Consider the following 66079-nt stretch of genomic DNA (forward strand, 5'->3'; position numbering starts at 1 on the left):
GACGTACTTTACGTTATCGTCTGGCACAAGTTCCAGGGAACCAAAAACGCTTGTGACAACCGACTGAGAGTACAGCCGCCTAAGTGGCTGGGAAAATATTTGTTATATATCAATAAGATTTTGATATGTCATGAATGAAAAGAAGAATGGGAGATTAATAACTATACATGTAGGTGCACACCGTGGCAGTGTGCAGAGAAAGGATGTACGGGACCAAACATTTTCTTTGGGAATTCAATATACACAATTTTATTTACATTGACACATGTAGCAACACATCAGTTATACACAGTAACACAAAAGCCTCAAGTTTAATAAATATGTAGCAAAATGCAGGAAAAACTCTGATGTCAGAGGGGAGCCGTGAAACAATAATGTCTATTATTCTGAAACTTTCCTTCCTGGTTGAACAGTATTTCCGTGAACGTTGATGATCAGATATGAGAAATTGGAGCCGTTTTTGTTACCCAGTGAAGTTGCATAACTGGCTGTAACGCTGAAATAGCCATGGAGTGAAAAAGTGGTCACACAGAGACACAAGCAGCTTTTTCAGTTGAGTCTACAGTTTGAAACATTTGCACACGTAAGAAAATACACCATAATAAAATTCTGCATCAAAGTACCTTCAAAAGCATCGACGTTACTTTACATTATACGCACATTCATATTTACAAAAACACAGTAAGCAGTAAGACGGTGGGGTTTTAGTAGCCTAAACGACTTGATGAATCTTTAGTAGTGGCACCTCTGTGACAGAAATTCTTCTGCAATCACACACACACACACACACACACACACACACACACACACACACACACACATGCTCATACACACAAACAGGACACTTTCCTCGTGCTTCTCACAACAACATCCAGCAGTGGGAAGAAGGGGATCTGATAATGTCTGGACCGATACAGACTACTGGCTGAGAGGTGCTGAGAGTCCCACATGTGATGGAGGAAACAGCTGCTGGGAAAGCAGCTACTGGTTGGAGAACAATGAGACGGCCGACACATGGGGACGAGCTGCGACAATATATGAACAAAGAGCAGTGAAGACCTTCTGCGTTATCACCTCACAGGTGTGTTTGAATGTTTTATATTATTCGGAGTCATTTCATTTTGCTGACAGTGAACCTGCCGTTGGTGTTTGTGGTGGCTCCGCTCAAAAACTTTCTAACCAAATTGTGGTGAAACTGGATAATTAGATTTTATGATGAGCCCTGGCAACTCTGTCTGAACTCTCAGTGATTTACGGAGCTCCTCAATTGACAGATTGATCACTTGTTGTTGTTAATGTTTGCTACTTAGCTCAGTTCGTGCCAGGTCACGGAGCTGGGAGCACCGTGATGCTAGCTTTAAAACCGCTAGACCAGTTGGGAGACAATGAACCTAATCACGCGGCGGCCATTGTCCTCTGACGTCATGCTCAGGGTGGCTCAAATGCTGTGATGTCTTGCTGCTGTTTCAGGTTGCTTGTTGATTTGAGATTTCTCACTTTGCTATAATTTAACCACTTCCAGCTTTACCAGCAACTGAAAAGACCAACAGTAAAAACCAGGAGGCAAATGTGCTCATATTTCAAGCTAAAACAACATATTGGATAACCCATAAGCTAACGTTAGCATTCAGCCACTAACTAGATCAGATTAGCATTAGCTAGAAAATGGCTGCAAGGTAATATTTCTGTTTGGTACTTTTACACGATACATTAGGGAAGGCTTAAATTCATATCTATCTTGCTAGCTTGGAACAAATGAATTCATCTTTGCTAATGTGGTCTTATCTGGGAAGCAGGTGAATGCTAACATTAAAGAGGGGGTATTATGCTAACAGTTCATAAAACATCATCATTTTTGTCACCCTGGTGCTCTGTGCAGGCCCTCATACAGCCTCTGCCTGAAACCACTCAGTCAGCTCTGTCCCTTTAAGAAACCCCGCCCCTACAAAGCCCACTTTCTTCTGATTGGCCAGCTCTCTGAAGAAGATTTAAAACTTCACCCACGTTTAGTCTGGACGTCAAACATTGTAACATTATGTCTTACAATGTGAAACAGCATAATACCCCGTCTTTAACTGTTGTCTAGTAGCAGATGTTTTACTCTGAAATATGGCCAGATTTCCCTCCGGCTTTTCACTATTAGTTGTCTTTTCAGTTGCTAATTTATCGAGAAGTGGTGAAATGATAGTGATTTTTACACCGTGGTATTATGAATAGTACAGGTGAGTAAAGGTGAGCGGTTTGGCCTTGCTTACTTTTCAGGGGAAAACGAGCCTAACCTGACAACAATTCCACCTCTGTACTCCTCTAATCCTCTTTTGCAGTTTGTGTTAGAGTGATCGAATACTACGCAAGCAATCTCACAGCCATAGAAATGGATGACGTCCAACGCTGGAAACACTGGCTGTCACGGGACTTCTCTCATGAGTATCATGGCCCTGACTCTTTCTATGTTCTAAAATGCAGAGCTGCACTTCTGTGAGCCAAAACAGTTCCTGTTTCCTGATCCTTCATGACGGGGAAGAAGGTGAAAAGCAGAGAAAACACACGGGAGAAATGACAGTACCTGTCTCCTGTTGGTAAACGAAGGTCATACCCCGGATGTGGCAGTAGAGCTCAGTTATTTACACCTTTACAAGAGAACTCTCTGCAGCCCAGCTGTCCAACCTGAAACCTTACACCTGCAGTACATGCTAACAAGCTAAGACGAACGCTGAGAGTTACAGGAGTCTTTGTCAAGCGTGATGCTTCCCATTTTATCGTGTAGCAATGACTAATATCATTACCTACAGTCGACAGCGTACCTTAGCTTTACTATATTCCATGTTTTGTGTTACAGGTACAGTAGAGACAGAAAGCTACTCTACAGGTAGAGACATCCAACATAAGAGCAGAAGCGTTTCACCTTGTCGGCTTGAAGCACTCATGGACTCTAAAGATGTGATCAGACCCAAAGGGAAGCAATATTTTTCGCCGCTTAAGTTTGACAATGGGATCATTTGTTGTTATTCACGCTGGATAAACACAACTGGTGAACATTCTCTCCTCTAAGAAATGAACCAAATACCTTCCTGCACAACTTCATAACATCACCAGGGGCCAATGACAGTTTGGTTAACCGCAACCAGGAATTGTTTTCAGATTAATTGAATTGCTATGTGTTGGAAATGCCAAAATAACTTCATCATGATGCAGATTTGTAAAAGATTCATGCATTGGCAGGTTTGTCTGCAAGATGACAAGCAAACAAGTTTTAAAATGCTTGTTTCTTGAATGGTGTTCAGTTTGATGCAATCTCAGGATGTCAGGAAAATCCAGACCCTGCTGGGATTGAGTTGAATTAATCAAACTCCCATGAATACACTTTTGACACCTTAGATGTATATTCCCATGATTCGTGTCCCCTGGTGCACACTTAGGTCTTTGCAGTGACATGTAATCTTGGCAAGCAGCGAAAAACTGGCTTCACTTCTGGTCTGAACACACCATTAGCATGACCGAGCATGCTGCCTAACAGCTTATATACCAGTGTCTCAGTATCTACATTTAAATTGGCCCCCAGAAAAGTGTCTCCTTCATATCAACATACATCTGAACGGTTGGAAATAATACTGACAACAACAGAGTAAAAAATAAACTAAAGCTGCTTTACGTGGTGTGTGACGTGAAGTTCAAGTGCCTCGAGTGCTTATTTTTTTTCCTCCAACAATTGCAACAACTAACCGAAATAAAAACACTACATAAATAACCATGACAGCAAAACAAGGAATAACAAAACACAAAAAAATGTCCAGTAGAGAGCAAGTGAAAGACGGAGGGCTACAAAAAATAACCTTTGTGAATGTGTAGGAAAAAACGAGAAACAACAAACAGGTAACAGTGTCATCATGTCCTTAATGACAGTCGATGTCCCTCCTCCCTGGTGCCTCCCAGTTCTTTGCTATGAGCGGGGCAGCATTAGTCCAACTGTCCTCCCTTAGTCAGCAGGCAATAACAGCGATAACAGCGATAACAGCAATAAAAGCGTCGTCCTTTGTTGTTCTGTCTGCTAATAGATAGCAATTACCGTCTGTCTGCAACATGTTTCAACAGATGCTGCTGGTACCGGGGCGGTGGGCGGGTGTAGTGGGTGGGTGGTTTTTGTGGTGGAACATCACAGGCACTTTATGAGGCAGCCAGACAGGTCGGGTGGGTCCTCACACCCGTTGGGCTCTGAGTGTTGTGCCCTCCAGGAAGACCTCGTGCTGGACCAGTAAGGGCTGGGTCGCAGGGCTGTGACTGCCGGCTGAGTTGAGACGGTGGAAAGCCGCGCTCCGAGAAGCCGGCTCCTCCCGGGATCTGGGCGTGGCCGGGATCCTGGAGCTGAAGTTTAGATAAATCTGAAGAGAGAGAGAGAGGAGAGAGAACACAGTTTGTGAGCGATCATATTTTATCTTGTCTCAGTTTGACAGATTCCCTGTGTTTAATTTATACACACAACTCACAAATTTGGTGTTTATTTATGCATCATTACATCCTGCAGATCAATTTAAAGCTTTGCTGCTTGTTATGAAACAGACTGACATTAATGCTGATGCCTCCTTATGAGCTACAACATCAAACAAAACCATCAGGAAAAAGATTGATTATATCTTAATAGGTTTTTTGATGCATATAACCACTGCCGGGGGGAAGGTGTCAGGCGAGGCCATTACCTTTGCATTGACAACTCAGCCTTTTTTCTAGATTCTCCACGGTGAAGATTCCTAGCATGTGATACGTTTGAACGTTAAAAGAAAGCAGGAGGAGAATTTTTACACAGATTCATACACATGTGCCCGGACAGGATCAGCAAAGCGATAAGAGGTTTGTCCAAAGGGGTCGCAAAAATCAACACAAACCTAAAGTTCCTCATAGGAGCTTTAAAAGTAGCATTTATTTTGAAAAACCCTTTTCGATTCAATTTGCAGAGTTGTGTTCTCCTTTACAATACAATTACACTCATTACAACAATAAGTGCCCCCCAAAATATAAACATATGTCTTTGTGTTCTTGTGTCAAAATAGGAACGTGTTTTCTTCCTGTAAAACCAAGACGTCGTTTCAACTCATGTCATCAGCCCATCAATCAATCTTCAACTTCTGGCGTCAGAGGTAGCTATCTTTAATTAGCTAGCTTGCATCTGTTATGTTGTTGTGTCTCATCTGCAGCTCAAACCTTGTGCTGTTGACAAAGTTACACTGGCTACAGTTTACTCGCTTCAGAGAAAGTCATGCACTAAAAAAGCTAGACACCCATTCCCTATCTTTCTGAGAGTCAGAGGAGATGGAGCTAGGAGACAGTTAGCCTAGCTTAGCATAGAGGCTGGAAGCAGGGGAAAACAACTAGCTATGAGAGTACAGTTCTTCCTTATACCACGAGCCTATCACAGCACAGAATGAGGCCGAGCTGGATTTGAACAAAACAAAACACTGTGAGGCTGTACTTTAGCACAGCTGGCCTTTTAGCTTAATGCTAACAAGCTCCTGATAATACTAACATGCTGAAGTTAAGCCGGTGCAATATTTAGCAAAGAAAATTAGTTCAACTTGTGGATCCTCTAACGCTCACTCCAACAGTTTTTTCTTGTTTAAATTCTGCTCATGATAAAGTCCAGTGGTTAAAACTTCATACGTTCACTTTGTAATTTGTTTGTAATAAACAAACAGGATATAACATGTCAATAAAAGAGCTTTAGAGATGCTGCAAGACAGACTTTCATTAGCATTGGACAGAGCTTTTCCCCCTGATTCCAGCCATGCTAAGCTAAGCTAACTGTCGGCCAAAGCTTAAAACTTAATGTATAAACATGATCGTGGTCTCAATAATAGTATAAAAGTAGTATAAAGTCACAAACTACATCAGAATGAACTGTTAAAGCTGTTTGGCTGTGAGAGGACAGTCGTGCGAGCGAAGGAGCCTCGTATGTGACATGAGTAATTCAGATGAGCCGAGAGTTCAAACACGTCTGCTCACGCTGTGAAGGCGCCAGACCTGCAACTTAAGTATACATGAGCACATGGGAGGTGACCTCAAAAACAGATTCCCATGATGAAGAAGTCTTCAGACACCTCGCGTGTTAGCTGACTTGTTTTCACAGTGAAATAATCTGTGCTAATTGGTCTCGGTTTAGCGGTTAGCGTAGAGCATAATACCTAGATTCATGTTGGCTGACATGGAAAAAATGTCTGTTTAATGAGGATCAAAAACAGTGTCATTGGTATCACATGAGTTTAGCACACTGCAGCAGCACCTCTTTCACTACCTTATTATCCTGATGACATTTCGGTTCATTATTTTAGAGAAGTGGACTTAGAACCTTGTTGAGTTAAAGTAAACAACATAAAGTGCAACCTACATGCTTAGTGGCGTCTGACAGCTGCTGCTCAATCCTCTCCACGACCTTCCTGAAGGGGGGTCTGTTGAAGGGGTCAGCATCCCAGCAGGAGCGCATAATGTGATACCTGCACAGCAGCACACAAACACAAAGATACTTTTATTTGGCCAAAGATACTTTTGTTTTTCTTTTCTGTGCATGCATGAATGTTGTCTTTCAGTCCAGCTTTCATTTGGAGTTTCAGCAAGTTTCAGTTGTAAAAACCAAATGCAGCAGGATGAGAGTGGGCTGCTGCTCAAATCCCCCACATGGCAGTCTTTTATAGACTAACCTCTTTTTATTTAATCACACCATCTTTTCCACGATACTTTTACACACATTACACTACAACACCTTTTTCACACACTCACATTTCACTGGGTGCAAACTCGGGAGCATCCATTCTGTATCCTTCTTTTATCAGCTTGTAGAACTTGGCGTCCACAGGCATGCCCGGGTAAGGACTGTTTCCTACATTCAGCAGAAACATTCAGTTACTTTTTGCACACACAGAGAGCCAGACAAACAGAAACACACACACACAATGGACGGACAGACGTACCTAGTGAGAAGATTTCCCAGAGCAAGATGCCGTAGGACCACACGTCACTCTCAAACGTGTACACGCACTCAAAGATACTCTCAGGAGACATCCATTTCACCGGCAGACGAGCCTGAAAGAAACGCGCTCAGTGAGAAGATGGAAAGTGTAACTCATTCAAAACTTTGAACCCTTTCCCCAGAGGTGACGTCTCGGGTCAAATAAGTTAAAGACTAAGGGCTGCAGCATGAACAGGATGTACCAAGTGTCAGATGTGCACACATTGTTTGCCTGAGGATATAAAAACACACAGCCAAATTGCTGACGCCCGACATGTGTGAAAAAAATGCACACATCTCATCTCACACGACAGATCGCAGGCAGCTCATCAGCTGTCAGGTTCGTACATTTGAAATACTACGAAAGTTGCCACAAGCCACAATGACTGTTACACTGAATGTGTTCTGCGTTATGACTCAAGGTAATGATTTTAATTAGGTTTATAATTGCAGCAATCAAAACTCTAACTCAGTCAGCACAATGTGTCTGAGGCCTGCAGGAAAAATAAACGAGATAAAAAGGAACCTTAGCAAAGAGTAAAATGTGCAATACTAACAGATGTAAGGTAAGTAACCTTACACACAGGTACGTTTGCCTGGCATTCAGGTGCATCTGACAGCTCTGGTTACAATATAACACCTGACATACCAAATGCTTAAGTATTGTAACACTGGGTATAAGTTCCTGTTTATGTTTGCTGTTGTTCTGCAGTTGTTTATTGAGGGAGGTGTCCAGCGTAGTGGGTAGAGAAGTAGCTCCGAGGGAGTTATTGTTATATTATTATACACTACCAGTCACACTTTCCCATTCACTTGTATGAGAAAATGAGTCCAAACTTTTGACTGGTAGTGTGTATTGTTCTGGAAAGGGAGGACGCACGTTAAGGGAGCGAGAGCTAAGGAGCCAGCCTGTTTGGTGTTTCCTCTGGGACACCTCAACCTCCGGTTAGCTGTCGCTGTGACAAGGCAATCAAATCTGGGTTCTGTTGAGCTAGCAACACACATCACCACTTCCTCGTTCTTAATCCATCCGTCTATCTACCCTACATGGCTGCAGTATATTAGGTGCATCGCATGAGCATCAGATGCCCACTAGGTGAATTTTTTTTAGTGCAGGTACGAAAACCTTCACACATCTGGGTTGGGTTGCACCAGATTTTATCCACTGTGTGCAGAGTCCTAAGTAACTAGCAGGTTAAGAACTAGTTCTTTAATTGGAGCGCTGGATTAGCTCAGTTGGTAGAGCAGGCGCACCATGCACAGAGGCTACAGTCCTCGAAGCTCTGATTGCAGGTTTGATTCCTGGTCTGCTGATCATTTGGTGCATGTCATCCCCCCCCCCTCTCCTCCCCACGTTTCCTGTCTCTCTTCAGCTGTCCTATTTAATAAAGCCAAAAATGAAAACAATCTAGGAGTACTTGTGTTTTTTTTTTAACTAAGTTGAATAATAACCTTTAAGAAAAACTCATGTTGGACCACCACCTCCTTCTTAGACCTTTTTTTATTAGCTAGCAATACTGTACTGTAAGTTGTTTATTACTCTCATCTCGGCCTTTTCGTAAGTAGAAGTGTAGATTATTTTCTATTTGTTGTTTGATCATAAATTGACAACGACACGGAGCTTTTGGTCTCATGCGCTTGTACATCCTGCAAAGCCACGCCTATCAGGGTGAGGACTGTTTTCTTTCAGGGAGTTGTTAGTTATTTGTAAGTCGTCTTTAACTGTCCGATCAAAAGCAACAAAAATCAAACCAAACAGGAAGTCACTGCAGCATCACATGCTGAAACATAATGAGCAGCTTCAGGAGCCCAAAGTGTATTTAAAACCAAAGTGCCGATCGTTAGTTTTACAGGTGTGACTTTGTTTGATCGAATCTTTATTATGTACTCATTAAGAAATATGTGTCAGCAGGGTTGGGCGTTTCTCTCAGAGTCATCTAAGGCCTTACAAATGGTGCAAGGGCCCCGCCCTGCATTAATGGGTGTGTTTACAACTCTGATGACAGGATGTGGCAGAACTTTGATCTCTGATCAAAAGAGAGAAATAGAGGTCATAATGAGAGTAAATGGCAGAAACAGAGGTTATATAAACTTGTGTCCTCTCCTCATCAAGTTTGATGTCAGCAAATAACAGCAATGCCAAGTCATGTTGATTAGTTTATGTGTGTGTGCAGCAGCAGCATTTGGGGGAGGAGTCAAGACTATATATGGGCGTGAAGGAAATGCTCATTATTTAAAACCAGACATGGAGCACAGGATCGACTTTGACTCTTGATAGAATATTGAAATGAAATGGTGAATAGCCGGGCATGCTGGGTAATAAGGATGCACATTCCTGTAGTGAAGCCAGGTCGAACGGCTAATGTGAATATTTTCTACAGTTTTGCATTCATGTCGATGTCAATATTCACTCATCTTGAGGTTCTTTACAAATATTGTATTGAATAAAAATGGTTGTGTATCTCTCTCTGTTCTACACAGGTCTACTGATCCTCTCTCCACAGATGGAGCAATCTGTTTTGAAGCAGGGATGTTGCAGTGGGAGCACTGGGGTCTCAGGTGTGTCTGTGTGGCAGATGGTTTATATGGCTCAGGGGTCGTGTAAAAGGGCCCCGCAGCAGAATTTCTCACAGGGCCCCCGGGGAGGTCAGGACCGACTCTGCGTGTCAGAGTTTGTGTTTTCATAAAGTTCAAACTGAGGGGAAAATATGTGAATACAAAAACATTCAGTCACACTTTACTGACGTAAAGTGTTTTTAATTTGAGGTTTATTGTGCTGTCAAAGTTAATTTACCAGTTTACAGAGTTATCAAACAACAGGCGCCAGGTTTACTCTCCCTGTTAGCAAGCTAACTATGCTAACATAAACAGTAATCTGTTACTGGAAAATAAATCACTGTATTCCTCTTTTACTTTTGTTGCCACAGAAACAGAAACTCCCCGAAGCTCTGTTTCTGTTTCTCTCCTCCTTCTTGGCAGGTTGCTGCGTACCAGCAGAAGGTTAACCTATAGCTGTGTCAGTGCGCATGTGTAGCTAGCTAACTCAGCTAGCGAGCTGTCAGAGAGGACAGTGTTTTGCAGAAATTCTATTACTACCAATTATACATTGTTATCAGGCTGCAGAGTTACAGATTATGGGCCGTAGAGGAGGCGATGCAATGACAGTAGAGTCGATATATTCAAAGGTAGACGTACAGCAGGCTACACGCCGTCCTGATGATGTAACACATGTGGAACGAGTCGCAGAGGGGGTTTCATTTTTGGTAACACAAAAGTAATCTAACGCAGGAACGTAACGAGTTACTTTTAAAAGTAACACTGGCTACTACACGGTTAAGTGTAACTACATTGCTATTAATGCATTAATGAAATAAAAGTTGTAAGTGTAGTTTTGTGTAACACAGTAATCCAACAGATACCTAATAAGTTGATTTATTTCAATCACCATGTGGGCTACTGCAGTGCGCTAGCCAGAAGCTCAAGTGCACGGTAACCATGACTACTAATAGATTGTTTATGACTTTACATCCAAACTTTGAAATGGAGGTGCAGCCACTTACAGTAGGTGATCAGATCACATAAGCTTCCAGTGCTTCTATAACTAAAGAGGGAACTCACACGCAGCTGGTGCAGGGCTGCAGCAGAAGTCACGTTAAGTAAATATTTACCAGAAGAAGGAAGTTTGGAGCAGCTGGACGGCCTGTTTGCTCTTGAATATGTTGTAAAACCAGGTCAGAACTTAACTGTTTGCCTTTAACTTTTAGGCATCATATTACTGAACACACACTGGGATCATATCTCAACACAGCTAAAGTGTGTTTTCCAGTGAATTGTAGCAGTTTGTCAGGAACAAGCGTCGGTTCCAAACCGTATGTCGGTGTTTCTGTAGGATTGTGGCCTTTTGATGGCCATGTTAAAAAGGTTGTTCAGTCTTTTGTCTCTAAATTTAAGTTCAAAAATCCAAAGCCTTCTTGTCCTTTGAGGATCCACACAGGGCTGACCCTGCCTTTATTGTGTCTTGTCTAGATGCCCTTTACACAGGTATTAAACAGACTTCCCTTTATAGCCTCAACTGGTTCAACGTGCTGACCACCTGTTCAAATAAACAAGATCATAAAACTCTGCATCAGCGTCCCACTGACTTTAAAATGTTGTTGTTGAACTTTGAGGATGTACATGAGCAGGCCTCTAATTGTACCAACCTATTAGTGCTTTCAGACTTTGGCAAGATGTTAATATACTATTACAGGCCAGGAAACTGAAGGACAGGGTTTGATTTAGGATAATGATTGCATGTTGAAGGGGAGGGACTTTTCATGTATCCTACACCTTGTCTCAATTCCCCGTCTTTCGTGCAGACTTACGTTGCCTTTGACGACGTAGTTGGAGTCTGTGGTGATGTCTCGTGCCAGGCCGAAGTCACAGATCTTTGCCACCCTTCCCTGAGTCAGGAGGATATTCCTGGCAGCCAGGTCTCTGTGGATACACTGAAAAACAAACACACCATTGCCTTTAACATCTAATGATACGTGTGATATACATGACCAATCAATAATATAACACAGGTCATGAATGAAGTGCTTTTTCTCAGTTTGGTGCTGAATTTCCACACTTGAGTCTGTAACACACAACCTCTGACACCGATACAGGAGCTAACCGGCCACACTATCTCACCTCCGCCTGCTTATGAATGATTCAACAGAATGCTCTAACATGCATTTAAGATCTGTTCTCTCGCTACATGATCCATGCGTTGCGTTTTGAAACATCAGATATAATTTGTAGGAATTCACATCATGAGTTTTATACAGAAATCTAGTTTGGTTATTTGATGCTCACATTTTTGGATGCTAAGAACTCCATGCCTTTGGCCACCTGGTACGAGAAGCTGAGAAGGTCTTCTGTGTCTAATGACAGACCGTCCTCGTCGAACATCTCGCTCTCCGCGTCTGCCTCAACGTAGGAGCCGCCTGAGGAGACAATGCACACGAGGACGAACATTATTCTTCTGAAATCGTCTGCGTCTTCTTCAACAGTTTTCTGTGTATTTTGAGACTGAGAAATTTGATGAATGGCTGGCTTTCTTGCCTTTGCGTAGTGAGCGTCTCTTCTCAGAGAAGCCGGGCGGCAGCTTGCCAGCAGCAGAAGGCCTCATGGTCATGTAGCCGTTCAAGCTGTCACTGTGAGGAGGAAAGGAGCAGTCTGGTCTCAGCCGAGCAAAGCCACACATAGGCACGCTGCTGTCCAAATACAATACTCCTACGCACGTTCTGGATAGTAAATACTCTCCTTTCTTGTCCACAATAAAACCACTGCATAATATACAGAGAAGAACCTCACCCAGCTGCGTCTCTCTGCGGCATGACGTTGCGGTAGTAGTAGTCTTCCTCCAGCTTATAGCAGATGAAGGATTCCCTTTTTCTGCGGAGAAAGTTAAGCAGGTCTCCGAAGCAGCAGTACTCTGTGATCACCAGCGTCGGTCCTGCAGACAAAGAGACACGCCTTGTGATGAGGATGTTTTTAAATACATGACTCAAAGACTAAAAGTTGTAGCATGTGTCAAACTAGTATTACAGGGTGGATATCCATCAACCAATAACAATTACAGGTGCATTTTTAACTCAGGGTTTTAGCCAAGGTTTTGGAAGGACTAACAAGTGATAATCTTATTTAAGGCCTTGCACACTGTTGTTCACCCTGCTCTGTTACAAAGGTCGGCTAACATGTGGTTGACAACAAAAACTGTTAAATGGATGAAAAACTACTTGAATGTTGGAATGCAAAGTGTCCAAGGTGACTGTTTATCTACTAGGTTTTTACAAATGCAAAATGGCGTCCCACAAGGGTCGATAATGGGTCCTATTTTATTTCAAATTTGTATAATTAACTTATGTTCAAATGTTTCCAATACAAAATATGTTTTTTATGCAGATGACACCGCTATGTATACGCCCGCCGCATCCTAAAGAGTATCCTTAAAGAGGGGGTATTATGCTGTTTCACATTTTAAGACATAATGTTACAATGAATGTGTCCACATAAACAAATAGCATTTATTTAACCATTCTATCTCCACTTGCACTGAGTGGCAACATATCAATCTTCTAAGCTTAATTCTTTCAGACAGAAGATGCATGTCCAGAATTTAAAGTACTAACAACAGAAAATGTGCCACACTGGAATGCAAAAACAGATACAAGCAGCCTGTTGCAACACAGCCCAAATAGTTGATTTTACGCCTCTGACAAGGCAAATAGACAATCATAGTGGGGTGGCACCCGGGGTGGGCTATTTCAAGGGGGGCCCAGGCCACCCCTCTAGATCTGCCCCTGTGCACAGAGCACCAGTGTGAGAACAAGACTAGGTCAAATCCTAGTATGTGGGCAATGTGTTACAAGGACTGTCCTCATGAGGCCGATGACAACATCTTTGATAGCAGGTGCCCGCTGCGAGGTAGGTGAGGACCGCGGAGGAGCAGCCCTGCTCCGCTCTCTGCTGTCTCCTAAAACTTTCACTGGCATCAAACACAGTCCTGTGGTCACAGTATGTTTTTCCTTAAACCAACTCTGTCTTTGGTTAAAAAGGCTTCAGTTGTTTTTGATCCTTCATCTTTGTTTAAACACAGTCTTATTAAATGTGATGACTTTATAGGAACCGTCTGTTCTGAAAACAAAAATAAAAGATTTTTTGGGCTAAATGAAGCAGAGCAAGAATCACAGTCAATGAACAGTAAGTCTGTCAACAATCTCTAAAGTTTGCGGTTTCATTTGACAGTCTTAAATAATAATGCAAGACAACATGGCTGCCGCACCTCCAACGGTGCACGCTCCCAGCAGGTTGACGATATTCATGTGGTTTCCCAAGTAGCTGAGGACTTTGAGCTCTGACATCAGCGCCTCTTTCTCTGTGGCATGAGCGCTCGCTGTGGGAGAAAAAAATTGGAACATAATCAGGCTGTGCATAATGGTTAGCAGTAAATTGAGATAAACTGTGATAACATGTCATGATCTGGCATGCATGATTAAAAAAATTAGCTTGTGGCTGGAGGCTAATGGAAATATAAATATGCCTATTAAACATATTGATTTGGCAGCAGTGGGCAAACCACCAAATACAGAACATCCACTTAGCCGCTGCATGAACACCTGCAGACAAATGATTCATTAAGCCATTTAATTTACCAGTGCACATTTTCACATCGTGAAAATAGCTCTGCGGTGCTTGTCCCGCTTCCTTTGCATGTGTGCTGACCGTTCTTACATTTGAGCATCTTCACAGCCACCGTCATAACTGAATCTGCTTTGGACAGGCCATATGCAGTCGCTTCCACCACCTTCCCAAATGCACCAGATCCCAGCGTCTTCCCTGAAGACAAGAAGACAGACATAAAACTGTAACTCCCCATCCTGTTTCCCTCCCACAAACTGGCCCCATGCCAGCGTTCCTAGGACAACACCAGTTTGAGCCCCCGGGCTGTGTACGCAGGCACCAGGACACGCAGGATCCTGTTTAAGGAGGTTAGTTAAAAACAACACCCAGAATATGTCAACAAAATCCTGTTTGCAGTGAGGGAGTGGGGTTTCATCATTAATGAGCCGTGGAACTGGTTAGCCAGTGACCACAGCCATGGCTAAAACCTTAATGCTGTGTCCATACACACAGAAAACAGAGTGTTTGTCAATCAGGGAGAAGTAGCCTGAGGCGGGCAGAGCTGATGTCATACCAACTGCTCTGTTAGGCTTTCTAACTGACGCAAACCCCCGTTTATCTCCACATCACTCTGCTACAACGCTGATTTACACCTCAGACACAGAGGCCAGGATTTCAGTGCTGCTGTCGAGTGTCAGAAATGACAGATTAAAGAAACCACAGACGCCTGGAGCAGTGCAGGGCGCTCACCAAAACGCAGGTTGTTCCGAGGAAACTCCCACTGGTGATCGTACGGTAGCTGGGTGGGGTCAATGTACACATAGTTGTTTCCATGGATGTCTTCGATAACTTTCCACTGGATCTGGTATTTGGGTTTCTGGCACGAGGGCAGACAAAAAGACAACAAAACATAAATTACTCTTACACTTTAATTCTGGGGATTTTAATATTTCTTTTTCAGACCTGGTCTGACTCAAAAAAGAGGGTGTGCCTCGATGCCGGTAAAGTGCTGATTAAAGAGCAGCTGTCTTACCTGCATGTACTTGTAGAACAGCATGATAAGGACGAGGCAGAGGATGCATGCTGCTGACACAGTGCCAATTAGCAGAGGGGTGAACAGATCATGGGGAACCGTTCTCTCTGCAGGGACACACAAATGATCATGTTAGATATAAGAGCGGGGACAATCAGTGTCTGTTTCAGTGGGCTGACATGTTTACTCTCTCAATGACATTGCAGAGGGGCATTAAGGTAAGCCAGGGAGGGCTAAGTCACAGTGAAGCCCACTTTGTTCAAATCACAGAAACCAATCCAATTAAACACGTAAACAAATGATAAATTACTTTTTTTTCTTTGTTTGCAAAAACTAATCATTCATTTTGTTCTACTTCCTCTGATTCCTGTTGCCTTTACAGCTGTGTTGGTGAGTAATTACACGTAATCATTGTCCTGTTCCTGTCTGTGGTGCCTTATTGTTTTGCTCCTCTGTACACTGGGGCGTAATAAGCTCTTTAGAGATAAGAAGCTTTCTCTCCTCTTCAAATCTGAGAATGCAGCGTCTGCAGGAACTAATCCCCTGTAAACCTGTCAGTGCTTTCTAAAGCTTCTCTGTGTATTCTGTGCTGCAGCTCACTGACACCTCCAAGCCTCCCACAGCCCCCGAACACCCAGCTCCGCCAGGACTCCCACTGAGCTCCACACTCTGCGCCTCCGCCTGCTCTGCTGCTTCGCTGTGAAGCACAAAAATCCTGGGCACACGCTCCCAGAGGCCTGTCCTGCCTGGCCACAAACTCACTCCTCCTGCATGAAGCTCGCCCACATACCCGCTGTAGCCACAGTTAGCCCCCCGTTCATGCATAAACCCGGGGCTCCTGCTCAGGCAGAGACAAGTTTGCTGTACTTCACAGGACATGTGCAGCAGATGGGGAAGCCGTTATAACAGGGAGGATTTTGAGTCATAAAGTAAACAATGGACTAAAGCTAATCTGTGAGTGACAACATCTTATCGAGGCCTATCGTGTCTCCCTGCTGATGTTTACCTAACAGATAAAGACCAAACTCTGCTTGTAAAACCACATTTATGGGTTAATCCTCCACAGAATCGTGCTTGTAGTAAATATTTGGGGTTGAGGATTAAATCCTATGTGGGGCACAACTGCTACGATAACAGAACTCCTGAGTTCACTCAGCTGAGTTTAAAAAAACTAGGATCACAAAGATCTGCGTCCGAGAAGGTTTTCATGTCAGTGTGTCCTCTCAGGTGCTGTTCACTCTGTTGTGCTTAATTCTAATCTGAAGGTGAGGACACGCAGAGGATTACATCAATTCAGAAACAAAACACGAGACTGACGGGCGCCCCTCTTTATCACGTGGTGTGTGGACCTGCTTAAGAGCTGCATCCTCCTTTATTTGCATGAGCATTAATACATGTTGCTAACCTGCACGGGCTTCCAGAGTCTGTTAGGATCCATTTTAAAGCTATTTTACTTGTTTAGGGGCTCGGGGACCAGCCTGTATCACTAAGTTCTATAAGCTTTCACGGCCTCTGAGATTCTGTGCGACCACTTTTCTAAATAGCTGTCACACAAATTAGAAAAAGCTGCAGCTCAGCCTTTTTTAACTCTGCAACAAGACTGTAAGAGATGTAAAGTCATCCAACGTGGCCTTTAAAGCCTCTGCAAATGGGGCTCAAAATAAAAAACATGCATCTGATCATCTGAGTCTCATTCAGCATGCACAAACATGTAAATGTTTGAAACTCCGACAAATAACCCTCGTGTTGTTGTTGTTTTGATCAACTGCCTGGCTCATCTGCACAGCGTCGTGCAGACCTGAACAGTGTGTCTGACTCTCCAATTTTATTTGTTGTCAAAGCTAGGAATGCTTTGCTAAATGATAGCTCTGTAGCTAGTGCCTAATTACGAAGGAAGCAAACACCCTCTGGCCAGTTCAACACCGGCCGCTGAAAATAGATCCCCAGCAGCCCGCAGTGACTCTGTTGGCCGGGAATAGGCAACTGCAGTCCTTCCCCAACTCCCCCAGCCATTAATAATCAACCACCAGAGCTAATGCTGTGTTAATCGCTAAGCAGCTATGTGACTATTTTTATATTAGTGTGTGGCTTCATTTTCCTCAAAAACAAACAGCATAACCAAACCTCACTGAAAGCCAGCGTCTGACAGAAACTTGGATTGATGACTTTTAATCACATGGTTCGAAGGCGGCTGCAGATTTTGTTCTGATCCTTTGTTTTACTGTAATCCTTTACTTATTCAGTTGTTCTTATGTTTGTCTTTATTTTCTCATCTTTCACATGTTTTGTTGTTCTTGTTTTTCACTGCTTGGTTTTACAGCACAGTATTCGCATGTTTCAATTTCCTTCTAAATGTATTGACCTTTTTATTCAGCCTCCAGTTTTATTAATTTGACTATGTGAAACTCACCGCTGATGGAAAAGAGTGTGAACGCCTGCTCTCCCTCCACCGTCGCCACACACTCCAGCGTGTTGAACCGTCCCCTGCTGATGTTCACCCGACTCTCCACCTCCGTCTTCCCAAACCTCGGGCTGAACAGGGTGATGGTGATGACGTTGTGCTCCTCCTGGGTGGCATTCACCTGTTGGGAGCACCTGGAGGCAGAAGATTACACGTTATTGACACTGGATCACCGAGCTATTCTTCAGTCGTCTCTTGCGAGGTCACACAGGCATCTTTCCCCTCAGACACACATTCCTTTCCTGAGTCTTGTGCGAACAACAAAGCAGGAAACATGTGCTCATATTTCAGGATATTGTCAGCAGTTAGTTTCACCTTTAGTCGTTCTGTGTTCATAAAGTGAAATGTGTACAAGTAGCACACGGCTCCATATTTCTCATCCCCACCACTTAAAAGGCATCAGGGGGCACGTAGGGTCTGAGGTCACATGACCTGTACATACAGTCCATTTGCGTGTCTTGCATGTGATGAGCACTAATTGGATTAAATTATACTTAAAAAATGGCGGGATGAAGTTTGGATAATCACTCATGATTCACTGCCCGTGCTGCTCGGGGATTGGTGTCTCTATAGCAGCCAGGTGCTCGCCCTGACACGCACCTTATGTTTGACACGCGATGAGCCGCGTCCGTCGCGTGTCAGCTGTATCCGGGCAGAAGTCCCCGGGCCCCCCACCAATCACAAATCAATTCTTTCCAAATCCCCTGTCACCTTATCAATGTCAACCAATCACAAGTCAGAACCGTTAAAATCCCACATTCCACATTGATCATCAGTCCTGACTCGATCCGATGCGTGCGACCTTTAGGACCCTCGAGTGAATTACATTCACGTTTGTTTCATAACGTTTGAGGAGCAAAGAACTGAAAGAGGAGGAGAAGCTTTGTGCAAACATGGTGGAAAAGTTCCTAGAAATGTTTCTACATTTATGTTTTCTAATAATAGAATTGCTTTAGAACATTTTATTTATGAGATAACACAGAGCTGACTGATTCTTTTGTTAATTCATTTCATACAACTTATGACTAGTCTTCTAATATCTGTCAAACCACTAGATTACTTTAGGCTGTGGAGCTCAAGTTCAGTGCACAATACCAGAGTGTATGTCTCTGTATAATTATAGCCTGGTGATGAACTGAGGGTGTCTTCTAATTCGTTAAAATGTTCCGGATTTTTATTTTATTTTTTAACCCCAAATTTAGTGTTTTTCTGATTTCTGTTTTTTTTTTAATTAAGCGCATTTATTTTCAGAAAAAGGGTTAGCCCTAACCCTAACCCTAATCATGTGATGGATGAAAATTTAACAACAAACAATAAACAATGAAAGACAACATTTCACCATTTTTAAAGAAAAAATTTCTTCAATATCTATAAAAGAAAACTCTTTTTCCTTCTGTTCTGTCATTTTGATACGTCTCAAATCCAAGCGTAGCTTTAACTTAAAATTATTAAACTGTTGTTAAATTGTTATTTTAAGTGTCTGACAATATTTTGGTAGGAATCCCTACGAATAAAGATCCTTTTTTTTAACCAGAAACAGACGTTACGCGGCTCTCTTCAAATCCATTGACAAAAACAGCAATTCTACACAGCAGAACACTGGCGTTTCTGGTGTATCACAGCCTCAATCCATCAGTACATTTCTGTTATTAACTGAGTTAAAGTTTTAGTTTGGATCCAACACAATGTTTGAATAACACACAATAACATATACAAACTAACAGGTGGAGGGAGCTGCAGATCAGCATCTCAAATTTTCTGCAAGGTAAAATTACTGTTTTTGTCAATGGAGTTTGGTGGATTTGAAGAGAGTGATAAAAAAAGGCTCTTTTTTGGTCTCCACAGGGATCCTTTCTGATGTCGTGTCGACTGATCCTAGCAAACATATTCCTCTTATAATGACAAAAACTCTGTAGATAAGGGGCAAATGTTTGTTGATCAGCTGATTTATAAGTGACGATTGGCTGTTGAAACATGCCTCTAACGTCCTTTCAAGCCGCCTCTCAGTCTGACAGTTTATACTGCTGCAACTTTCCTCTGCAATGTTACAAGGGGGTTTTTCTCTATGCAAATCTTTGGTCTGAACTTTGATTATCTGCCTCAAAGGCTCCTCCACAGGACTGTGTTTCATGTGTGTGAGGGAGCTGGGCCCCGCCCTGGTGTATAACACCAACACAGAGAGCAGAGGACAGAAGCAGTGCGTCTGTAAGTGACATGAAAACTTAAACATAGTTGTGTCTATTAATTGGCTTTGACTTTTATTAAGCTTTCACAAATTTCATCCATGTTTTGGCTAATAAAACAATGTTTCACATCTGGAGTTGATTCTGTTTTTATCTCCAAATTCTGATATTTAGTGCATTTACATTTACACTACATAAACTCGTAACCTCACAACTGTCAGCATAAAATTAAACTTCAATCCAGTGCTAAAAATGCAAACAATAACATGAACCCAAACGTTAGTCATGTGAAACAGTCGTGTGAGCATGTAGCACCCGATAACTGACGGCAAGAAGCTGATGAAAGGTTACAGGGCCTTTAAAGCCTCTCACCTGACATACGGCTGCTCACAGTAGTACCAGGTGATCCGCGGGGCAGGAAACCCCTCCGCCACACAGCGCACCTGTCCATCCACCGGGCCCTCATGAGATTTGATTTCAGGTTTACCTAACAAACACAAGTTAATGTCACAATATGTCAGGAAGGAGAGAGTTTTTATTCAGTCGTATTGACGCTGAGTGAGGCATGAAGCGAGAGAGCAGGACCTCATTTCACACCGAGGAAAAGGTCAATGAAACCTTTTCCCACATGTCAGGGACTGAAGATTAATGCAATGTGAGGTAATGATATTCATTACGTGGCTTTAGGGAAGAAAAAACCTTTTAAAAAATCTGATTTAACTTACTGATCACAAAGATGGTGAACGTCTGGTTTACTGATGCATCACGGTTGGAGGCTTTAAAGGTGTAAACTCCGCCCTCGGTCATTTTCAGGCGCACCAGCCTCAGCTCACTGCTGTACCTAAACGAGAAAATCATATTGCATTTATTGATTTTGTTTAAAGGGCAATTTAGGTATATTTAAACCTCCAGTAGATTATTTTGGCCCGCAGCAGTGAAATGGGCTGTAATGACTGACTGTCATCCTTTGGTGCAAATGTGCTCGAACAAAGTACGTCCACTAAAAGTTCTTTTTGGTCCTCACAGGCTCAAACTGTTATTCTGTGTAAGTGTCTGACAAACTTTTGTAGGGATCAAATACAGATCATTTTTCTAACCAGAAACAGCCGTTACATCGCTCTCTTCAAATCCACCAGACTCCACTGACAAAAACAGCAACTTTACCTTGCAGAACACTGGAGCTACTGATCTACCGCAGCTTTGATGGTTAGTTTGTTTGACTTTGATGTTTTACATTTTTAAGTTTGGATTCAACACAATATTTGTATAACACACAATAATAATATATACAAACTAACAGATGGAGGCAGCAGTAGACCAGCAACTCCCATTCTCTGCAAGCTTAAATGACTGTTTTTGTTAATGGAGTTTGGTGGATTCAAAGAGAGTCATAAAAAGAAAGGATCTATCTCTGTCGGGATTCTTTCTGTCATGTTGTCACATACAAAAAATAATAACCCGAGGCTGTCAGTGGAAAAAACAAGCGTTTTTAGTCGAGCACATTTGCACCAAAAGATTGGTTGCAGTCACTACAGCCTTTTTCACAGCTGCCGGCTGAAGCCGTCTACTGGAGAAAGAGCAAGAGCTTAAAAATACACGTATTTACCTTGAATTAAAGTCGGTTAAATGTTTTTTTTTATTTATGGTTAGTTGTGTATAAACAAAAAAAAAAAGTATTCTCCGTCCTTTATGTCAAAGCTGCTTAAGAAGAACCTGAAATGCTCAATATTTGCATTAATGATTATAAACAGTGTCTGTTTGTCTGTTGTACCTTTTTGCATCTCTGTTCATTGACAGTATGCAAACACTAAACAAAGGTTAAGGACTCTTTCTCCCACCACTAATGGATTTATTGATTTTGAACATCATAAAAAGGAGTTTAAGTTGTTTTCCGTCATGCAAGGTTTGCTTTAAAGGTCGTGTTCTACTCCTGCAGCATTATTAAAAATGTTAGTAACAGACACCATGAAGCAGAGCTTATGAACATTAGCGCTCTCATAAAGTATTATGTAATATTAACATCTGCAGAACAGAGGTATTACTGCCAATATTGCATGGTTTCTGTTTCCGTTAAAGCCGTTTCACCAGAAAGCTCGAGGCCTTTTCAGCCTCATTTCTCATTAAGCTGTGACGAGAGCAGCTGCAGCCAAACCAGAGGTGCTAAATTCCTCCAAACGAGGTTAATGAACATTCTCACATATGTGGTACTATGTGAAGAGCTCTAATGTAGGTCTGTGTCTGTGGTTTCTCACCTGTACTCCTGGCCGTGTGTGGTGATGACGTGGTCCGTCGTGTTCTTCAGCTCTCGGCCCATGAAGCTCCAGGAGAAAGTGTGCGGCTTTGGATAAGCCTCCAAGTCAACATTCAGGGACAAACTCTCGCCTGAGCGCACCTGGATGGTTCTGTTGTTTGAGGAAGTTAAGTTAATGAATCCTTTTTCTGAAAAATAAGGAAACAAGATATTTTATTTAAGAAGATTTAAGCAGTGTCATGAGACTTACAGGTTCATCAAAATGTAACCCAACACATGCAAAAGATGAGAACACATCACACACTACATCACTCCACATTTACAAATGATCTATCTGTTATATCAGGCTATAGCTAGCTGTTAATTAGCTTAGCTTAACCTGCATAAAGACTGAAAATGGGGGGAAACAGCTGGCCTGCTTTGTTCGACAAATAATATATATTGTGTTGATGGGGGAGCTTTATTGGTAGCTGTTTTTGTCATGCTAAGCTAACCTTACCAACTTCAAAACAGCTCCGTCTTCACTGCGCAGACATGAGAGCTGTATCAACCTGACGTCAAACTGTCGGCACGAAAACTAAAACAGCATTTCATGAAATGTGAAGCTTTAAAGCTGCCGTGTAAAATATTTAGTTGAAACATGAGAATGATTGAGAGGTCAGATCTTTGCTTCACATTTTTGCTCATTCATATTTCTTTATATTTCATTAACTTTCTATCACTTTACAAATACGTAAAGTTACCAACTGTAGTTTTTAAAGCAGCAATCTTAAATATCTTAGTTATGCTCTCTCTGTCGCCACCTGTGGTGATACGTGTGATTGCAGGTGTTCTGGACCTCACTCTAGCTGTGTTCCAATCCAGCGGCTGCAGCCTTTCGAAAGGCCGTATTCAAAGGCTGATTGCGTCACAGAAGCGCGTCGAAGGCTGTCCCAATTCGAAGGCTCCTTTAGATGCGGCCGTGAAGGATCCATCAGGTGCATCCTTTGCGGCCCACGGTGTCCCGAGATGCATTACGTGGCAATTCAAACAAGATGGCGGACTTTTACACGGCCGAGGAATACGTTTCAAAATGTAAACGTTTTTGGTTTCAACTCAATAGAATAGCTGTGCTACACACGTTTAAGAAAACCAAAGGGCCCTTGAAACAAATTATCTTTAAAATAATAGGTTAACTTATGCGACGTTAGTTATACTAGCTAGTTAGCCTGCTAGCTACCGGTTGCTAGGTTACAGGAGCAGCGTTTGGTGACGCAAGGGTAGACCAGACCGTCTCATTTCAGTTCGGCTTTAACGTCTGCGCAGGCTGTGAATGGAGCATCCTCTGTGGGCCGCCTCCTTCGAAGGCTGCAGCCCGTGGATTGGTTACACAGCTTCTGTCAGAGATCCAGACGGCGTCCTCGCTGATGGTTTTGACTGTTTGTTTCATCATCTTAACTGAATGATCTTCTCTTTTTGTTGCATAACTAACTCAGCAGAGAACAGAAAACAGCGTGCACCGCTCCCACCTACTCTCTTTGTCCATGACCAACAACAGTGCGCTCTCAGACCAACCACTGCTTGGTGGTGGATACCAACTGGGATTTTTCTGGGAGTGTTGTCTTGACAAACAGTTCGTTTATATAAAAGATAATGCAAATTCAAAGGCATGGGAGGCAGGGACATGATATCTGGAAGCATTCTGGTTTTGGTTTCCAGTCCAGGTAGAATTGGCCAATTACGTTTTGGTTGTTTGCAGGAAAACAGTCTTTGTGCAGAGCTAATGAGGCGGAACACATAAATCTCGCAACCCATCTGCCGTCATCGCACAACAATTTAAGTCTTTTTAATCTCTACAAACACATCTGCTCAAAAGTGAAGATCACAATCCAGTCACAAATGTGGTCTCGCAACTGCATCTCCATTCTTCCGTCTCAAATATTAGTCAGACCATGAACAACGGCCCGCAGACGTAAAAGGAAGTTGTTGGCTTTTTCACTTATCCTGACATTTGCTTCCGACGATGGAGGCCCCAAAGCTTCGGCCCTCGTCAAGATTGCCGTTGTGTTAACTCATTCAACAGACCAAAGTTGCTCAACAGACATGAATTTAACTGAAAATGTAGAAACTGTAGCTCATGAACTCACCATAAACGTCGAGCCACACTGACTGATTGCTGGTCCCCTTCTCGTTCATCGCTTCACATCGGTACCTCCCGGCGTCCCGAGCTTCGACCGCTGCAATGTGCAAGGTGGCGCTGCGCACGTGCGTGAAGTCCTCCGTCAGGATGCGGGACGCACCGTCAACCTTTGCTGGTTGCTGTGGATACCAGACGGCACCCTGTCAACGCCCAGAGATCTCTAGAGATTAACCCCGTCTGCATGTCTATCCTCGCTGACAGACACACAACCGCCTGCATGCAGCTATACACACACACACGCATGCACACGGTAGTCCACACACAGCCGAGTTCCTGAAGCTTAGATAGCATGACCTTTGACCCCTGTTCATGAAAACAGACAACCACTGATACCAGGTGGAGGGACAGAAAACCTTTGTTCAGAATGATCTCAGTTTAACTTTTAGGGGACACGTTAGGACAGATTGATTGGGACAGATTTCCAAACAGTAATCAATGCAGCAGGAAGGAAGTTATTATTGGGTGTCGAAGCATTTTCAAAGTGCACACAAATGTTGATTTTTAACTTGTTTTTTCAACATGTTCAGCAAATATCACAAGCTGTGGTTCTGATTCCCAAAGACAGCTGATATTTAGTGGTTGACTCTTCCTAACTTTTATCAAATATCTGTTTGACTGACAACCGACACTCAGGGGCGAATTCACAAAGAATGGCTTGCGGCCGCTTATAGCACCGAGCATTTTCACATCCCTTCCCACCGCTCTCTGCACAAAGTCTTGGTGCTCTCAGCAGCTCCACTCTCTTCTGCTAAGGCCGAACATGCTAACACAGTCACCTGCCTCGGAGGGGGCACATCTTTTTCAAGTTTATGGTGAAGCCCAGACAGATGTTAGCAGCTTCTTCACTGCAGCAAGCCAGATAAAATAGCTCTTTCACCCTCTTCCTGTGGCTGAATGAGGCGGCTTCTTTCGGTCTGATTTGAAAGTTTAACAGCCGCAAAAGCAACACAATCCCTTCTTTGTGAGTTCGCCCCTCAGTGTGAAGCATGTCCAAGTTAAATCTGCCACGAGCACAGTAAAGAAAAGGCAGGAGGGTCTCACCGAGCCGGGTGGGGTGACCCACTTCAGCGTGATTTCTCCGTTGACATTGGTGGTGTTGCAGGTGAGGGTCAGACTCTCCTCCTTAGTGAGAATGAGTCTGTTTGGTGCCGGCAGCTCGATCACAGGAGGGGCGTCGGGCACTGAGAGGAGACACAAAGAAATGTGACTGAGCCTTCAACCTCTGTTTGAAGCAACATCTTGAGTACAAACACACATTTACACAGGTTTACCTGGCTTTACTGTCAGGAGGTAGTCATGTGATCGGACCGGCTCCCCCCCGAGCCTTCCTATACACACATAGCAGCCTTGGTAGGCATTCTGTGTGTTGTTGATGATGATGCCTTGCTCCAAGCTTGCAGAAAACTGCAGACCAGAGGCCAGAGCTCTGCTGGAACATGTTTCCAGGCGCAGGTTGTCCAGACTTGGATCAGTTGCCAGGCAGGGGATGATAGCAGCGTCTCCCATACGAGTGAGAATGTTCAACACCATTGATTTTCTGAAAGGATTGTCAGGATCTGCCAAAAAACAAAAACATGCAATCGCACTTCAGAGCTGAAAGCAGGTCTGCACAGCGCGCTGCTGAAGCGGCCGTTTGTGACCAGATAAAACAATACAACACAGTTTAACACACTTTGATGTCAGGTTGACTCTCTGCCCAATGATCGCTGAGAACTGCTTCTCAATAAGTGACAGTGTGATTGGCTGGCTGGTCCACTCCATAAATAAAACCGATGACTGGTGTATTTGTGGGCACTCTGCAGCAGTCATACGATCAATGATTCAGTTTCTACAGAGCTGTCAGATTTTTACTGGCAGGGTCCATTGCTCCCGATCCAAAACTCCCTGTTCCACTGTAATCACCAAAAACACAACACACATCAAATCCAGCTTCATTGTCTCTCAGCTGCTTGAACGTTTGCACCCATGTGGGGCTCATTTTCACTGATTCACAGTGAATCATTGAGCCTTTACGTCCTTTACTGTTGTGCTAATGTTACTGGGGAGGTTTGCTGCATCAAGATGACCAGCTGGTCGGTTGATTCTGCGTTTGGTGCCATTACACGGCTGCAGAAGAAGAGGTCATGATGAGATTATGTAACTGAAAGATTGCTGGAAAGTTTCTGTCCTTTAAAGCTAAATATTCTCTCTGTGCAGTTTTTCTTGCCTGTAGAACTGAAGCAGTTTTTCTGTGAGTGCGTCCTTGTTCTGTTTTTGTCATGCATGCACACGAGTGTGCACATACCAATGCTTTCACACTACTACGCTGATCTACGAGCGATGGTAACGCAGCGAGAAACTCAGCAATGTGCTAATAAGAGCTACAACAAGGGGAGCCGGTACAGCTGGATGTAATTCATATAGGATTCAGATATTTCGGAACAAGGCTTTCAAATGTTTCATGACTGCAGTCACACTGTCTTTACACCTTAAGAACACACACGGTGTGTTTGTTGAGAAGCACTGAATGTAAACAAACCTCTTGTTTGTGTACGAGAAAACTCCACCTTTACAGTCACACCTCGGCGAGGCAAACACGTTTTTTTGTGATATTTTGAGGTTGATGGTTTTGGCGCTCACGCTCAGATATTTTGTGCCCAAATTAAAATTTCACACAAAAACATTTGTGTTACAAATAACAGCCTCTCTGTTTACTGTGTCAGAGCTGTGTGAAGCTACAGCTAATGCAAACCGAACATTTCCAACTCACACAGTGTCAGTCACATGGAGCGCAGTGTGTGTGTGTGTGTGTGTGTGTGTGTGTGTGTGTGTGTGATCATTCATCGGCAGTGTGTTTGGCTGCACTGTAGGCACACACACCAGTTTCTCTTCGGCTGCACCCAGGCTTCTGGGGGATGTAGTATTAAACTGCACCTGTTGTTACCACGGTGAGCTTGAGGATCCACTTCTTTGGGTCCATATTAGCAGAATAAACAGGCACCAAGGCGGATCTGTTATCGAGCGTTACTTATCTAAACACAGAGATCCACCCTGCAGAGACAAAGAGCTGTGAAAGCTTGTACTGTTTACCTGCACAACTTCAGCAGAGTAAATATTTTTGATGATGCTACATCTGAGCGTCTCATCCACAGAGCCGTTACTGTTTGCAGCTCAGAGGTGGATGTGTGGATAGTGGAGTGAATGATGAGCGCATGATATCAGCCTGCAGTGATGGCGGCGGGCCAAGGGGATGTAGAGTCACCGAGAGAAGGAAATACTGTACAACTCAGTCATGCTCTCGATAAACAGCTACGGTATCTGCTGTACCTGTCCGGGGCAAACTTACAAACACCTTCTTCTGCAAACACACCCACACACACTGCTCTCTGTCCCCGCACACAGAAACTCGACTGATTTCCTAACCTGCAGTCTGTCTTAAGCTTTCCTTTGTCTTACAAACAAACACCACATAATCTCACATGCATCAAAGCAGCTAAATACCCTCAAACATCACACCACCTACCTTTCACGTAGACGTAGATGGAGGCATTCTCGTGGGAGCTCTCCTCCAGGCAGATGTAGCGTCCCATGCTAACAGGCTGAGCTCTGGAGATGTGCAGGGTGGACATCCCGTCGATCTTCTTCTCGCCCCGCACCCTCAGCCGGTCCTCCCGCTGCCACTGCATCGCCTTCTCGCCCTGGCAGCGCAGCTCGAAGGGTTTGTTGAGCATGACGACGATGTGGGGGTCGGCAGGGGTGATGGAGGGCTTGGTGTCGCCTGTGGGGGGACAGAGCGAGAAATCAACTGCATACCAAACATACCAGAATCATGATTGATTGATTGTATGATTTATGACACCTTGGAGGAAAAGATCATGAGCACATTGCTGATATTGAAATAGTGCAACTTTCAGTTTTTACATGTTGAAAATCTTGAAAAGTCTCAGAGCTTTTGGAGGGACTACAAAAGTTAGTGTTTTTATTTAAATGTGCAAACAGCTACGACTCGAGAAGATCTCTGAGCTCAAAAACAGCTGAAAGGTTCAGTCAGAAGCCGCAGACAGAACCGCACCTCCACCTGACTCCAAAACAGATTCATACTGACTCTCACATCCGACGTGTGAGAGAACATTTCCATGCATAGATTAAGTCCATCGGTAAAAACTTGGACTGCATTTTAGCATTAATCCGTTTATCATTTAGTCTATAAGATGTCAGAAGTTGTGAAAAATGCTCAGAACAATCTCCCAGCAGCTAAAGTGACATCTTCAGACTGCTTCTTTTGTCCGACCAACAGTCTGAACCCTGAGGACAATTTATGCACTGTCATACACGACAAAGAAAAGCAGCAAATCGTCACATTTCAGAGGCTGCAGCCACAACTTTTCTTTCAAGGCACAAACTCATAACTCAACTTATTGGTGCAGCACTAATAACCTTTATATCTTGTGACCAACAAAGCAAACAAAGAAAAGTTACAGTCTCAGTGTGTTCTTATTCTGGAACAGGTCATCCTAAAATGCGGAGGTTAGATAATCTTGTGACACCACAGAGTTATCTTTCAACCCCTCGGGGGGGAGCTGACTCCGAATGTTGGAAACACTTTGTTTTCAACATCAGTAATGTTTGATAAATGAACATAATTGTTACCAGAACTCTGATGAGACTGTGCCGGACCTTCAGATTGTTAAAGAGATGTACGGCTGAGCCTTTCAATTCTGACAGTCATCAAAGTGTGACAGCAGGAATTAAACCCTGAACCCTGAATTCCCACAGTCTGACCTCTAATGACTGCTGTGCGTTCAGGGTGTGGTGGCATGAGAGATCCATCTGTAACGCCTAAATTCGAAGAATCACAGAACAGCAAACAGCAATGTATCATTATACAATGATGGGTCTATTTAGAAACTGTTAATAATACTAATGGCCCCTTTGTTTGCTCAGCCTCTGCGCCTATGCGTAAATATTTGGCTGTGGAATTTAACGTAAAGATTGTGCTGGCAGCGTGACAGGGAGGAGCTACAAAGATGATCAACAAGTTCTCCATGAGTGGCACTATTATTAGAGTATACTCTGATAATATAATTATATATTAGTTTATTCATGAGATCATCCGAGAGGTGCAGGAAAGAGTGAACCAGGTCTGCTGTGCTGTGCGCTCTGCCCGGAGATGTGGCAGTCACTCAAAGTCCCTGATGATATCAACACTGAGCATCACACACGATCAAGCTGTCGGTCAGACGGGGAAGGCACAGAAATAAGAGTCCACCTGATGCCGCGCTGAGCTGCAGTAGCTCTGCACGCGCTCCGAGGGCGCAGAGTTTCACAACAACACTACAGTTTGTGCGCGCGCTCTGCCAGAACAGCTTTCCATAAATTTGCGTTCTGTCTCAGTAAAATCCCCAAACGATCCTCCCTTTAAGATAGAAGCTAAGGCTCACACATGAACAGACAACGGTCAAAACAAGCCCCAAACAAAACAGCTCAGACCGCGGCGCCTCGCTTGTCTCATAAACACAGCGTGTGTAAACGGACCGTGACCTCCGCACACGGACTGAAGATGCTGCCGTGCTGTAATAGCTGCAATGTGTTCCCAGGATCCAACACCACATCAAACTGTCGGGGAAATATCAAAGCCACACATGTGACAATATTCATCCAACAAGTGAGAGATACATAACCATGCATCCCCACACCGCAGGACGGACACAGCGCGTGCATGCTTCCCAGTAATGAGGGAAACATTTCCATACTGACGGTTCTGCGCTGAACCTGCGCCCGCGCCGAGTCTCTGCACCGCGCTCATGTTTGTAATTCAGCATCCCACTTCAGCTCAGCTGTTTGATTACTTTCTTGTTAGTGGCGCCTTGCTGTTCTCTGAATAACACGTGAATTATTAAAGTAGCATCCACATCATGAGACAGAGTATCCGCTTTCCTCATCAGGTTTCAGCGGCTTCAGGTTCTGTTATCAGCGGCGCTCACGGCACCACCTCCCCGAACAAAGAAAAGTGCAGAAACGCGCAATAACAACGATGTGGAGCAAGTGGAGCGATTCACTTCACTGCATTACGGATTATCTTCATCTTAGTGAGCTGAAAGGAGCTGAATATACCTGCACTCATTAAAAGATAATCGAACCTCAGCAACAAGTTCCGTGCGTAAAGCGCAAACGTCTTACCTGGATGGAAGATTAACTGTAGAAAGACAGACAGCAGTATCCAGTGGTATTCCATAGTTATTATTCCATGGGTCAGCTGTGAAGGTGAGCCAGTGCCTGTGTGCTAAACGTAGCTCTGGTGTACTCGCAGAGCGCGTCGGAGTTGAGGGAAGTTGACTCAGATAGAGACGCACTACAAGTGTTTAAAGGCACAGATGCGCAGAAGAGCTCGCAGCAGCAGCAGCCGTCGTCTTTCTGCAAACATGCTGTGCTCCTGGAGCGCGCCAGAGGGGCCGATGCAGGCAGGGCAGGTACCTCCGACTGACTGAGGCGTCAACAACATGTTTTTAGAAGCCAGTGGTGGAGCTTATTACTCACACGGTGCACGAGGAGAGGGAGGCGACAAGCGCGCGCGCACGCACACGCGCACACACACACACAGACCGACACAAAGATACACTCGTCCGCTCCCGTTTTTACACGACCTGTTTGACGAATTAAAATGTTAGAAACATTTCTGAACATTTTGTCCATAATTCGTCTGTCAACTTAATTTTCTGGGATAAAATAATACCATACAGTTTTATCAGAATTATTCATTCCGTTCCTCTTTGTCTGATTTACATTTATCTTTTTATTATTATTTTTTACAGGACACTCTTGAGGTGATTTGAACTGAAACAAAAAGCTTCCAAATCGAGATGAGAAGAGAGCATAACGAGCTCTTTGTCTTCGCCCCGCCTCCTGATACCAAAGCACATTTCTTGAACCCTGGCACGCACGCTCAGGCTCCACAGCTGGCCTGGTTTCCGCCATACTGGCTGCTTTCTAATGGTGCAGTGTTAAAAGCAATGAGCCATTTCAATCCTGCTTTAAAACAGCCGTCTATATCAAAACACCCAGCAGATAAACTTGCAGGACAAATAATATCAATCTGAGACCTGTGCACACACACAATGTATTGATCATATGGGCCTATGTTTTCATTCCTTCAGAGTTGTGCATTGAAATGTGAAGGACTCACATTCAGTTAGTTTCTTCTCTTTAGATTTGCTCTGGTTTTAAAGTTTCAGTGTCTTAATGAATCTTTTCTTATTTTGTTTGGCCACAGAAACCATTTTCTCTCAGCTCGGCAGAGACGTGAGGAAACACTCCACATTCATCTTCTCTCTGGACGACCATCCGCTGCTGGTGATGGACGCAGCTTTAGAAATGTTGTTATGACATCAAGTTCTTGATTCCAAAGAATACTGCTTTCATCAGTGGGCCCATTTTGCAAAAGATGGTGACATTTATTTATTGGACAATCTTTCAGAGTGATTTAGTCTTCAATAAAGTTGAGAGCAAAAATAGCAACAGAAAAAAGATCTCTTTTTGTCCTTACAAAAAACACTGGATCCTTTATTTCCCATGATGCACCTGAATCTCACCTTCCGTCTAAGCTGCCCCTCCCTGCCTGTTAAATACCTGTATCTTTAAAACTCTCTTTACATTTATTATCAGGTTGTTTCAAGCGTTACTAAAGATGAAGGGCGTCACACTAAACAGGCAACAGGATGAAGTTCAGGCAACATCAGGAGCTTCTTGTTGTTCAGATTGTTAGCAAGCTACATCTGATCTTCTCTCAGGTACTCTTGTTGAGTTTCTCTGGCAGCCTCCGTTTATTTCACTACTTTGCTTTCGACCACTAAAACGATATTCACTTTACTGTCTGAAGCAAATGAAGATATCAGTCAGTTTTCACAGGGTCAGTCGTGTCCACGATGGGGACGAGTATTATGGACCAGGCAGAAAAAACAAGATGGAGGAAGAATTTATTTTGCCTTCAGAATCAAATTCTAGAATTAGTGCAGAAAAAAAAATCTGAGGAGGAAGGTTTTTATTTTCCTCTCATCTGTTTTACGCCTGGCCCCAACGCTCCTCCGTACAATGACATAAAGCCGATATGTTTGCTCAGATTTAAAGAAACTCAGGACGCACATTTTCATTCTCTAAAAGGTGTCATTATAGCAACCAATCTGTGCAACATGCATTTTTAATTGCATATATTAATGTGGCCTTTAGATGCCCCGTAAAAATACAGAAAGGGAATCCATCAACATCCGGAGATGTGGCTAAAATAACAAATGTGACGCACGCTCTGTCAGACGCTGTGCGTGTCCTTCCATGTGAGAATGTTCCCGGAGGACAGTTTGGAATAAAAAGCTTGTGTGCAGGGATGTCATCACAGTTTGGGCCTCACAGACAGCACAACTGTACGGCGTATGGACCATAACCTCGAGACTGAATAGATTCTTTGTGTCATTTAATATCTTCCACCATCGTTTCTCCTCACGTGAGCCGCACAGCGCTCTCTTCAAGGCTCTAATGGCCCAAACGCTGAAACCAAATCTCTAATTTAACTTCCTCCAACCATTAACTCCTGAGAAACACACATCAATTATCCAGTTTCCATTCGCATAAACGTCTTCTGGAATAACAGAGCATGATCTACCTGTGAAAAATACAGCTTGTTGTCAATGACAGCATTTTGTCTTTTTAAAAACCTATTATTATTGAATTGTTAGTTGTAGCTTTTTAAACGGGCTGAACGGCCCAGACGTGTTCGATTACAGAATCAAGCTGCAACTTTGGATAAAGTGCAAATTACTAAAACAAATACACGACTCCACAAAAACTGTAACCACGAAGGCAAGCAAATGTAAAAAACGTGCTGCAGAAACCTGGAAAAAAACGCATCCAGACGTCACAACAGAAGTGCTCCAGGCCTGTAGGGGGCGCTCAGTGGAACAGCTTTATTTTCCTTAGGAGAGAGAGGGAGACCATGCAAACACACGACTTTATAACATGTACAAAAAACCCTTAAAGAACTTAAGTCTCTGATTTTGGTGAAACTAAAGTAACCGTTGCTCCTGTGCAGCCTCGAGATGACTGGATATGCAGCATTCGTGTTTTTGACTTTGCCTCATCTTTGCTGTTAATTTATTTGTTCTGTCTCTCTGCAGCACATTTGATTTATGCAGCACATTTCTATTGTTGTTTTTGTCCTGGAGTTTTACACGTGTTTTTTTAAGTGGCAGCATTTCTAAATCTGCAGCCCATTTCTCTCAGCGAAAGTCTTCAAAGCTGTTGCAGCATGTTCGTCCCTGTCGGCCACCAGAGGAACATACATCTATAATTTACAGGTAATATAAGAACAAGCTTCACGCACACCAAAGAAATTAGATGAATGTGTGATGTTGGAGCAATATAAGAATATATGATTACATACATTAATCATAAAAATGCATTCATGTCTGTCTTTGTGGTTAACCATTAGCCATGGCGGTCGCCTTGTTCCTGTTTAGAGACGAAGGGGAAGTTCCGTAACAGAAACAGAAAAACCTCTCATTTGTTAATCTTCCCTTCAGCCAGAGCTCCGTCTCTACCCACAAAAACAGACTTGTTGTAATGTTACAATGTTTTTCTGTTCCCTGTTCAGGACCAGGAGGGTCGGAGTCACACCGATACCTATTCCACTCATTCTGTTCTGAGGCGGGGTTACACCTGGACAGGTCGCCTGTCGATCACAGGGCTGACACAGAGAAACAGACGACCTTTCACACTCACATTCACACCTTTTTTAGAGTCACCAATCAACCTAACGAGCATGTCTTTGGACTGTGGGAGGAAGCCGGAGTACCCGGAGGGAACCCACGCATGCACGGGGAGAACGCTTGGTTACATTGTAACCTTGGTTGGTAGTGAAGAGATTCCCCACTCACATACATTTGGAATATTGGAATATGTCACGGAGTGGAGTCTCAATACAATTAAGAACATGCAGTTCCACACAGAAAGGCCCCCTACATCCAAACCAGGATTTGGACAGGGACCCTTCTAGCTGTGAGACAACAATGCTAACCACAAAACTGAAAGCTATAAGTAGACCAAAAAGTATTCCCCCGGATAAGAGTGTGATGATTAATAGTAAGAAGTTACTCCAGCAATTTGCACCTGGTTAAGGAATCCAAACCAGGATGAACAAAATATTACATTTCCCTGAGCGGAGTCTGTATGTTCTCCCCGTGCATGCCTGGGTTCTCTCCGGGGTCTCCGGCTTCCTCCCACAGTCCAAAGACATGCTCGTTAGGTTGATTGGTGTCTCTGTGTGTCAGCCCGGTGATTCACTGCGACCAGTCCAGGGTGTACCCCGCCTTTCACCCAATGACAGCTGGATAAGCGGTATAGATAATGGATGGTTTAATATTGATATTTACCCAGGCTGTATTCTTCTTCAAGTTAATATAATTGAAACCAATAAAGGCCCTGAATGAAGCAGCTCCCTTTGACGGCAGCGATTCTTCCACACTCAGCAGCTGACACAGGTGCAAAACATGATACTGTAATCATGCTCAATGATTATTTGTCCAAGTCTGTGCGCGCCCATTTATGAGCACCAGACTTTCTGCCTTCAGGGCTAATAAGAGTGTCTGACCCACCTTGCTTCAGTTGTGTCAGTGATGATGACATGAAGGTGCATGTGTGTGTGCAGATCCAAACAGTTACCATGTGAAGAGGCAGAGATGGAGGGACGCTGCATGGAGAGGAGTTTGGTAAAGGCGTCAGGAGGGGCTGCAGGCCGAGCTTTTGCTAACTGAAGCTTGTTTGTTTCCAGGTTAAGTATTCCGTTTTCATGGTTCACAGGGTTTTTAATGCTAGCGGAAATATCTGCAAATCTGTAACAAAGCTCTTTAACAGTCTAATAATAGAAAATGAACAAAAACAAAGTTAAAATTAGTTTTTTCTCCCTTCAGCCACAGTCTCATTTCTAACTACAAAAACAAGCTTGTTGCAATGTCAGAATGTTTTTCTGTTCTGTGTTCAGAGCTAGGAGGGTCGGAGTCACACCTCCAAACCACTAAAACAAGGTTTTTTATGTTCATGTCTAATTTAGTATGAAGTGTAAAATAAGCAAAAAAGGTTAGGGTTAGAGCAAAGCAAAAAGAAAAACCTCCTGATAATACCTTCATGATTAAAGGTTAAAAAAGACCTTAAAGGTTTGCACCTGGTTAAAGTTTAAGGGAACCAGTTATTTTGGTGGTATTCTGGTTCCCGCCCCCTCCACAGTACAGAAACAGCCCTGGTAAAAATCACTAACGACCTCCTCATGGCAGCTGACTCCGGACTGTTAACCATTCTCACCCTCCTTGATCTGAGTGCACCCTTCAACACCGTTTCTCATAACATCCTCCTTGACAGACCAGCCTCCATTGGAATCACTGACACACCCTTTGATTGGTTTAAATCTTATCTCTCTGGCCGCATTCAGTTCATCCAACTCAAAACTTCCAAGTCCCAGTCATTTCTAGTCACTACGGGGGTTCCCCATGGTTCTGCCCTGGGGCCCCTTCTGTTCATCATCTTCCATAAATTTAACATGCATTACGTAAGCACGCGTGAAATTTGGTTTTACCGGAAGAAAAAATGTTCTGATTTTGATATAAGAATAAGAAGAAATGGTTTATCTGGTTTTTTTGGGCCTATATTGTCAAATAGATGCACAATATTACCGGGGATGTGATCGAAAAGGATTAAAATGACATTTTTCATTTCACCTCGACTTTAATCATCCCTCTACACCTCGCAAACAAAGTTGTTTCTATGTCTGTGTCCCTTTGAAGTGTTTGATGAATAATCGGAGCAGGCAGGGGAATAATGAGGAAGTAGCAACATGGTACCTCTATCATGCTAACTGTTTTTGTCTTGTCTTGTTTTGTCTGCCGACGCTCATTTATGAGCAACAGACTTTCTGCCTTCAGGTTTGATAAAAGTATCTGACCCACCTTGCTTCAGTTGCCCAGTGATGATGTCATGAAGGTGCATGTGTGTGTGTGCTCATCCAAACAATTACAGTGTGAAGTTTGGTAAGGGAACTGAGGCGTGTAAAAACTTACATGTGTTTTAGTCAACAGACCGTGAGAAGCTTTGAAGTCAATAAGACGGACCATAAAACCCGAACGAATGTTTCTTTGTTCTCGTTTGAAACCTTTTTATATGGATCGTGAAAATGATGACACAACATTCACTTGAGAATACAAACACAGCATGAGTACAACTATAAAACAGGAGCAGTCGCACCACAAACATAAAACCACAGAACATCTCTCCCTGCGTGTTGAAGAGATGTCCTCCAGGTGTTGGGTTTACGACAATAGGATCGTAATAACGGTGTTTTTCCATTGAAACAAGACGTCATGTCGAGTTGACCTTTGACCAGCATCGTAACGCAAACACGTGAAGCCCCCTGCAGCTAATCCTGAGTGGGCCCATTACACAGAGCGAATTTTAACATCTTTCATAGTGAGGATACCATTTCACAGTGTCAACGAAATTTAGCAGACCACTTTACACCACTGTACATAGTTTATGGAGTTCACTTTAAACTGTTGGAGCTTTTTAACATATATGCTGCGGTTTTTATGCAGTTTTTGAATTGACCTCTGTGCGGCCCGCAGCTTCAACTTCAGGCGAGGGAGACCCCGGTATGGCCCCGATCAATCTCGGCTCCCATCGGCTATAGTCTGACGCAGATCTATCCTCCCCCGGTGAACATGCTGGACTTCCAGTTAAGACTTTCTTTTTCGCGTGCTGCATTGTTTACAGATAAATAAACCGTTTTTCTTGTGATTGACTTTATTAACGGGTCTTAGCTTCGCCGAAATTTCAAGATCATGATGCAGATTAGTGAAAAGTCAAAATGAAGCTTTGTCAGGTCTGTCCTCAAGAGGAGAAGAAAACTACTTTAACATGCTCGTTTGTTGAACGTTGGTCGGATCCATCATTTCTGATGCATTCGAGGAAGTCCGGAAATCTAAACACTGAATGGCTTTTGTGACACAGCGTCAGGTAATTTATTTCACGTTGAATTTTAGATGTAGAATAGATTGTTAGCTGTTAGCATGCAGATCTTTGTTTAAAGAGAATAATAGGAAGCTAAATCATCGTCAGATAGCCGCTGATGGGAGCTGTGTGCGCTCCACATGGACTGTTTTTCCTGCACAAGCTGCAGCCTGCTGATACTGATTAGTCAATACTACTTGGGCTACAGGTGTACTACAAACGGAATCCAGAACGCTTGCCTACTAGAAAATCCACATCTGTAAATAGTAGCCCCGATAGATACTTTTTCTTTTCAAAAGTTGTTGGCAGGCGGGGCCCATATGGAATGCGGGTCTCCCCTGCCTCGCGGGGGCTGCGGGGGTAAACTTTACGGTGGTGCCTTTGACCTTTTGGGTAAAAAATGTCTCATCATTTTAAGCTATGAGACATTTGCTTGAAACTGTCTCATCATTTAAAATGAACAAATTTAAACAGATTCCCTCGAGGCATTCCTGAGGTTCCTGGTTTAATGGGATGGACCGCATCCTTCTTTGATGAAGGGCCTTACAAGAGAAAATGGAAATATTTGCAAAGCACTTTGTTGTATCTAAACCGCTACACATGTGGACCCCAGGTCTGTCAAAGTGAAGAAGTCAAACATGTGTGGTCACAGAGGATCTATGTGAAATCAAAGGATGAGCACAAGTGTAACGCCTACTACCTGTTAGGAGTCGTGGCGTGCAGCTAGTATAAAATAAATCCTTGTGGTTAAAGTTTTTCACCAGCCCCCTGTAGCTGCACTTTATAAGAAATGCACTGAACTCCATAAACTTCCACAGTTAGGGCTCATACTAAACTCTGTCTGAACATCCAGGCTGTTCGCACCACAGCAAACACAGGTGTTGACATAAAACGACACCAATGTGGCTGGCATGACTGTGTAATTTACATTCCTTCCATTGCTGCTGTCGCAGAGCTACGGGGCGTTGTAGCCTCTCAGGAGACAAGGAGACTAATAAACTTGAAATGAGAGACATCAGCTTTTTTGCTGCGGTGAAACAAGAACAAGTGATCACAAATGACAGGAAGTTGGCTGCTTAGCATTAGCAACAACAAAACACATTTTATTACCTGCAGATGTACTGGCTGCCATGTTCTTAAAATGTTCATCCTTTTCCTGCGATTTTGCTTTTTTTTGCTTTTTTTGATTCACGCCTACCCTTTCATTTCCCATGAATCCTAAGCCTGGCATCAACAGACCAGTTCTCCAAATGGGAATTCATTTCATTTTCCATTTCCAAGGTGCATTATCAATGGGACAAAATGCTCCGGTTAGCTGCAACCAATCAGAGAAACATGGTGATGTCCATATGAATGAAGCCACTGCAAAGTGAAAAAAACTGCAGTTCCTCGAACTGGCCACTAGAGCCTGGCTCCTACAGCGAGTCATTCCCTATAGAGCCCCATGTTAAAATCCAAACCTTCCAGCAGAAGTAAACATGTTTACATGATGACGACGTGGTCGAAGATACTGTTTTGAGAACTCCAGGGGCCACATTTTCATATAACCGTAAAATCCAGAATATAAGTGGCAGTCTGTTTTTGGGGGCATCCCAGAGGTAAACGGGGTTTTCAGTAAGTTAATCTATTTCAACAACAATTTATTTTCATTTAAAACACATTCACAACACACAAATTATAGCCTGCCATCTGTTTTCACCATGTCGAGTTCTGCTAGCTGCTGGTGCGGTAGTTGAGCTCAGCCTACGGTAACACTGATTGTTGTGAGGGTGGCGGCTGCACTGGCGATCATGACAGCGCATGTCTGTGCTGAAGCTTTAGCTCGATTATAGACCCATCGTCTAAAGTACTAACACAACGACATATACCCTGCATTTTACTGTATATTGTTTGCATCGGAATCTAGGACACAGCCCGCTTTTATAGATGGAAAAAAAAGTATTAAAAGTGCGTCTGATACACCAAATGATATAAACACCATAAATTATAATAAGGCTTAAGGTTGTGCGTAATTAGGGCAGACTGTGGTGGGTATGTCCACTTCTTTTGTACAGTCTATGGTGACGTCACACCTTCCAGCGTCCATCTTTGTTTCAGTCTATGGCCAAACCAGAACATTGTACTTGTCTTAATCCCTCCTTGCGAAATATGTTGCATACCATATCTCATTTTATGATCCTGATAGGGGTTGTTAAAAAAGAAAAAGTGTTATAATGTGGATTGCACTGACTCCTTTCGGGATGCAGGTGAGAAGGAAAAAGGGGGCAAATCTACCATGAAAGGATAAAGCAGGGTGAGGATGCTTCTGCATTTAGACTCATTTCCCTAAAGGTCACCACAGAGAGGCACCGGGGACAACGACAGGGCATTTGGGCAGACAGAAGGTCACTTTGGGGCAGCTGGGCTGCTCTTGTTTTTTTGACTTTAGGTCAAAAATAGAGCGTGAACTGTTGTGCTTGGGCTCGGGCACATCCTGGGTAACAAAGGGACAATTTGGCATTCAGAGCAAAAACACGCAGAGAAATTAAAAACAAAGCGGTGGAAGTTAAACAAATCTCGTGCACACAATGTTGAAGAAAAAACAAAGAAACTGACATGAGACTGGAGGAGGATGGTGGGAATGTGCCTGGGAGTAAAAACAAAGACAATATTGGCTGTAACAAACACTACAAATGATTTTATTCCACATGTGACAAAATCTTGGCTGCAGTAGAAAAGACGAGGAAAGATCTGAGCCATAAATTACTCTTGGACATGTGGTAAGAAACATTTGAGAATTGACTTCTCCGTGTGCAGAATTTTAATCAAATAATCAGAAAGAAGGCCAAGACCAACGGAGAGATTTCATAAGAGCACGAATACCTTTATTAGCCACTCTGGCCCCAATTGGCAAAGATTGAATGCATATCGTCGATGCTGCACCGAGCCTTTTGGAAATCAGGCAACATATGAAGAGCCAAACAAAGTTCATCCCTCCAGGTGGTTGAGGTGAATGGATGGTTCAACATCAAACGGGACTTTCGCCCATGAGACCTTCGTATCCCGCGTGAGACCAAAAGCTAAAGTATATTTTTTCATCATCATTTATCTAAGCTAAGATAACTGAGATAAGATCATCTTTACTTGTTCCTCACAGGGGGAAATTCACTTGTTACAACAGCTCACAAAAAAGACACAAATAAGTGATAGGAAAAAAATACAGCCGGCAAATAAAGGATAAAAAAACGAATAAAAAACTATACACACTAAGTACACCATTACACGCGCTCCTTCTTGCAGGGTGGGTGTCTCAGCCTGCTGCTGAAGGAGCTGCTGAAGGCCTCCACAGTCTCATACAGGGGCTGAGAGGGGTTGTGATAATAGGTGTCAGCTTGGCTAACATCCTCCTCTCACCCACCTCCTCCCTGGAGTCCAGAGGACAGTCCAGGACAGACTCCTCTCTGTGCTCCCTCCTCCCTCCGGCAGACCACTGCGTGGAAGACTAACCGACATTACATAACTTCCTTCTTTGTAGTCTTCTTGAAGTAGTGTATCACTATCTTTATTCTATACCCAATCAAGTAGTTTTGGTTCCTTTAGACCCGAAAAAACGGAAACCATTTCACAACACTAGTAAGACTTGGTGAGAACATTGTAAAAATAAATACTTTGTAGGTTTAGTAAAGATTTTAAAAGTTAAAATCAGAGTTAAATTTGGTGACTTAAGTGCGCTGTGGCTCAGGGGCAGAGTCGATCATCTCGCAATCGGAAAGTTGGAGGATCGATCCCTGACAGCTGCAGTCCATGTGTTGAAGTTCTTGGGTAAGACTCTGAAGCCCAAACCGTTCATGAGGCATAGCCTTCAGTGTATGAATAGTAGTAGCCCTCGCCATCAGTGTGTGAATGAGAGTGTGAAAAGATGAATATGCCATGTTGTGTAAAAGTGGTTTGAGTGGTCAGTGAGACTAGAAAAGTGCTTAGGCTACGGTTTACCATTTACCTTCTTTTGTTCGACAGAATCTTTGATTTTCAGGCTTAAAGTCGAGGTGAAATGAAAAATGTCATGTTAATCCTTTTAGATCACATCCCCGGTAATATTGTGCATCTATCTGACAGAAAATTCATTTCTTCGTATTCTTATATCAAAATCCGACCTTTTTTTCTTCCGGCAAAACTAAATTTCACGCGTGCTTACGTAAGTTAGCACCAAACAATTTCAACCAATCAATCTGCAACATTTAGCCGCAGAGCACCAAGAACGCTCGGTCAGTTAGCTAGCTACTGCGCTGTGGAGAACGTCTGTCTACGCCCACTTCTCAACGATCAAATCAAATCCCTTTAATGATATGTCCCGCCTGCACGTCCTGTTTCACTCTGACATACGTCACGATACGGAAGCTAGATACTCTCGAAATGCTGTTTCAGCTCGACTTTAAAGGCCAAAAGTTTAATTAGTCAATAATGCACTCAATAAACTCGAATCCTATTGACTACATTTTGTGAATGTTTCATTACCCGACATTAGACTGAGTTGTAAGAACAGTGAAACCCAGTAATGTCCGTTAAACAGCAATACATGTCTAAAGTTAGCTAACATTAGCCTGGATAAGCTAGCAGCTGAACCAATGATTATATTGCTTCTAATTTGTAACTGATTGTGTTATTACTTTTTCCAAAAGCTACACATGGAGTCACTTTATAGGTGTGTTTGTTGATTCTGAAAAATCTTAATAAAAATATTATGGGCAGTTTCAAAGTGTGTAAAAAACATCAACGTGTATTAACATCAGGACTTCAGCGGTCTGTCACGCTGAAAAGAAACTGTACAGAGGAACATGTTAGAAGGCGAACTGGCCCCATCATTTTTTAACATTTTAGATGCAACATCCATCTTTTATCTTTTATCTTTTATCGGGGGGAGGCTGGAGCCTATCCCAGCTGTCATTGGGCGAGAGGCGGGGTTACACCTAGACAGGTCACCTGTGAATCACAGGGCTGACACACAGAGACAGACAACCTTTCACGCTCACATTCACACCTACGGGCGATTTAGAGTCACCAATGAATGGTGCATGTCTTTGGACTGTGGGAGGAATTCCACACAGAAAGGCGTCTGAACGTCTGAACCAGGATTCAAACTGGGAGGCTAACCACTGCACCAAGGTGTATTTTTCTGAACTGGTTTTATTCTTTACTCAAGAAAGTTTGCTTTTATGGCAATCACAAGAAGAGAGACAGGCAGCTGTTGATGAATGATGTTTCTGTCACGGTTTGGGTCAAATAAAAAGGTAAAGGACCCAGGTGCAGACAATGGTAAAGAGTTTAATTAACTAAGGCAACAATGCAAAAACTAAATCTACAATCCAACAAAAGACAAAGCAGAAAACCAAATGGTAGAACAAAAAGTCTAAGTAAAAGAATAGTCCAAAGGAAAAACTGGAAACACACAAGAGCAACAACAGGGAGCCACAAGGATGACAAAAGTTAAACAGGTAACACGACAATGAACCAGCAACGAGACAGGGGAGCACAAAGACTAATAAACTTAGGTGAGGCTAATCGGACACAGGTGAGACAATCAGGGCAGGGCACACAATCAAACAAGCAGGAAACACACAAAAGCAGGAAGTGGATATCACAAGAGACAAGCGGTGTGTCCGAAACCGCATACCATCATACTATCTTCCTAATCATACTAACCGTGATGTAAAACTGAGTATGTCATGCGTTCTCATCTCATAGTATGCAATTCTGTGTATGTGAGAAATGCCTTGATGTATACATGATCGGCCCGGATATTTGAGTATGAGACGGGAGCTCACTGGTTATACTCAACCGCCCCAAAATGCATTGCGGCTATTCAGCTTCTACTATGGCGGAGATGGTGGAGATTGAAATACAAATAAAATGCAAAACTAAAGTAGACTACATCATGACAAGAACATGGAATCAACTAAGCACAAAACTAAACAAGAAGAACTCATGACAACAAGAGACAAAGTGATCAAATAATATGAACCCCAAAATACAAATGAAAAAACATAACTAAACTAGAATAACTTGTGACACTTTCTCTGACTTGTTTTCACAAACTTTCTGATAAAAGCGCAGTGAACCTGGGGCACACATTTAGCTCAGCTGGTAGAGCAGGCGCACATGTAAAGAGGCTACAGTCCTCATCGCACTGATCGCAGGCTGGACACTCGGTCTGACAGTCATTCGGTGCGTGTCGTCCCACACTCTCTACTCCCCATCCTGTCTCTCTTCAGCTGTCATAATAAAGGCAAAAAGCCCCAAAAATAAAAGCGCACTAAATCTGAATGGTGGCAGTCAAAAACATATTTTTAGCATTTTATTACAAGAACTCACAATGAATACCAGATCAATACCTCTTTTAGCAGACATTTACCAGGTCATCGGCATGGACAAGTCAAACAAGAACAACAGCGACTGACTCGGGAAGCCTTCAACATATTTATTGTAATAGGAATGACAACAAGAAGCAGTGGAATATTTCACCACAGGTGCGATCCTGATAGGCTCCATTCAACAAGTAATAACAGTGAAAGATTATTTTCATTTTGCCTGTGAGCTCCTCGTGGGACCTGCGACGGTTCCCAGGACCACCGAATCAGAATATCAGCGGCTTTAAAAAGAGGCCAGAGTGATAAATGAACACTTCTCACTCAGAGGTTTGTATGCTGTGAAATGTCAACTTTGCACTTCCTTCAATTTTATACACATTACATGGACTGGCTGCACTCTCCATCACATATAATGCTTTTATTGTTATGGGCTGTAAACCCATCAACATGATGCCAACAGCCTGCAATGAAACTCCGAGAGTCATAAGAGAGGAAGTCATAGTCTGACACAGCTACTTTAATAATGTCTGTACTTTGCTTTGTGCAGAGGGAGAGCCAGCTGTCAGCTCCTTATCACCCTGTGGACATTTAATGTCCAGTTTCCCAGAGAATGAAGCAGTTAGTTGCTTAAATTCAGACACATTTATGATGTACATATGGCTGGAAATGGCACGAGAGTAGAGATGTTTTTATGTTCTCTGGATTATTTATGACGCGAAGGCTAGTTTGATGATTTACTGAAGAACGTTTGTTTGGATACGAAGCACTGTACCAAAGCTCAGTAATTCATGACTTAATGTTTTTGTTTCACTTGTTTTTGGGAAAAACAACTGTGAGAATAAGCTCAACCTGCACGCCTGCAGCATTCCCTACAGGCCTCATCTGTTTAAACCAATATTGACATAGCTAATGAACCCACAATGTAACAACCTCTTTATTGAAACACTAAAGTAACCCCTGTGGAGCAATTATATCTTGTAGTGAAAATGAATGTAAGGTCTGATATAACATGTCATGAATTTACTTGAGGGTGCAGCAGTCTGAGGATTGATAGGAATGTGAGCAAGCTGCTACTAAAAATAAAAACCTGCTGATACCTCCTATCGCCACTGGTGTCTCCAAAGCCAATGAAATACATCTTCAAGATTGTTGACTTTATTTCTGACAGTGTCAATTTTTTGTTGTTGTTAGGTTTGGGTGATATCAGTCTTGCAACCCATCAGCTATCTGTGGACAATTGGGTCTCCTGCAGCGTTCTGTTCCCGAGTAGCAGAGTAGAGGAGGAACGACGAGTGGAGATGTAACTAACACTAACACTACAGTCACTGAACTTTCCATCTATCCGTTTTCCTCTCCTTATCCAGGACCAGGTCGCAGTGGTGGCAGGCTAAGTGAGTAGACTCACAAGTCTCTCTCCTCAGCAATGCCTTCCAGCTCCTCCTGGGGGATCCGAGGCGTTCCCAGGCCAGATGGGATATATAATCCCTCAGGCGAGCTCTGGGTCTGCCCCGGGGTCTCCTCCCAGTTGGACATGCCTGGAAAACCTCCAATGGAAGGTGCCCAGGAGGCACCCTAATCAGATGCCTGAACCACCTCAACTGGCTCTTTTCAATGCAAAGGAGTAGCGGCTCTACTCCGGGCCACCTCCAGATGCCTGAGCTCCTTACCCTATCTCTAAGGCTGAGCCCGGCCACCCTACGAAGGAAACTCATTATGGCTTCTTGTAACCGTGACCTTATTCATTCGGTCACTAGCCTTTGCCTACAGGCTCAGCTCCCGCTTCATCACATTACTACTGATTCTGCACTGATCTGTCTGTCAATCTGTTTTTTCCATCATTTGTGAACAAAACCCTGAGATACTTGAACTCCTTCGCTTGAGGCAAAGACTCACTCCCCACCTGGAGGGAGCAATCCACCATTTTCCGGCAGAGAACCATGGCCTCAGACTTGGAGGTGCTGACTCTCATCTCTACCACTTCACAGTCAGCTGAAAACTGCCCCAATGCCTGCTGGAGGTCCCAGCTTGATGAAGCCAACAGAACCACATCGTCTGCAAAGATCGAATTCTGAGGTCCCCAAACTGGGAACCTTCCTCCCCCCGGCTGTCCCTTGAGATCCTGTCCATGAAAATCACAAACAGAATTGGTGACAAGGGACAACCCTGGCGGAGGCCAACATGCACCGACAATGTGTCTGACTTTGTGCCATTGGTTATACAGGGACCGCATGGCACTTCGCAACAGCCCCGGTACCCCATATTCCCGCAGTGCCCCCCACAGAACCCCTGATTTTAGGCCTTCTGCAAGTCCACAAAACACATGCAGACTGAATGATCAAACCCCAAGCAGCCATGCAAGAATAAAGAGTTGGTCTCCTGTTTCAGAACAGAATCAGCTTTGTTCTTCCTGTATCTGTGATTCAACGATTGGCCGGAGCCTCCTATCTAGCACCTGGAATAAACTTTACCCAGGAGGCCGAGAAGTGTGATACCCTGATAGTTGGAGCACACCTTCCGGTCTCCCTTTTTAAAAAATGGGTTCCACCACCATGGTCAGCCATTCCACAGGTACTGTCCCTGACCTTGATGCAACATTGAAGAGACCAAACAATGTCCAGTGCCTTCAGCATTACCAGGACGAATCTCATCTACACCCTGCCACTGAGAAGTTTCTGAGATAAGGCTTCCCCTGGATCAGGCTCTGCCTCCTCATCAGAGGACGTGTTGGTTGGGTTCAGGAGTTCCTCAAAGTGTTCTTTCCACGGTCTCACGATATCCCCAGTCTGGGTTAACAGCTCTCCACCTTTGCTGCAGACAACTTCCCCCTCCTGAGTCGGCCGCCGGAACTTGAGGCCATCACTGTTGTGAACTTTCCATAACCATGAATATCTGCTTCAGACCAACACATGAAACTGTTCAGCTGTTAAATGCGCCAATGTGCGGGATCTTTGCCATTTATTTTGGTGAGTTGAATGTGTGTTTTGGTTAGCGGAAGGGGTGGGACATGACCGTGGCTCCACCAGCCAATCTCTACTACCAGGTCTCTGGCTCCAAATAACATCACATAACACCGAGCACCTGCCTCGGTGGGTATTTAGGGTTCAAATAAGTATAATGAGAGTAGATAGAAACCTTTATATAATGTCATGAGTTAACCTAGCAACCTTTAGAAGTGAGGATTGAGTTGTAGTTTGTCAGATACAACATCCACTGCCCTTCTGAGTAGCGTGCGTTGGTAGTGGAACATGTACACTGCCTTTATACTACCCACTGCTGCAGCACCTAAAATCATTTACACCCCGGCGGTTTTCAGTACCGTGAAAATGACTTGAGGAGAATCGTTGTGAAAGTTCCTGTTAAGTGCACTGAAGGCAGTAAATCAGAGGATTGTATGCACCCTTCACACATAAACGAAGTTTAATGTGTAAAAATTGCTTGAGAGTGTGATAGGGCTGAGGAAGGTTTATGAGGTTATTGAATACAAAAGCCTGAACTCACATAACTTCAATAACTGTGAGGTGATTGAGGTAAAAAAAAAACTACTCAAAAAATACTGTGGGCATTAGCATGACTCTAACTTCCTTTGAACTATGCGCCAACATAATAAGGAGGTCATAGTTCACTATTACCCCTCTAGAACATAGCGCAGTCATGTCAAAGAAATGTATTATTAACATATAAACCATCTAATAAATATCAGAACATTTATACAGTGGAATACCAAAAAGTTCTCTAGCAGCAGACTGATGCTTTATGAGACCAAAGTTCACAAATGACATCATACCATCCACTTTACTGGAGGCTAAAAAATGAGCTGGAGTGTACAAGTAATGTAATCCAAACAAACGACTGTTTTTTCAGCTTCAGTCCTGGTTAAGTTTAACAGTTGGGTGTGCTGAATATCAACTTAGAAACAGAAGTTATACCCTTACGCATTAATCCCATCACCATGTTTGGATACCAACCAGTTAACTGAAAGCATGCATTAAGACTGAAGTCTGCTGACTTAAGAAAACAATCATCCCCTTATGGAACTAAATATAACAGTGCTTAAAATGACTTTGCAATGAAAGAACAATCACAAAACATCAGCCAGGACGTTAACTTGCTCCTGTCCGTTCAGGAAATTCGGGTGCTGGTCAGATCAGAAGAATCAGCAATTAAAATGAATACTGGGGGCATTAGTGTGATTCTAACTTCCTTTGAGCTAGGCACCAACATAATAAGGAGCTCATAGTGCCATATTACCCCTCTAGAACATTATGCTCCCAGGATGCAGGCCTGCTTGTTGTACCTAAAGTCTCTAAGAGTAGCATTGGAGGTAGAGGGCCCTATCGTCCACCCGGCGCAAAGTGCCAAAGTGCACAGCGCAAGTGTCACTGCTATCTTCTACCTGGCGCAGTCGCCATTTTCACGCCCAGCGCCCACGTTGTGTAAATAGCAAGTGATCCTGCGTCACCGTTAGCGTCCATGGGCGTGTTGATTTTGAAATGAGGTGGGGTTAGGCAAACGGGGAGTCTTAAATCATGATACTGCTTTCAGTTTGTTACTGATCTGCTGAGAAGTGCAGGAAGACGTGGACAAGCTCATCGCTGCCTCCACACACACCTACGCTCATTCAGACACACGCTCTTTATAATACACGCAAAAAAACAGACAGACACGCCAGTTAGTCCCATTACACGGACTGTCCATCACGCACGAGAATACAGCCACGTGATCCAGCACTAACAAGTAAATAAACATTTAAAGCCGACCTTTCTTTGATGGTCACACAGAACTTTAACAAACATGTCCGTCTGGAGACTTAAATCATTAATGCTGTGCGTAAATGTACACTGCGTGCCTCTTTTCATGTTCGTTTCTGTTGAGCAGTGGGATCGCTTCAGTGGCTGTAGCATCAATCCGTGCTGAAAGAAATAAGTTGAATATGCCGGTCGGGGTCCGGTTTATGAAAGATGAACGACTGAAATCTGCCGTGTAAATAGCAACACGCCTGCCTGCAGGCGCACCGGGGTCTTGAAGGGAATGAGAGCTGACACTCTGATTGGTTTGATTCATGTTATGCCGAAAAGACGCCTATGAATAATCCAGGGATTTAAGCCAACCTCTTTGCGCCTTGCGCCTAGGTTTGCTAACTAGAGGAAATGGGGGTCAGACCCTAAATCATTTTGCACCATGCGCTTTAGACTGTGCGCCTTCTGCCGTCTAAATAGGGCCCAGAACCTTCAACTATCAGGCTCCTCTTCTCTGGAATCATCTACCAGTCAGGGTCCAGGAGGCAGACACCCTCTCTACCTTAAGAGTAAAACTTTCCTTTGTGATAAAGCTTATAGTTAGGGCTGGCTCAGGCTTGGACCAGCCCCTTGTTATGCTGCTATGCTACATTTATAGTCATAACTTTTGTTAACAAAATGAACACCGGTCTTTAGCAATGTGATCCAGTTTGGCAGTTACATCTGTTGAACGTCATCCAGCCAGACATCGTTTCTTCTTGATTCGTCCTCCAAGTCAGGCAGCATTTACCGTGACAGGTGACAGGAGCTAGTTCCTTTCTTATTCTTGCTCAAGCTAACTTTGATGTTGCATATTTTGTTTTGGGAGTGGTACCATTCTCTGCCATATGCATCTTTTCCTTTCCTTTATCTTGTGGGATATGGTTTTTGGCAAGATTCCATTTCCGTTGCCATTGATTGCTTCGGCAGTATAGCTTTTTCCTCAGATGAAAAGCTAGCTCGGTGCTCTCTGAATTCATCTTGTTTCTTTATCACATTTTGATCTTTTATGGTCATACTTTCAGTTTAATCCTTTTTGTCCTATTTTTGTCCTATCCTCTTAAAGTGTTTGTGCAGCAAGAACTGTAAACCAAAAGTCAACAAAATTGGCAAGAAGGTTGTAAATCCCCCCACATCAGTCGTCCCCCGGTGGTGGAACGAGCTGCCAAACTCCACTCGGTCCGCAGAGTCCCTTTCACCTTAAAGCAGAAGCTAAAGACCCAGCTCTTTATGAACACCTCTGACCTTAATGATGTTGATGCTATTGATGATGATGACATCGAGGATGTAGTTTATGCTGACTAGGATTTTCATGATGATGATGATGATGATGATGATACTGATCTTGTTGATGTTGCTGATGATTATTATTCTTAAAAAAAAAAAGCCCTCTACACTTCCTGTCAGCACCAGTGTCTGATCACACCTGAAGCTGTTTGTTGGCTCTTTCTGACTTTGTTCCCTCCTGTCCTGATCATTGCTTGTGTTGTATTAACTCTCAGATGTCCGTCGCTTTGGACAAAAGCGTCTGCTACATGAAATTGTAACATTGTAACATTACTCAGGTACGTTGCAATCATCTCACAAAAGACTTCACCTGGCTTTTCTTGTCAAAATTCCATAATTGTTTAAATCTCTCAGCTCATCTATGTTGTTGCTCCAATGGTGTTGATCATTTTTGCAACGTTTTCCCTCAACTTCTCCACAATCCAATTCAAGTATACAAGACAATTACAATGGCTACAGATGTATTTATGTGAAACCCTACTTCTGACAGTACACCAAAATTACAGCAAAGCAGCTTCACAGAGCATGAGCACACAGCGACGACAGTGACGGATTATTATTCTATTTTTATTGACAAACATCCAGTTGCTCATGATTAGCTTGGCCTCTATCACGACCGCTTTTCTAGTTCTTTTTCAATTTTGTGTGAAACCACAGAAGAACAATTGATGATACCGATGATGATGTTTTTTCGGCATAAAGTCAGGCCATGAGGTAATCATCTGGTGTTCGGGAGGAGTCACTGTCTTTGTGGACAATGGAGAGACCTGCTCAGAAAGAGAGAAAGATTATTGTTTCAAGTAAATTATGGAAACTTAATGTGCTAAAGTTTACACCATAAAAACATGTGTCCATCAATCTTACTGTTACTCATTCCCTCCTAGTACAATAATCTGGCTCCCAGATTTTGTTCTGTTTGTTCATTGTCTTCTCTTCCAGGAAATAAATTCTTCAAAAGTGCGAAAAATAAGCTTCCAAAGATATCTGATCAAGTTATTATCCACAGTTGTTAAACAGTCATGCTGTGACCAACAGTTGCGACATGTTGTCTTTGACTCTTGTTCCAATAAATCTAATTTTTCAACATCAACAAGTGAATGTTCAATAGAAATATCACAATACACTTTATTTATTAAATCAATGAGCTCTGATTTCCTGCAGTGACATACACCGATCACTGTGACGACAACAACAGCCCTGACCCGTCGAGGCATGGACTCCACCAGACCTCTGAAGGTGTGCTGAGGTATCTGGCACCAAGACGTGAGCAGCAGATCCTCTAAGTCCTGTAAGCTGCGAGGTGGGGCCTCCATGGATCGGACTTGTTTGTCCAGCACATCCCACAGACGCTCGGCTGGATTGAGATCTGGGGAATTTGAAGGCCGAGTCAACACCTTGAACTCGTCGTGTTCCTCAAACCATTCCTGAACCATGTCTGCAGTGTGGCAGGGAACATTATCCTGCTGACAGAGGCAACTGCCATTAGGGAATACTGTCTCCATGAAGAGCTGTACTTGGTCTGCAGCAATGTTCAGGTAGGTGGTACGTGTCAAAGTAACATCCACATGAAGGGCAGGACCCGAGGTTTCCCAGCAGGACATCGCCCAAAGCATCACACTGCCTCCGCCAGCTCGCCTTCTTCCCACAGTGCATCCTGGTGCCATGTCTTCCCCAGGTAAGAGACACACACGCACCTGGCCATCCACATGATGTGAAAGAAAACATGAACAGAGCAGGCCTCCTTCTTCCATCGCTCCGTGGTCCAGTTCTGAAGCTCACGTGCCCATTGTAGGCGCTTTCGGGCACCCTGACTGGTCTGCGGCAATGCAGCCCCATATGTAACAAACTGTGATGCTCTGTGTGTTCTGACACCTTTCTATCAGAACCAGCATCAGCTTTTTCAGTAGTTTCAGTAGCTGTTCTGTTGGATCGGACCACACGGGCCGGCCTTCACTCACCACGCTCAATTAGCCTTGGCTGCCCATGACCCTGTCGCCGGTTCACTTGTTTACCTTCCTTGGAGCACTTGTAGTAGGTCCTGACCACTGCAGACCGGGAACACCCCACAAGAGCTGCAGGTTTGGAGATGCTCTGACCCAGTCGGCTAACCATCACAATTTGGCCCTTGTCAAAGTCGCTCACATCCTTACGTTTGCCCATTTTTCCTGCTTCCAACACATCAACTTCGAGGACAAACGGTTCACTTGCTGCCTAACATAACCCACCCACTGACGGGGGGCCATTGTATTTCCTCTGGAACAAAACAAGACACATTTGGGAAAAAAGAATTACACTTTTAACACATTAAAATAAAATATTTTATACTCTTTTAGAATTATGATGTACATAAAGTACATCTAATACACTTTTGGAATAAACTTATCATTATTAAAACAGTGTACTTGGCTCAAGTCGCAGCAGGGGGTGGAGAGTGTCCGGTTTGGGAACCTCAGAATTGCACCAGCTTTTCACAGATGATGTGGTTCTTTTGGCTTTGTGACCTTCAGCAGACACTGGGAAAGTTTGCAGCCGAGTCGAAGCTGTCGGGATTGAGCACATTCAAGTCTGAGGCACTGGCTCCTGTTTAGAAGTGAGTCACTGCCTCAAGGGCAGAGGTTCAATTATCTCTGGGTCGTGTTCACGAGTGATGGTAGAATGAATCAAGAGATTGACAGTCGGGTTGGTGCAGGTTCAGCAGTAATGCGGGCATTGTACCATTGTGGTGGAGAGGGAGCTGAGCCAGAAGGAATGCTTTGGATTTTCCAGTCGATCTATCATATCGAAGATTGAAGGTACCAGAGATCAGGTGAGGAGTTCTGAGGAGCTCAGAGTACATTCGCTGCTCCTTTGAAAAGAGTGTGGTGGTTTGGGCTTCTGATTCTCCCAGGTGCTTTCCTTTGGAGGTTCGTCTGTGCTATACCAACTGGGAGGAGAACATTGGCAGATTCAGACTTCTGGAGGGAGTATATATTCCATCTGGCCTGCATGAGAATGCCTTAGCATCCCACTGGAAGAGCTGGAAAACTGGATAAAAAGATCTCTGGACTTTCTTAGCTGTAAAATCCTCTCCTGATTTTTAGGAAACATTCTGTGTTTATTGGTTGGTTATTGGGTTGTATCCTGTTAAACACCTGGAAACGTGTTGCTGCACAGATTCATGAACACAACTTGACTCTGTAGGCTTTAAAATAAAGTGGTTCCTTTTCACAACGTATTTAATCTTTTATTGGAACGACTGAGAATGAACTGCTCATTCTGAAGCCTGAATGATGTTTGAAAAGCTTCTCCATTAGCCTTCTGACATGCTTAAACTACTGGCAAATAAAAATCATAACATGGTCTAAACAATTTCATGCCTTTTCTGCTGTAGCTGAACCATGATGAGCGCTTTAGGCATCTGCAGATCTTCAAGTTCAACATCTGTAAGGAATCCATGACCTTTCCTCGCTCCTTTCCTCTCCTTCCTTTCTCTAGGTAAATACTGAGTCACTGAATTATGACCTGTTTTGTAAAGCCCCGAGTTTTTTTTAACTAAACTGGTCCTGAGTGTTCACCAGCTGATATGTGCAAATGGAAACTAAACCAAATCAAGATAGCATCAAATTTGAGGAAAAAAAACATGCGTCAAAGAGAGAACCCACAACCAGATACACAGAGATGCTGTCTCATCCGTTCACACCCTGCATATAAGACTCAGTGTTTTCTGTTTTCGTCAAACACGAAGGTTTGACTAAACACTCATGGGAGCAGTTTCCTGAGGGCAGTCTGAGATCATCTGCAGTAACTGTTAAAGTTTCTTTAACTGTGGTTCTTTTTTCCCCTGCAATCATACATAGTCATACAAGAGCAGCAGTAGAGGCCAACTCTAGTCACTTTTCTGGTTGGACAGCCTGTTGAAGCAGTAGTTAATCCACTGGCGTCATCTCTTGGTGCTGTTCTCTAGCTTATTGTTGTGAATGTCCACTTCAGGCAGAAGTTAATGGTGATGGCTGGGTCAAACAAGGACGGGACTTTCAGCCTGGAGTTTGGTGTTTCCTGTGCGAAACAAACCTTTACCCTTTGACTGTGAATTTAATCTTGCTCACAAAGCAGCGTTTGTGCCTAAAACTAAATCAGCTGCGACTATTTCGTAATCTCAAACATGTGTTGTTGATTGTTGCACATCCAAAGTCGTAAAATGTGGAACATTTGTCAGAAAGTTTTACTCTCAAAGTCTTGGATAATTTGACCACTGAGCTTTGTGCTAAACTGCCACTCTTGATTGACACATTTAGACGCTTGGAGCCACAGACAAAGCTGCAAGACCTGCTAGAAGAATAGTTGAAGATTACACCAGATTGATGAGTGTTCGAGCTTTATCAGTACAGCTGCAGCTGTTTTTGCTTTGCCAGACCACAGCCGGGTAACCATCTCCTGAGTTTAAAATGCGGACAGAAAAATAACTGTAAGAATGTGCAGTGGGTGGTCATGAGAATGTGAAGATGTGCTGGTCACACCATGTGGAGGGCTCATACATGGACGTTCATTGAAACACTTTGGTGACTTTTTTCTATTTCAGTCTGGTTTATGAAAAGAGTATATCTTCTCCTCTTTAGCCCCAGGCTCCTTCCAACACAGGGCCCTGTCGCTGATCACATGAATATGAGGGTGTCATCCCCAGGGCAAGGCCACAAGTCAAAAAGCACATGACTACTACAGTGGCTCAGCAGCACACAATGCACATGCTGCAAACAGTCAGTCAGGGGGAGGGAGGCAGTACAAACTAAGAAAACTATCTGCCAACAGACGAAGAACGTTTCACTAATAAAAAATAAATATATGAAGTGTCAAACAACCCACACATATCCTCAAACCACTGTGTAAAGAAGGAAAACAAGCACATTTGTCTGATGCAAAGAAAAACAATGTTCTGTCTGTATCTAGGAAAATGTGCTTACATTTAGCGTCCAGTGCTAACGCTAGTATATTGAAGTAAAGCCACAAAACTCAGAATTTGCATAAATACATGAAAACATTTTGTTGTATTAAAAAACCACCTTGGGGATGTAACATAATTAAACAACAGTTATATTGTGCTTATTTTATTCCCCACATATAAAAAGTGTTCTTTGTTTGTTCTTGAGGTCTGTAAGTATATACAACTGCTCTACTGTTCTTAATATGTGAAGAAATTAAATGGATCAAATGCTTAAAATACTCTTTAAAAGAAGTTCTGTTCTTGTCTGTGTCATATTTCCAGGCTTGGGAATTAACGGCGTTACATAATTAGGATACCAGAAAAAGGGAACTGTAGTCACTTAGTTACAGAAAAAAGAGGTAATCAGAATACACATACATTTGTTAAAATGGGGATCATTAGCATGATTACAATTATAAAATGCATTTTAAAATGAAGATGATAGAATACCAAAGATTCTCTGACATCTGGCATCTCATTTCTAAACCGTCCGTCTGACCGTCTCTGATAACACCATGCACCTGCGCGCACACGTTACGACACTTCACGACACGCAAGTCTCACAACGCCGCTCCTCAAAGTAGCCAGGAGCAAAATACATACATACGTACAGTGTAAGCTCTGCCTTCAGGCTGGGAAAATGCTGACATTATCTAAGGACTGGACATGTAAGCTGTGTCAGCCGCAGCCCCTGGATTGGAAAATAATCTGTTAGAAATTAATCTGTTTTTGCTACTTTTGATTTTTAGACAACTTATTTTTTTTCAGATGTTGACTCAGAAAACAAACCAAATCTGCAGTTATTCACTGCATTTTATATATTTTATGACAAGTTATGATCAATATTTCGATCACAGCTTGTCAAATACCAACTCATTATACCGACGTTGTTTATAGTCGGTTTCAAGGCGCCCCGTAAAGTCTGTTCTACGGTCCACTTCTTCCTCTCTGCGATATGAAACTCCGGTGATGTTGTGAAGTTTCACATCAGTCCGATCTGCTGCAGCGTCCAATCACTAACTGATCTGTAATAAGGGGGCGTGTCGGCCAGTAAAAGACTTGTGGACCGTGGAGGCTGTTCTCGTGTATCCTCGCTTATCGCTCCTCGGAACTCCCTCCTCTCTCCCCGCTCCTCGCTCCTCCGAGCAGCGATGAGAGCTTTGAGATGGTCCTCAATATGGCGGCTCCGGAACTACTTCCAGTTCGTGCGAGGAGCGAGGAGCGAGGAGCTATCAAATAAGAGACTTGGGAAGCAGCCCATGTCTCTTGTGATATCCACTTCCTGCCTTTGTGTGTTTCCCACTTGTTTGATTGTGTGCCCTGCCCTGATTGTTTTCACCTACCCTTGATTGTCTCACCTGTGTCTGATTAGCCTCACCTCCTAAGTTTAGTCTTTGTGCTCCCCTGTCTCGTTGCTGGTTCATTGTCGTGTTACCTGTGGACAACCCGTTGTTGCTCCTGTGTGTCTCCAGTTTTTCCTTTGGATTATTCTTTTACCTTGACTTTGTGTTCTACCATTTGGTTTTCTGTTTTGTCTTTTGTTGGATTCTAGATTTAGCTTTTTGAATTTTTTGCCTCAGTTTATTACCGTGACAGTTTCAACTCAATCGAATAGCAAGTGTCACACATGTTTAAGAAAACCAAAGGGCCCTGAAACAAATTATCTTCAAAATAATAGGTAAACATATGCAACGTTAGTTATCTTAGCTAATTAGCCCGCTAGGTGCTAGCTACCTGTTGCTAGGCGACAGGAGCAGCATTTGGTGATGCAAGGGTAGACCAGACCGTCTCATTTCAGTTTAGCTTTTACGCATCCTCCATGGACCTCCTCCTTCGAAGGTTGCAGCCCCTGGATAGGGACACCGCTGTAATTTAAAGAAACATTAACAGGTAAGACCAACCGCTAACGTTAGCTGCACAGAATTCCAGTTAAAATGTTAGCTAACCTGTCGTCTTCTACTACTACTGAAAACTTGTTAGTGACTCTGCTGATGGCTGCGGGCGGGATGGTGTGCGTAAAAACACAAGCTCCAGACGTGAATACGTTTACGGCACTTTACGTAACAAATTACATTTAAATGTGCATAATTACCACTATTAGTTTAAATGGGCATGCACGCATTACCGAAGTATGGAAATGTATTTTCTTTTGTCTTTATTTTTAGATTTAGTTTTGAAGTCTTCCAAAAGTAACTGAAGTAATCAGTGACGTGACTTACTCACTTGGATTAGGTCACTGATAACATTTTTTAACAGGTCATTAGTAACTGTATCGGAATACATTTTTAAGTAACCCTCCAAACCCTGCTTAATTCTAGTTTCAAGCATTAAGTTATTCAGAACCAGTAATAAAACAACATAATTTAATGTCATTAAGATAACCTGAGGAAATCTTAAAAAGAATGTAACACATATATCCTTGATTTAAGACATTTCCTCTTACATAGAGTCCACTTTTTGCACTTTACAGAAGATATTATGGGATACAAAAACAGTTTTATGCAAAAACAAGTCTCCACAAGTTAATAAACGAGCCACACCCTCGGTTTGAGTACACGTTGTTCAGGTCGAACGCCCACAAAGCGTCAAGAGGCTCAAAGTTTCAGAGCAGAAGACGTAAAATAACGACAGAGAGAAGGTCAGTGAAAGACTTTAACAAGAAGACAACAATCAACGCTCTTAAATGTCCATAAATTTCCTGTGTGAGGATGGGGAGGCGTGGGGGTGATGCAATGCCACAGATGTTTAAAAGCCGCAGTTAGCAACGGTCTGTTGGTTTTAGGAGGCAAAACGAACAGCCAGTGAGCCTCGTGGAGAATATTTGTGTGCGAAAAGGCAAATTCAGTGATGCACTTTTGGTGAGCGTGGTCGTTCAGAATTGAGTGGACTCTGTAATATGAGTCCGAGTGAGGACATTAAAGTTTGAATGTACTACCTGGCTGCAGCAGCAACAGTGGAACTGAAGAGCCGGGTGTCTGGTTTCCTCAACTATCAGCGCTATAGTCTGAGATCAAGTGGTGCTTGTCAAACCGTCTGTCATCCTGTCATCTTCTCAGATTAACTTCCCTTTCATGGATTATTAACATCATGTTGAAATCTACACAAACGTATGCTGTGGGGCAGAAGTACATACGCTTTGGCTGGATGGATTTTATGGTTGTTAAAATGTTTATGGTACAATTTACCAGATAAACGTTAATGATTACCACTTCAGCAACTAATAAGGAGTCATGATGATTCACATTGTAATACATGAATTACTATTAATTACATCTGCATTCATTGATTAATTCCCTGTTAATATCTACTATATCTAGTTACTCCAACATCTGGTTCGTTTGGACAGATGAGAACACGCATTCGAACTCTGGTGCAGAAATCGAACTACTGGACCACGGTCCTCCAGAAAAGACGGGACTCTGGTTCGAACATAAACAGACTTAAAGAAGAACCTAATACAGGAAGCAAACCAAAACACAGTGCACGGTGGGTTATTAACGGATGTTGACAGTTGCAGAGACGCCACGCAGCCATGATGATGATGATGACTGTACTGATCTTGCTGATGTTGCTGGTAATTATTATTATTAAAAAAACAAAAAATAAAACGCCCTACACCCTGCCTGTTGGCACCAGTGTCTGATCGCACTTGAAGCTGTTTGTTGGCTCTTCCTGACTTTGTTTCCTCCTGTCTCGATCGTTGTATTAACTCTCAGACGTACGTCACTTTGGACAAAAGTGTCCGGAAAAACAAAATTGTAACATTGTAAAAGCTAAAGGAGGATGGAACCGATGGAAAACTCAGACAACAAAACATCAAAGTCGGCGATTCTCTCTCCTCTTGTTCTCTCTTTGTTCACTTCAGGGAGTTTTCCCACGTGGAAATTCTGACCAATCAGAGAGCAGTTTCCTCGCACGTGTTTGGTCTGCTAAAGAAAAAGCTGCCGTGTGAACACAAACCACTCGAGGCAAAATGCAACACTGTAACAATTTGGTCTTTGTTTTGGATCTCACATATGGACTTTAGGTGTGAAAGCAGCCTTATAGTCTGGCTTTAACACACAATAGACTTAACGAATCAAAGACAAAGTGTCTTTGTGTTACGTATATTTAAAACATGACATCTGAAATAATGTTCACTTTATATTTCTAACAATGTAAGAAAACCAAGCAACAACCTCCAGGCCCGAAAATTGTGCCAAAGCAGAAGTGTCAAAAGCTGCAGTTCCTCTGGTGTCCACTTGAGGCTGTCTCCAGCAGTGAGTCAGTCCCCATAGAGCCCCATGTTAAACTTTACAGCAGAAATAAACATGTTTACAGCCTGGTACAAAAAACAGTTTGGGTCTCTATAGCTCATTTCTCTCCATGACAACTGTACGGGGAGATACAGCATATCTTATTAGCAATAATTAGCAGCTATCTGTGTCTGTGCTCACCATACTTGCTTGTTAGCTTGTTCAGTGTTTGTCATTAATTTATTTGTGGTGTCCTGTGCATGGAGTCAGGAGTTTTTCCTGCATAGAAGATGCTGGCTGCCGGTCGCTTGTCCCACCGGAGACACGTAGATGCGAGCAATGAGTCCACAACGTTCCACAAGTTCTCCTCTAATAAGCTCCCATCTGCTCCCATCGCAAATAGACTCTCTCTTTAGTCGGTTAATAAATTAGCCTTAAGCTTAGACTATATAACTCAGATAAATGATCCATCTAGTATCTATACTGCTTATCCTGGGAGCTGGAGCCAATCCCAGCTGTCATTGGGCGAGAGGCAGGGTCACACCTGGACATGTTGCCAGTCAATCACAGCGCTGACACATAGAGACAGACAACCCTTCACGCTCACATTCAAACCTGCGGGCAATTTAGAGTCACCAGTGAATCTAAGGAGCATGTCTTTGGACTGTGGGAGGAAGCCGGAGTACCCGGAGCGAACCAACGCTTGCACTGATAAAATACATCTTACAAAATAGAAAAGGAATGGAAAATATCATCTTCTAATCCCTTCCTATTCAGCTCCACCTTCTTATCCAAATATGGTCGCTGACTACAAATCCAAGATGGCGACGGCCAATGTGCTGAACCTGAGGCTTGAATGCGTCCCGTGCACGTTGGTGCATCCCTCTCCAACTTCTCGGCTAAAAAGCTGCCTTCTAATGTCTTTGAATAGTTAATGTATGTATGTCGTGGAGGTGCAGAGAGCGACCTGGCTGCAGTTTGCTTGGTAACAACAAAATAAAGGGAAGCATCAAAGCAGCTGCTTGAAGTCCTGTTCTGTGTCAGCCTCGAGCCGTCTCATATGATTCCTGAAAGCAAACTCTCTGCACAGTCATGAGTTAGCATGTTTTCCAGGCTTGCAGCAAACTCCAAACAACGAGGACTATTTTATAACAGCTATGAATTACAGATGGAGATCAATGGCTTTTTGGTCTTTCTGCAGCGTTTCTGTGTGTGTGTAGGTGTGTGTGCGTGCGTGTGTGTGTGTGTTGCTTTATAGGAGGTGAGTCTAAAAGGACAGTTTATATAATCTGTGTGCTGTTTATTTTCTGTCCCGGTGTGATAAATCGATGGCAGTATCTCTTACACAGATGAGGTTTTAATCTGGATTCGATGCCCCCTGTTAAACAAAGAGCCTGGGAAGGACATGCCCGCCCCTCAGAGGAAATCTTGAAATGGGACACCAGCTTTGAGCACACACACAGCGAGTGAGACACAAATCTATTTTACAGTGTGCAAACCCTGTTGTACTCCTGAACCAGCTGTCCCAGAGGAGCCGAGGATGGAGACCGCACGGACGGCAACAAGGCGTCGAGTTTCACGAAGGAGACTGATGTTACATATCAAACAAACCAAAGAGATCACTAATCCAATTGTCTCACACTCACTCGTGCAGCCAAATATATCAAAATCAGATTCCGTCTCACTGCTGCAAAGTAAAATATGATACAATCAAATTTCCTTCAATTGTTTCATGACTGATGAGCTCGGAAGGTCTCCATAAGTCTTTCCGTGATGTTAACAGATCTTTATTTGTCATTCCAAATCCAATCTGATTGGTCCACAAAGCATCTAGCACACACACCATGTTATTGGCTTTTAACTTGTTTACAACATAATGTGCAAATTAGCAGCTCAAAGAAAAGGATTGTTGTCATGGAGAGACAAACCAATCATATGATTTGTTACTCATTTCTCGGAGCCAAATTCCCAACTGTTTTTTGTTCCCGACATTCCAGTGTTCCTCTTTGACACATTTTTGAGAGATACCAAAAGCCTGCGGGGAACCAACTGTCCTGAGCGCATCGCTGAATTAGCCTGAGAATTGAGGCTAACAGCGTGAAGTGTATCCACAGAATCACAAACAAGTGTTGACACAGTAAATAGTATGCGTCTTTGTCTCGCCCTCCTCTCCCCTGAGCCTGATCCTTATCTGCTCAAATTAGCACATTTGTTATGTTGTGTGTGTGTGTGTGTGTGTGTGTGTGTAGGTGTCTGACTGTCGGAGTGTGAGTCAGCAACATCTTGGTCCAGACTTAAACATCTCAACAAGATGCCCAGAGGAAGAACCCGCCTGACTTCGGAGACCCCGTACATTTTCCTCGTGCATCACCAGCAGCAAAGCTTTTACATTGTGACATATCTTAACACCTACTGGACAGTGTGTTGTGAGTTTTATACAAACATTTACGGCCGCCTAAACACCTTTTCAGTCCCTATTCGACAAATTCAGCGGCTTGAGGTGCTTTTGGACAGCAGGAACCAGGGTCTAAATTTAGTTCCAGGGTAACTGACTTACCCGCTGAAAAGTCTCTGCTCGGGGGTAGCACTTTCCAAAGGTCCAGGAACTTTCAGGGCGGGGCCTGCAGTGCTGATCATTTCTTGGTTGAGTACTTGCAGCGTTTTATTTCACCCGGGTTGTTTAAAGACAGCAGCTGCAAGCTCACTGTTATCACCGTGCTTTGAGATTGTTTATCACCGTGCTTTGAGATGGAGTCAGAGAAGAAGGCCAGTGTTGCAATGCCATAAAGCACAAAATAAAAGTTGAATCTCCTCCATGCTAACAGGCTAACTGTAGTGTCGCACAAATGATGACACCAGCCTGGTCATTACGTTTTATGGCGTCATCTTTGTTATATGGCCTTCATCTTCTTCTTTCCGCCACCTACTGGACTGGCGGTGTAGTGCAGTTACTTTTATTGCTTCTCCAGGCCTGATTTGCAGAATCTTCCCGGGACTTTAGGCCGCTGTGGAAACGCAGACAACAATGGGCCACAGGAACCATTTAGTTCCTCTAAGAGAAGTTCCTGGAACTGAAAGTTCCTGAAACTTTTGGTCGAAAAGCACCTTTTGTCAGACCCACAGAGAGACCCACTCTTGCACATGCAAAGCTCCATGTTTTTGAAATAATCAAAATAAAGCTTGTTTCACATTTCAAAAGGGTTGATGTTTAGTCATGTTTCAGGACAAAGTGCTTGGTAATGCTGAGGAGAGTCAGGTGTTTGACCCATCGCCCTGACCGCTGCCCCGTCCTTATAGCACGCTTTTCATCGCATTAGGACATGTGTTGGAGATGAAACAGGCTGCTGTCCCAGAGGTGAATGACAGACTTTGATGACTTCTCCTGCAGCACAATCCTGAGGTTTACATCTTTGGTTATGAGTATCAACAAATAGCCTATGGTAAAGCTTGACATGAAAGCTTTCTACAATTTACAAGCCCCCATCAGGATAACTTGTGATCACGTTAATGAGGCCTTAACATGACAGCGCTACCATCAGATCTAAATCCGTCTAATGCTTCAGTTTAACCCCACAGACCCAGAGGCTACAAACTGCCTGACATGTGCAGCCATTGACGAAAAGCCTTACATCAGTCTTTTACTTCATTTTATTCTAGTTCTGTGATGTGCTTCTCACAGAAATCATTAACAGATACGAGGGCAACGCGTTTGGGTACTGTGCCACCCGAAAATGAGTCCGGGTTGTCCGATGTTTAAAACATAGTTCCGCCTGCTACATTTTCCAAACAAAAAAAACCCCACACAGGAGCCCCCCCCCTGTCATGCCGCCGCCGCAGTATGTCACTTAGCAAGTGAAATATATGGAAATGAGTAAAGTTTACCTGCATTACCTCATTTTCAACAGTAACAATGGCAATCCAAAATAACACTCTAAGTTTGTTCTTGGCTGCAGCCGGGGTCGGATTAATCGCTGTTCGCCTGGTCGCTGTGCCATCGCTGTTAAAGTTGAGTAAATTTATTAGTTAGATTTACCAGACGATTTGTAGTCAGCGTGTCTCTATGTGACAAGAAATTTAAATGTGCATCCCTCTCTTGGCGGTTACACTGGCCAACTTTCCTGAGTATTAGTAAGTAAATCAACACGAGCAGGCTAATGTTATATTAGAATTTAGATTTATTTGAGCTTCTTGAACTCCCAAAAGCCTGCACGGTGGTGCAGTGGTTAGTGCTGTCGCCTCACAACCAGAAGGTTGCTGGTTTGAATCCCTGTACCGACGAAGTGGGCTCGAGTCTGCATGTTCTCCCCGTGCATGCGTGGGTTCCCTCGGGGTACTCCGGCCTCCTCCCACAGTCCAAAGACATGCTCGTTAGGTTCAGTGGTGACTCTAAATTGCCGTGAGCGTGAAAAGTTAACTGTGTCAAGAGTTTTATTACTCCTTTTTATTAAGTAATTAATTGTGTAATCTAATGAGAAATGTTGAGTAGAATTTACCTAATTTATTTTAGTGTATCATAGTTGTTAAATGTAGGTACTCATCACTCAAACAGGGTAAAATGTACTCATTCAAATAAAGTGCAAATTGTTACCTAAATTTTTTGAGTAGATTCGATAGGTTGTTTTTTATAGTGCACCTGACAAGCCCCTTGTGGGTTTTCTTGGTTTCCCCTGCACGTAATGTTGTTTTTTTTTTCGTATGTGCTAAATAAATAAATCAAAAAAATAGTAGCAGCTGGATTATGCATGTTTGGTTTTGCATAATCCTCAGTGATCGGTGCAGACAGGGAGCTGTCTCAGTGCTGCGTGTGGAGTGGATTCAGAGGAGCTAGGCACCGCTAACTCACGCCATTAGCACTCAACAGAACGCGGTGTAATCTACAAGGTAACCAGGACACTCTTTGTTTGAGCAGTCCGGAAAAAAACAACAGCAGCTGTGATACCTTCACAAAAGTTTCCATAATATTGTATTTTGATGAGTGAGATTCAACACTTCCTTGTTTCAAAGTGTGAAGAAATAGGAAGTGTGCTTTTCTCAAACCACATGCCTCCAGACTCACCTGCAGAGATCTGCACTGTGAGGGCAATTTATTTTGTGTCAGTTCTATAATAGAAAGTACAGAGCGTCAGAACAATCAGGGCGGAAAAACCTGTCACCTGCAAGTCAGAGGTTACTGCTCATGTCATCGTACGGACACGTTTTGTTCTTGTAAATATCTTGCACGGACCTCTGCACACTGTTTTTACTGTAAATACTACCTCATACTACATAAGTACTTTTATTATTATTATTATTATATATTTCAGCATGGTTGCGCTCCTCATATTTGCACTATTGTCTTTCGTAGGCTTGTAGAGACTAGTTTCATATTTAATGTTTAAGTGCACAAAGAAAGCAAGTTAAACGGGAGTCCAATTCCAGGCCAATAAAGCTATGTCTTGTTTTCCTGCAGAGCATGAAATAGTTGACCTCTAAGTCTGTGAATGTGCAGAAGGATATAAATAAACATCAGATATAGTTTCCTGGAATACATTTCCATAAACGGTTCTGAGGGACAGTTATTTCATGGCTGTGTTCACCACAACGTTTTGCATGCATGTCTCGTGTCCAACAGACTTCACTTCAGTTGTAATCTTTATGAGGGCATCTTTTCCCCAGAAGCACACTCTGCTGTGCGTTTATTCATGTCACTGTTGGTTCATTTTAAAAACAAATTATACATGTAATAATATTCATATTCAGAGGGACCCTCGCGTTTGTAAAACGTTATGTGTTCTAATTTGCATGCCCTGCCTGATAGACGGACTCATTATTTCATTGAAGCCCAGACGCGAGTTGCAGGTGCAGTTGTTTATCACGAAGATGTAGCAGGTCACTTGTGCTGCAAGAAAGCCTGCATGCAAACCTAAAGCTGTTGGTTCTTTGTACACTGTTATGTTTACAAGAACCCTGGAGCACATCTCTAATAAGTATCCCTACTTGTCCATCCAGTCCTCTGCAGGCTCCTCTGGGCTGTGAGGCTGCAGCTGCAGTTTGAAGCAGGCTGGTTTGCACGAGCGCAGGTCTGCCTGAAGGTTCAACACTGTGAGCAAACAGGCGAAAAACCTGAAAAACAACACTGAATAAGCAAGACGGATAAAGGAGAGGTGGTTGTTGTGTAAGTTGTGAACTTGTGCAGACAAACTTTGATAGTGAAAGTGATATGCAAAATGCAAAAAGTAACAAAAAAAAACAACAAATATGTGGCATGATGCAGTTTATTGCCTTACAGCTCCGTCTTAAAGTCGCAGTCAAAGAGCTGGTGGGTAAACGTGTGACGGTCACAGCTCAGGATGTTTGGTCCTAAGAATGTGTCAGGTAATCTGCAGGTGTTTACAGCTGTGGTGTGACATGAAGCTGCCACACACACACCCTGCACCCTCTCTTTCTTCATGTCAGACTCTGAAGGCACTGAGCATTATGTAGACACTACCTCCCTCTAGTGGAGGACAAAGGTAACAACAGGTCACTGTCTGTGTTGGTGTCAGCAGAGACAGTGGAGCTCTCTTGGATCGCCCTCTAATGGCTGCTTGTCAGATTGCATTTATAATACTTTGACATGACAGCACATGAACTGTACAGTGTATAAAAATACTGATGATAATAAATATATATTTTTTTATACATTTCTTTTTTATTGTTAGGCCTGTTTGTTTACATAATATGAAAACGACCTCTGAACATTTACTCAGGCGTTATAAAATACTCTTTTAATATTTAATGATATTTCTGTTTTATGCTGCTTTATGTTCCTACTGCAGTATATTTAGATTTTTTATAACTGGTCTCATTTAAATTAAACTTTTGAGCCCTTAAGAAGTCGAATGAACAAATCTTGCACCAAAAAGTAACAGTTAGAGAAACATCCGGGAAATAAATTGTGCCTCTTCCTCTGATTATCTCGTGACCTCTCAGATTTATCTGCTGATCCTTTGGAGGGCCTCGAGCCCTGCTTTGAGAACCACCTGGAGCAGCCCGCACAGTGAAATGCTGCTCTGATGTTGAAAATCATAAAAATAATGTCACATAGGATCAGACGTCATTTACTGCACGACCAGTACTTTTACTCTAATAAATACTAATACTTTAACTACATTACAAAGTGGAAAAATAAAATAAGAAACCACTGCAGAAAATCAGTTTTTCTCTGGTTCTTCTGTTTATATGTTTTTGTT

At 43.2% G+C, this 66079-nt stretch overlaps 1 protein-coding gene across 1 annotated transcript; it reads right to left on the reverse strand.

Annotated features, from left to right (window-relative positions):
* Positions 1-233: 233 nt before the first annotated feature.
* Positions 234-30594, reverse strand: kita (KIT proto-oncogene, receptor tyrosine kinase a). Its single transcript, XM_069679662.1, has 21 exons — positions 30410-30594; positions 27753-28007; positions 25522-25806; positions 25292-25431; positions 24198-24369; positions 22073-22259; positions 20546-20661; positions 20193-20307; positions 17587-17771; positions 15177-15283; positions 14894-15020; positions 14255-14359; positions 13806-13916; positions 12335-12476; positions 12083-12174; positions 11834-11964; positions 11359-11481; positions 6957-7068; positions 6766-6865; positions 6377-6482; positions 234-4379 (listed from the first exon to the last, which is right to left on the reverse strand). Exons 1-21 carry the CDS (start codon positions 30462-30464, stop codon positions 4197-4199), a joined length of 2949 nt encoding a protein of 982 aa, XP_069535763.1. The 5' UTR covers positions 30465-30594; the 3' UTR covers positions 234-4196.
* Between the last annotated feature and the right edge of the window lie 35485 nt (positions 30595-66079).

The sequence above is a fragment of the Semicossyphus pulcher genome, unplaced genomic scaffold (assembly GCF_022749685.1).
Source record: "Semicossyphus pulcher isolate SPU_LCO1_2020_fin unplaced genomic scaffold, fSemPul1.0.p SCAF_4, whole genome shotgun sequence".
Lineage (NCBI taxonomy): Eukaryota > Metazoa > Chordata > Actinopteri > Labriformes > Labridae > Semicossyphus > Semicossyphus pulcher.

Bases quoted from the DNA above. Each gene is read 5' to 3' on its own strand.
- kita (XM_069679662.1), bottom strand. From the start codon at position 30,464: ATGGAATACCACTGGATACTGCTGTCTGTCTTTCTACAGTTAATCTTC. The intron at 17,772-20,192 runs GTGAGAGGCTTT...TTCTGCCTCCAG, and splicing joins TGTGAGCAGCCGTATGTCAG to GTGCTCCCAACAGGTGAATG. The intron at 6,866-6,956 runs GTACGTCTGTCC...TGCTGAATGTAG, and splicing joins CTGGGAAATCTTCTCACTAG to GAAACAGTCCTTACCCGGGC.